The sequence below is a fragment of the Euphorbia lathyris genome, chromosome 5 (genome assembly GCF_963576675.1).
Source record: "Euphorbia lathyris chromosome 5, ddEupLath1.1, whole genome shotgun sequence".
Lineage (NCBI taxonomy): Eukaryota > Viridiplantae > Streptophyta > Magnoliopsida > Malpighiales > Euphorbiaceae > Euphorbia > Euphorbia lathyris.
Genome location: NC_088914.1, coordinates 84397310 through 84457910, shown reverse-complemented (window position 1 = coordinate 84457910; position 60601 = coordinate 84397310). Strand labels below are relative to the sequence as shown.

At 38.5% G+C, this 60601-nt stretch overlaps 1 protein-coding gene across 2 annotated transcripts; it reads left to right on the top strand.

Annotated features, from left to right (window-relative positions):
- The first annotated feature begins 26780 nt into the window (after nucleotides 1–26780).
- On the top strand, nucleotides 26781–60343 carry LOC136230600 (MLO-like protein 6). Of its 2 annotated transcripts, none has more exons than XM_066019725.1 (14): nucleotides 26781–26913; nucleotides 26995–27052; nucleotides 27141–27334; nucleotides 36474–36590; nucleotides 44332–44392; nucleotides 44497–44585; nucleotides 55723–55779; nucleotides 55859–55950; nucleotides 57546–57595; nucleotides 57689–57729; nucleotides 57821–57994; nucleotides 58078–58113; nucleotides 58284–58412; nucleotides 59825–60343. In XM_066019725.1, the coding sequence occupies exons 1-14, from the start codon at nucleotides 26794–26796 to the stop codon at nucleotides 60209–60211; spliced, it is 1605 nt and encodes a 534-aa protein (XP_065875797.1). In that variant the 5' UTR covers nucleotides 26781–26793; the 3' UTR covers nucleotides 60212–60343. The 2 variants fall into 2 exon arrangements, with proteins under 2 accessions (XP_065875797.1, XP_065875796.1); XM_066019724.1 differs by having other exon boundaries at nucleotides 55705–55779.
- Nucleotides 60344–60601: the final 258 nt, after the last annotated feature.

The window sequence follows — 60601 nt, the reverse complement described above, 5'->3', positions numbered from 1 at the left end:
CAGGGGGGGTCTTGGTATAAGGCAAGCTAAGGACAATAATAAAGTCCTGTTAATGAAGCTTCTTTGGAGAATGTGGCAATCCCCCTCCTCCCTTTGGGTTCGTCTTCTGTGCGACAAGTATAGGAAAGATAGAATCTTTGGTGGCCCGAAGGAGAGGGTTGTCAGCTGTTCCTTCCTCTGGAAAGGGCTTAGTGCTGTTTTTGCTGAGTTCTGTACGGGGATTGGCTTGGAGGTGAGTAATGGGAGATCCATTAGTTTCTAGTATGACACCTGGATTGGTGACAAACCGTTGATTGAGGTGTGCATCGCCCCTCCGCCGAATGATCTCCTCTCCTGGAGAATTGCTGATGTGGTGGACTCGGAGGGAGACTGGATCTGGTCTAAGTTCGACTCCTTTCTTAGCCTGGAGACCCTCCTTAATATTAGAGGTGTGAAGATTAGTAATCAGGAGGAGGATAAGGACAGACACTGCTGGGCCTTGACTAATAATGGTTCTTATTCTTGCAAATCGGCCTATGAAGCTTTTACCCCTAATAGGGCTAATCCTCCTTTGGAAATTTGGAAGTCCATTTGGGCCCTCAAAGTCCCCTACCGCATTAGGAGTTTCCTATGGCTGGGAGTCAAAGACAGGCTCCTCACGAATGCAGATAGACACAGAAGGCACTTGGCTGTATCTGGTGCCTGTAGCAGATGTAGCGGCCATGTGGAAACCTTGTGCCATGCTTTGAGGGATTGCCCGAATAGTAGAAAGGTTTGGGAAGGGGTCCTTCCTCACCACATCCTTCCTTCCTTTATGGGGTTCTCTGATATTGACTGGTTCTCTGAAGGCGTTAATGGGAATTTGTTGGCCAGTATGGAGCACGGGGCTATTCTCTTCGCTATTATTTGTCACCAAATGTGGAAATGGAGGAATGAAGAGTTATTTGCTGAGAAGACTGTCTTTATTCCTGACCTCCGGTTTTACTTCTCGAAAAAACTCTCTGTTATTACAAAGAGTTTTGAAGGAGAGCCCCTGGTTCACCCCTCCCCGGTTAAAGAGGTCCAGTTAGTTGGTTGGAGGAAGCCCAGGGAAGGGGTTGTCAAGTTGAATACGGATGGCTCCTGCCTTAGTAATGGCAGAATTGCTGCTGGTGGAGTTCTTCGGGATGCTGGTGGCGCCTGGCTGGCTGGGTTTACCCATAACTTAGGTACGGGCTCCTCCTTTACTGCAGAGCTCTGGGGGATCTTGTCTGGCATTAAACTCGCCATTCGTATGGGTGTTAAAAGACTTTCGGTGGAGTCTGACAATTTGGAGGCTATCAACAGGATTTCGGATAGACAGGCTGTTTGTCTTAAGAGTCAGAATCTCATTAAAGCCATCTTGAGGCTTCGTCCTGCCTTCGATTCTCTTACCTTCTCCCATATTTATAGGGAGAAAAACCGCGTGGCGGATCGCTTGGCAGCTGCTGGGCATGGGGGGATGTTAGGTGTTTCTACCCTTTCCGTTCCTCCTTCTTTTCTGTTACCTTCTCTTCTTGAGGATAGGATTGGGGTCAGTCTTCCTAGACTGATCCCGGGTTAGGTTTTTGTTTGTTTGTTTTTTTTCTTCCCTTCTTACCAAAAAAAAAAAAAATTTAATAGAATTTTTAGTCTTTTATATGTCAATTATTAATTACAAATTAATAATAACATTGTAATTAATGAAGGTTATTTGTAAAGAAAAATATTTATTTACCCTCCTTAATTAAGGAAAAAGAAGTGTTTGGATAAAAAAAGCAAGTATAAAAAAAAATTTCAGAGTTTTTTCAATTGAAAGACCAACGAATGGTCATAATTATTAATTATTATTTTATGTTCTTGCGTATCTATTGGTCTTTTTATCGTTAGAAAATGGAAAGTTGAGAGTACAGATGGAGCATACTAAATAAGGTAAAAAATAATTAAAATGCTTATATTAATGTAAACAGTCAATCATTCTGAAACAACAATCCATTCCTTAAACCTCAATCAATTTGGTATAGAAATGAAGAAATAAAATGACACTTGTCGGACTAAATTCACTTCATCCTTATCCTTGTACTTGTTTATTTTACTTTTACCTCTTCACTAATTCTACTTTTGGTCACTCTACTTTATTTTATTTCAAGTTTCTCTGATGAACTTCTAAATTGTAAATTTTTAAGTATATTATATCGAAGTGTACTATTTTTCTTATTAATGAAACAAATTTCTTTCGTCTAAAAAACCCAACTCAATCAATTTAAAATATTAAAATAATACTATAAACCAAAATTGAGGGGGCTACTGACGCCAAAATCACCGTCGCTCAAGGATGGAGCCGACAGTCGAAGGACCAAAGCCCCCATGAGTTTTGGGCTAGATCTTCCCCTGTTAGTTATGTCTTTATTTATATGATATTTCAACTTTATAGATGTTTTTTTTTTTTTTTGGTTAAAAGAGGAAAGAAAAGACAAGACATCAACAAAGAGAAAAACAAGCTAAATACCAATGTCTCTAGGAAGAGAGACACCCATGAAATCATCTCGGAGAACATCCTTCAGTACAACAGGTGCAGAAGGAAAATTCAGAATCCCGGGGGGTAATGAGTGAGCCAAGCCAGCCAGGAGGTCAGCACATCTGTTCCGTTCCCTATGAATATGAGATATGGAAATCTTATCAAAACTAGGGAGGAGAGATTGAATTCCCCGAATAAGGGCCCGTGAAGGGTGGTGTAGCGGGCAAGCTTGATTCATAATTCTAACAGCTTCAATACAATCTGACTCCACCACCAGCACGATGCAGCACCGATAAGAGCCAGAGTGATACCAGTATGCAACCCCCAAAGCTCAGCTTCAAAAGAGGAACCAACCCCAATACATTGGCTGAAACCTGCAATCCACAAACCATTACAATCCCGTAGAATCCCCCCTGAAGTAATGCCGCCAGTTGCTTTATTATGGGAGCCATCAACATTTAACTTTACAAAATTCTCTAGCGGCTTGACCCAACACAAAACCCGTTCTTCCAAATGAAGGTAATTTCGAACAAGCTCATAACTATCCCAACACAGATGATTTGAAACAATTATAAATTTTATAAACCTCACTCTATCACCTGGGATGTCATATCCCTCACTAAACAATTCAATATTCTTCCATTTCCAAAGATTAAAAACCGTAATAGCAAATGTGGATAACCAATTCTGACACCCTAACTTGGCGTCATCACCTGTAAGACAGAAGCCCATCCAATCGGAACTAGGGATTCCAAAGAAAAGAGACCAGCAACTCGACGGAATCAAACCTTTCCAAACCATAGAACTATTCGGACAATCCCGCAAGACATGACAAATTGACTCCTCGGGGTTTCTGTAGCGCGAACAGGCCGGATTAGAAGTTAGCTGCAGTCTATGTCATTCCATATTCGTGAGAATACGATTACGAACACAAAGCCACAGGAAAGAGCGAATCCTTTGTGGAACTTTCAGCTTCCAGATTCTCGGGAAAATAGGTTCAGGCGAAGCAAGACCTTTTCCAGCGAGAATCGTTTCGTAAGCCATCCTGCATGAAAAATTACCATTAGGCACATTTCCCTAACGGGGCATATCACAAATATCCGAATCCATACTAGCCCAAATGCTGCACAAACGCATGAGAATGGACTCATCGAGGTACTGCTTGATAATATCCCATTTCCACCCTCCCTTACCATCAAACATATCTGACACTTTCCAGGTAAGACAATCAGGTGGAACAGTCTTAATGGAAACATCGAGAAGTCCACCGATTTGCCATTTCCGATGCCCCATACCAAACCCTCAAGAAAACTCTCAAAAATCGTATGAAGACTTTGCCACAAATGAGAGCAATTTTTCTTTAAAATTTTGATACCACCAAAATTTTTGTCCAAACGGTATTTACTTTCAAGAACCCAAACCCAAAGGGCCTTGGGCTCTCGCCAAATTCTCCATAATAATTTCATTAACAAAACTTTATAGGAGTCTTCAGCACTGCGTAGTCCCGCTCCGCCATACTTTTTAGGACAAACCATAGCCTCCCAATTCACCAAGTGAATTTTCTGATTACTATCAGTACTACCCCAAATGAATTTCCTGTTAATCTTATCTAACTTCTCAAGGTCAGATTTGGGCAAAAGATTAGTTTGCATAGTATGGTTGGCAATAGTAGAGGTAACATATTGTCCCAGAGTGATTCTTCTAGCCAGAGAGAGCGCACTAGCCTTCCAAGCCCCAAAACGAGCATTAACCTTGTCGATGACTTCCGAAAAAGTGGATTTGGAAACTCGAGTATGAAGAAGTGGGACCCCAAGATATTTATCCAAACAATCCGTGCGATTTCATCGGAAAGCCAAGATGGAAAAAAATCACAGAAAAAATCGTTAGCATTGGAACGAGCACGCCTAACAAGTTGATGAGCCGCTGCATTCGCTAAACGAGGAATCCACGAGACTAAATAGTTTGGGTTTTCTTGCAAAATCTTTTGATAGTCTTAGATGACTGTCCCAAAATCTGATAGGTTTGTACTGGCTGAATTGACATTATCCACTGTATTTTAGGCATCTGATTCGAACTCTACTCGCTTAAAGTTGCATGCCTTCATACAAAGTAGGTTGTCCCGCAATGATAAAGCTTCGACCAGCCTTACTTCCTTCAAATGATGCTCACATTTACTGTAACAGAGCTTGAGCTCTCCCTGCTCATCCCGTACAATGACCCCGAATCCATAAGCGTCTGCCTCGCGGAAAATGGCTCCATCAATATTGCATTTAACGAAGCCCGCCATTGGCATTCGACATCTCCTATAACATGCTGAGGACGGAACAACAGTAGTTCTACTAGGGATGCGAGCTTTTTGCCAATCAAGAAATTGTTCCCTCACTTATCGCCAACAGTGAATCACTGGCCTATTTATTTAGTTCCATAGGAGATGATTCTTCTGCTGCCAAACGTTGTATAGGACACACGCCATTTTTCCCAACACAACATCAAGGGCGGAGCTACACATCTCTAGAATCCACCTTAGTAATTCGCCTTCACCATCAACTGGGCATATCAGATTCGCAGTGTCCCAACAACCTGCTGCAAATTCGCAATTAACGAATAAATGGTTGCGACTTTCAAGCTCTGCTCCACACAAAACACATTCAATTGGAACCATGGTGTGCCATCGATTCAACTCCTCCCGTGTTGTCAGGCACACTGAACAGAGATGCCACATGAACTGTTTTATCTTGGGCGACCATTCGGTTTTCCATAAATGCTTCCACCCATTAATCACCTCACTGTCATTTACTAAGGCTTCTACTACTCTATAACCTGATTTAGAAGTGTAACAGCTGTCTTTAGTATGCTCCCATACTAACACATCTTCAGTGTCTCTACATAAAAGCATAATCTTGCACACATTCATGGCTTCTTCCTCATTGAGACAACCAAAAACTCTATTACGATCCCAACTTCTACCGTCTTGATCTAGAAGATCAGCAACATATCCTCTGTACCAAGGACAATAATAGACTTGATAGTGAATTCTTCCAAGTTAGGTACCTAAGGGTCCTTCCACACACTTACTCTAGACCCATTCCTTATCCTCCACCTTATACCTAGTTTTAGTAAATCCAACCATCCCCACACACTCCTCCAAACAAAATTAGGATTAGTACCTAGTTTGGAAGGAAGAAAAGATCTTGTGGAAAAATAATTGGCTTTGATATCGACTAACCAATAACATGTGTAGTGTGTAAATCAACTTCCACCCTTGCTTACCCAATAGCAATAGGTTGTACAAACGCAAGTCTCGAAATCTCAACCTTTCCTTATCCATCCCATTGCATAGGCTAGGCCACCCAAACTAATGGATATTCCTTTTATCTCCTTTTTTTTGAGCCCCACCAAAATGAATTCATCCTTTTTTGGAGCTCTTTACAGACCGATCTAGGTAGGAGGAACGTGCTCATACAAAAAATTAGAAGTGTCTGGTCAACTGATTTGAGAAGTATTGTCTTACCTGCACTTGATAAAAACCGGAAGCCCCAGTTTCCAGATATTTGAAATAATCTTACTGTAGACACCGAGTCGGAGGATCTGTGACGAAAACCTGAAACAAGACGGTCGAAGCGATTGATTCCGGAAGTTTTGAAAAATATATAAAGAATAATAAGCTGAGGAAAATTAACGGCACGGTGCGGGCACGCAACGGCATCCCGCACGCGGACGACGATGGTCGAACGCCCGCTTGACGGCTCGAGACGTGCGCGCGGCGTCCGTCGGACGCACCGCGAGTGGCACGCTCTCGACGCCCGGGGCAATGCCTGGGACCGCTGGCGGTGCCCGCCCTCGTGGGCCGTTGAGCACACGTGCCTGGCGGCGCGAGGCGCGCGTTCGGCGATCGCGATGCGCGAGCGTCTAGCTGCGCGGAACGCGCGCTCGATGGTCACGGAGTGCACGCGTCCGACGGTGCGGAGCACGCCCCGGGGGTCGCCGGGCGGGCACCCAACCACGTCGGGCGGACGCCCGACGAGGGTTGGGCGCGGGCGCCCAACCTCGCGTTGGGCGCTCGCCCAACGCCGTTGGGCGATCGCCCAACGAAAGTTGGGCGATCGCCCAACATTGTTGGGCGGCCGCCCAACTATTATTGGGCGGCCGCCCAACTCATGTTGGGCGGCCGCCCAATAAGGTTTGGCGGTAGCCCAACACTAGGTTGGGCGGCCGCCCAACCACAATGGGCGATGCCCAATTTTTTTTGGGCGTCGCCCATTGTTCCGGGATCCGTTTCCCTATATAAGGGCACGGATCCCAAGGTGAAAGGGGCCTTTGGAGGGGGAAAACTTTCTCACTCTAAACATTTTTAGAGAGAGAGAGAGTGGATTTTTTTTGAGAAAAATATTTTTTTTTCTCAAAAATTCCAAATTTCCTAAGTTCAATTTTTACTAAATTTTTATTAATATCGGGAGCTCGCGGTTCGTGGAATCAATCGGCTTCGACTGTCAGATACCGAATCAAAGGTATTATCCGAGGACTAGACTCTTTATTTTATATTCTCTCCTTCTATTTATTTTTTTTATGCTATAGTTTTTATTCCTTTAGTTATTTATTTATTTTGTCACGTTTTATTTAATTAACGTATTTATTTAATTTTCGTTTCGTGTTAAATAAAACTCGGGTTTTGTTTTAAAATAAAAACCTCGTTTTGGATATCCCAATACGAACCGTGATCCGATAAAAAGGTAGTTCGGGTGTCGAAAATGTTGTAATTATAAGTTTTTAATTTAAAAGAGGTTTTCAAATAACATTTTAAAATAAAAACATCGTTTTAGGAACTTCCGTTTTCGACTATGATCTATCTTTGGTAGTTCGGAAGTCCAAAACGATTGAATTAGATTTAATTTAAAGCTTTTGAATAAATCTGAAAAATATTGGAGTGTTGCTGTAATTTGCCAATTCTGTCACTAAATGCTGTTTACCGACGGATTTTCTGTCGGTAAATCTGCCAAAATATAAAAAATGCCATTTCGGTCCCTTTTTCTTAACTTTTAGACTTTTAATCCTTAGTATATAAATATATAATAATGTAATATATTCTTTTCAAATTGTTTTAAAACTTCAACATATATAATTATTTTAGGAGATTGGTATTCCATTTTTTATTCTAATTTTTTGTATATGTACATATTACTTTCTTTTTATTATTATTCATTTAAATTACATTAAATTCTATTTAAATGTTATTTACTTGGGCATTTTGGGAGATAATTAGTAGATATTAGGGGATGAACATATAGTCTTTTTGACATTAGGATTATATTAGTTATTTATATATATATATAGTTTTGGGGTATATTTGGGTTATCTTAACTATTGTTAAATAAAATTATTTTGAGTGATAAAGGCTATTTTCCTATTTATGAATTTCATTCACTATTTTCTTATGTTTAAAGTATAAATATATTATTTTCATTATTCTTTCTTATATATGTATTAGATAATATATTTTCTTTTACTCTTATTTTATGTCTTTTGGGCTAAAATGTGTAAATATATATCTATATTATTTTCTTTATTTCTTTTGGTCATTTATAAGTCCATGTTTCAAATGGGCTTCACTTGGAAAAATTAAATTTTGGGCCTAAATGTGTTTATTGATGTAATTATAATAGTTAGAGAGTCCATTAAATAAGTGGGGAAAATAAGTCACAAAAAGAGAGTTTTCAATTAAATTATTTAAGCTAATGAGCTTTCTTAAATCTCTAATGTAGATAAATAGAGTCATTTTGGTTGATATTTCAAATCGTTTTCTAAATACCACATTTTAAAACCTTAGTCCGTTCCAACGACGGATTAAGCGAACATTGTAATCAAAATCGTTTTCTTTGTTAATAATGGAGATTTTGAATCGCTTTCTTAATGAATTTGTACAAAATAAAATTGACTTGTATGTTTAACAACGTTTTCTTATTAAAAGGCTTTTACTTTAACGTTTTCAATTACTCGAGTCGTTCCAACGGCGACTCGGGTAAGCTTCATCAAACGGGGTTTTAAAACGTACCTAAATCGTTCCAACGGCGATTAAGGTGCGAACCAGGTAATAAACATCGTTTTGGGGAAATAAGTTAATGTAGAATAGACACACAACATAACATTTAAATACGGTTGTAAATAAATCACTTCTTTCTTCCCCCTCTCTGTGTATGTATAAACATAAATGGGTGATTCTTTACTGATGTGGCTTTTCAATATCATATGCTCAAAATGGTTTCCAAAAAGAGAAAGAAAAGGGTTTCAAATGAATTTTAAACTTAAAGAAGTATACGATTAGTCCGTTATCGCCTAACATGCTGAGTAGGAGGCCGGTGGTTCATAACCGGGCGATGTCGGGGTGCCTAGTAGCCTTTCTCCAAAAAGGAGCTAGCCTTCTCGGCTCGTACCTAAGTTTCCCGAACCCACACCGGTCTCCCACAAGGGATCGGTGTTCATTTTCCCATTCGTGGGTGGCGACTCTTCCATATCTCCGAGCTCCGGTCCTATCGAGCAGCTTGATTCCGCGATTGGTTGCTTTCGGCGCCAATCACCGCTTACGTCGCCATGAGGTTGTCCACCCCCCGGTCCGCCCGGGAGATTAGGCCGCGGCACCTCGTCTAACAAGTGGCGACTCTGCTGGGGAAGCGAGAAATTTGATTTCGAAAGGCATGCACTAAGCCCTTAACGGGGACGGATCGTTTTACTTCTTTTCGTATGCATTCACGAGCATTATTGCAAACCCTTTGGGTAATTTCCGCGAAACCTCTAGCGAGAGTCCATTCGTCGCTCTAAAGAGGATAGCGTAAGTTCCCCCTTACAGTAAGGCGCCAGAGGGTCCCCATCCATTCGTTAGGGGCGAATCTGTGCGGTCCTGTGAGGTCCCGCGGTCAGCCGTGTCAGCCGTGTCAGCATATAGTAGCCTTAGAAGTTTCCATAGGATTACCCGTTACTATTTTTGATGTGATAAATGAATCAGTTCGTGTTTTCAAACCGCCATGATACGTGTCTAATCCTAAACTATGTAAAGAAAATGAGACGATGCGTTAATATATAATCATGAATCGACATACTGGTTACCCTAAAACATCGAAACGATTTGAACTAAAGACGACTTAGTCATCTCATATGAATGAACATGTGCGACCCGCCTTGTCCCTTTCGGTGTCCCGACGAAGGCACGTGTTCAGGAAATACGTTATGACGTAAGCACGTATTAGTATGAATCGGTTCGGTGTTAAGGATAGTTACATTTCGATACAAGAGACTATATTAACGGTAGCCGTTATTCACATTCTTTAAATAAATTGGGATAAAACGAGATCACGACGAAACGAAAACGAAGAACATTTCTGTTTCGAACGACCTTGTTGTAACGTGAAAAGTTTCGCACAAGTAGCCCGTCCCTTCCGAATAAAAGACGAGCTTTTACGTTATGCCTTGCGTCATTCTTAAGAGAAATGGACGTGTCCGCAAAAGGTGACTAAGAAAAGAAAAATGAACTAAAAGACCAAAATCATTCCGAATCTGCGATATATGTCAATCCCGAGAGTAGTTAAAGAAAATAAACCAATACCGTTGAATACGTGCCTCGAACGAGTGTATACCCCGTTTAAAATCTCGAAGCCGAATCAAGCGAAACCATATAATTGCGCCATATGGACGAGACTGCGGGTTTTGACTAACGACTCGATCATTTCGACCGTTACCAAAACTGCAAGAAATATGGCCCGATGTACGTGTTTGCTTAAATCGTGCCTAAAGGAAGGAAAACGGTGATATCCTCGCTTCGAATAAACACGCGATTCAACGAAACGTTTATTTTCTATAACCACACTGAGATGATATATCCCGTGGAGTGGGAGGAACAAAGAGTTGTAATTAGCCGAAAGATTATCGTGCGCTCAAAATAAGACTCGCCGTCTTTTCACGTAGCAAAATGAGCAAACGGATCCTCGACGCTAAGAACAAACGCGTTACGCGATGAGTCCGTTCCCTAAAATAAAATCCAAAAGTGATTCCATCACTAAATAAACACGTGGTTACGTCTCTCGATAGATCCCAAAAGATCCCGTTGTAATCCAAAAATCGAGACATGAACCCACGCGAATAAAAGGGAACGAGTCATTGACAATAACGTACGATTGGACTAGAAGAATAACTCGAACCACGTCTAAAAACTGAGATGCGCTCAAAGGGAGTCAAAACCCGAATTAATGCGCCTCACGAAAGGACGACAGATGAGTTATTCTGAAAGAACAATCCAACTTGGTCGATTTCTTAGTCACTGAACGTTGATACGTCAAAACGAACTGTATTGTCTGATGGTTGATTTACTTTCCCGCAATAATCGACGGCATCACGCGTCCCCTGGACCGCAATGTGAGCCAAAAAAACCAAAATCCTAGGAAAGAGACCTGGACCAACGAGTGTGTGGAGGAATAAGGGTGGAAGAAAGATGTCGTGATACATGTAAATAGAACTAACGTTTGTTCTTCTTATCTTATAATCGTAAATAAATAAACGCACACACCACGAATCATGCATACATACTAATGGATACCGTTCGCGCAGACGTCATCATTAAGCGGTTGTGGTTTCGCGAGAGTAATCGGCTTGTCAGACAGTTTGATCAGTTGCGAGTAGACAGTTTCGAATCAGTAGTTGTGGCTCCTGAATCATCTTCATCCGAGTATACTCAGTCTTCCGTCAGTATGTCCGCAACCGACGAGAAGGTGGCTGAATTGGAGAATTCTGTGAACAATATCAACGACCAGCTAACTGCAATCTTGGCCCAGCTAGCTGAGTTAGCACTGAAGGACAACAAGAGTGGTAGTAAGCGTGCGGAGAATGAGGTGAACGATGGCCCTCGCTTTGGGAATGAGGAGGATTATCAGGATTATGTCCGAAAACAGTTAGAGAAGGAGAAAGCTAAGAAAGAGGAGTGGAGGCAACACATCACACAGGAAGTGCAGGACTTGCGCGGAGGAAGCTCCGGAAGTCAGGATTTCTATAACTTGAAGAATTGCTTGACAGCAACAGCTTTGCCTCTGAAATTCCGGCTCCCTGACATGAAAAAGTTCGATGGAACTGGAGATCCCACCGCTCACATGAATCAGTACGTTGCGGTAATGAAGCACACGATCCTGACCGAGGATCAAGTCTTGGGGCTGTTTAACACTTACCTGGAGGGGGCTGCCCTCACATGGTTCCATGCGCTGCCAATGGTGACAAAGAAGGATTGGAAGGAGTTAGCGAAGTCATTCATCGCTCAGTATAGTTTTAACACCATGTTGGAAGTCAATTTGAAAGAGTTAGAGAGCACTAAGCAGCAGACTAGGGAATCCCTTTCAGACTTCGTGAAGAGATGAAGGGCTAAGGCCGCGGTCATGAAACAGAAGCCGCTTGAGCAAGATCAGATCCGAATGGTGATTGGCAATACGTTGTCGTATATTAAGAATGAGTTGAGATATATGCCGTTCACAGATTTCAATCAGATGTATAGTTGTGCCTTGACTGTCGAAGGCGATGGGGAGCCGAAGAAAGCTTATACCAAGTGGACGAAGTCTGGATATAGTGCCGGAGGGCCTAGCGCGAGTACGGAATCTGCGACAGTGAAAGTGGTTGATCTTAATGCTATCGAAAAGAGGCGGTTCGCCAAGTTCGATCAGACCTATGCGAAAGTTTTTGAACGTCTGCAGAAGAAGGGGTTGTTGAAAGCCCTTACCCCGTATAACAAAGCTCAACCTACTCCGCAGATTCAGGCTAGAGGGTATTGTGAATTCCACAGCAGTTATGGACATACGATTGAGAATTGCGAGAGGCTGAAACACGAAATCCAAGATTTGATTGAGGAGAAGAAGATAGCTGATCCTTCGTCAGCAAACCCTTCCGTTAGGCGCAATCCATTGCCTAATCATAGGGTGAGCGTGATCGGAGTTGGTTTGACGGAAACTGTAGTGATGGAATCTTTTGAGGAAGATGTAGAGGAGTTGTTGGACTCCGTCGAAAGAAGCAATGTGGGAAATGGTTTGTATGTGTCCTTCTTGGGTGAGGAACAAGAGGAAGAACCAATGGAGGAGGGATCAGATGGTGGAGCACCATATGACGAGGATAGTGCCGAAGAGACCGGTGAAGGGGCGTCTCGGACTATCGTGCCAAATTTGGGTTTGTTCAGTGGAGGAAGGGATCCCGAAGTGCACTTGCGTGAGTATATGCACGAGATGTTTATTGAATCCTTCGGGGTAGATGAAATTGCTCAGTGGTTCCACCATTCGCTGGTAGGTGAGCCTTTGCAATGGTTCCATTCATTGCCCGACTCTTGCAAGCACGATTGGGATCGGTTGTCGAATTTGTTTCTTGAAAAGTATCAGAGAGCTGAGGATAGAACCGCGGAGCACTTTGCAATGCAGATTGGACCCATCAAGCGTCCATTGCCAAGGGTGAGCAAGTATAACGGCAATAAGGACCCTATGGAGCACCTTCACTTTTATTTGTCAGCTATGACAGCCCTGAGTTTCAAAGAGGAAGAGATCACTAGCTTGTTTTGTAATTCATTGATGGGTGAACCGCTGATGTGGTACATGTCGCTGCCGATGTATGTTAAGACCGATTGGGCAGCTATGACGAAGAGATTTATCAAGGAACATACGGTATGGATGCTAGCAGAGCAAACTCCTGATTCCCCGTCTTACCAAACACCTGATGTGGTGTTAGCAATGCCTAGGTATGGTGGATACCGGGATCCTGTAGAGCATGCGAGGATATTCCGCGATCATATGTATAACGCTGGGTTCCCACAGTGTGAGTTGCATGAACATTTTCCGGAAACCTTGATGGGAGAAGCCTTATTGTGGCATCAGGGTCTGTCGGAGGAAGAGATGTGTCATTGGGTACCACTCAGAAATGCCTTTGTGGCGAGATACGAAATGTACATTCCGTGGACGGGATCCCTGGATGATTTGGACAGGATTAGGCAATTCCCCGAGGAACATTTTGTGGATTATGCTAGGAGGTGGAGGCACCGTTATGAGCAGTGTAATGAGACAATGAGCGATAAGGTGCAGCTTATGTGCATACAACGAGGCGCTATTCCGTTGGCCGCAAGGAGAATGAGCCGGGTGTCCCTCCGTGACTATGATGAGTTGATAGGTTGGGCTTTGTACGGATCAGCGGATCCCTTTTTCCTGAATCCGAGTGTTCCTCACGTCATGGATTTAATGGTCGTAGACATTTGGGTGAGTTCCTCGGACGAGGAGGATGCCAATCGAAGGGTTCCTATTAACATTTGGGACGAGTCGGAGGACGAGCCGGAAGTTGCGGTGATGACGAGATCAGGTCGTGTGGCCGAGGGAAAGGCACCAATGGTAGAGACTGAGATTGGAGAAGGTTCGGCTCCTAAGCCCAACGACCAAGTTCTTGAACAGTTGAAGAAGACGCAAGCTAAGTCTACGGTCTGGGAAGTTTTATGCCATTCTAAGTACCATCGTGAGAACCTAATGAAGGAGTTGCAGAATTTAGTTATTTCCACCGACACTGAGCCGGCGGCGCTAGTAGGGGTAATAATGGCCCGAAAAAAGACTGAGATCACGTTTACTGACGAGGATCTCCCAGAAGAGGGGAAGGCTCACAACAAGCCATTGTATATCCGAGCGGAAATTAACGGGAAGAAGACTAGCTGTGTTATGGTCGATGATGGATCGACCATTAATGTTTGTCCTTTGAAGCTCTTGTCCAAGTTAGGAGTGGAGAGAGGAGATTTGACAGCTTCTGAAACAGTGATCAGAGCATACGATGACAGCCGTAGGCATATTGAAGGAGTTTTCAAGGCCAAGTTGAAAGTGGGGCCGCACGAGGAAGAAACTGAGTTCACGGTGTTGGATATCCCAGTAACTTTTGCTGTGTTGTTGGGACGCCCTTGGTTCCACAAGCTGGGAGGTGTGCCCTCCACGCTCCACCAAATGATTAAGTTCCCCTTCGGGGAGGAGATAGTTACAATTAGAGCTGAAAAACTGAGCTCGGTGGCAGCATTGGGAATTGAGCCTCAACTTTTCTCCGGATTCCAAGTCTCTGGGATTTACGAGTCGAGCATGACCACCGATGTGGTGAAGATGATGAAGGGAGGTTTCATCCCGGGAATGGGATTAGGAGCACACCATCAAGGGTTGTCGGAGTTTCCGGATTTTAAAAGTCAGAAAACCCAGAGGGGTTTGGGATATGAGCAGGGAAGTCCATCCAACATGAGTGCAGAAGGAAAAATAGGCTTGAGGAAGCATTTTGTAAGCGAGGGGCATGGAAATCCATATTCGGGAACCTCCGAGTCATGGACTAGCACGGAAGGAAAGATTCTGCCAGGGTTTGAAATCTTCAATGATGTCGCCGACTGGGGCAAAGGAAAGGCAAGCTGCTTTGTCGAGGAGATCATGATGCTGGATTCAAATGCCGAGGAGCAGGTCATTACCATTGAAGCAACTGCAGGAGTGAGAGATGAGCCTAGTACCTCCAAAGTTTATGAGAAGTCCGAAGATATTGAGGATGAAAATTGTATTACTGCTTTGTTTGAGTCCGATGATGTAATCACCCACGCTATCAATGAAATGAATTCTGATTTTGCTTACTTGCTTGATATTGATCATGATCGTTCCATGCATTCTCATTCATATAACATGCCTACATTTGAAATCAATACAATAGAAATGTCAACTTTCAATCTTGGTACGGATGAAAATCCTAAACTTATACAAATTGCTCAAGAATTAACTATTGAAGAGAGAAAAGAATTTGAGAGAATAATTAAAAAATACGAAATTGTATTCGCGTGGACATACGAAGACATGCCTGGAATCGATCAATCAATCGTAACTCACCGTATTCCAACATATCCCGAGGCGAGGCCCGTAAAGCAGAAGCTTTGACGTATGAGACCCGAATGGGCAGATAAGATCAGAGAGGAAGTGAAGAAGCAGTTAGAAGCAGGATTCATCGAAGTGATCGACTATCCCCCTTGGGTCGCAAATGTAGTGCCCATTGCGAAAAAGGATGGCAAAGTGAGGATGTGCGTGGATTACAGAGATCTTAACAAGGCATGCCCCAAGGATGAGTTCGCCTTGCCTCATATCAATGTATTGATCGACAGTGCAGCATCAAACGTCTTACACACAAATGTGGATGGTTTCATGGGCTACATGCAAGTTCAGATGGCCGAAAAGCACAAAGCGAAAACCTCGTTCACAACAGAGTGGGGAACATACTGTTACAGAGTGATGCCATTTGGTTTGAAAAATGCCGGGGCAACCTATCAGAGAATGGCCACGGCACTGTTCCATGACATGATACACAAAGAGGTAGAAGTCTACGTGGATGACATGATGGTCAAATTAGAGACAAGAGAAGGGCATTTTGCCGCACTCGAGAAGTTTTTGGCCCGAATTGCAGAATTCAAGCTAAGGTTAAACCCGAAGAAGTGCTTTTTCGGCGTTTCGTCGGGGAAAATCTTAGGCTATGTAATCGGAAATAAGGGAATCGAGGTGGATCCCGATAAAGTGAAGGCTATAAAGGAAATGCCAGCGCCGAGAAGTGAGAAGGAAGTGAGGGGGTTTTTGGGGCAGGTTCAGTATATCAGCCGGTTCATAGCAAGACTCACCGCAATCTGTGAGCCAATCTTTAAGTTGCTAAGGAAAGACCAACCCGTCGTTTGGAATGATAAGTGTCAACAAGCGTTGGAGAGTGTCCGAAGTTACTTGTCTAATCCGCCAGTGTTGAGACCGCCTAAACTGGGAAAGCCACTTCTCCTCTATGTAGCAATTGAGGAGCGATCTATCGGAGCAATGTTGGCTCAAGAGGGAGACACCGGTGTGGAGCACGCGGTGTATTATTTGAGTAAGAAGTTCCTGGAGTATGAGCTCAAATACAACATGATCGAAAAGACATGTGTGGCAGTGGTGTGGTTGACGAAGAAACTGCGGCACTATTTCCAATCGTATAAAGTGATCATTATTTCTCGGATGGACCCCGTGAAGTATCTGTACCGAACTCCATCCTTGACCGGGAAGTTAGCCCGATGGTTGTTGCTTTTGTCCGAGTTTGACATTGAATATGTGACGAAGAAGGTTATCAAAGGAAGGGCCGTGGCAGAGTTTCTGGCTAACCAACCCCTGAATGCAGAAGAGGAAGAAGTAAGCTATGATTTCCCCAATGAACATTTGAACGCAATCGAAGTCATACCATGGAAAATGTTCTTCGACGGAGCAGTTAATTTGAGTGGAGCCGGAGTAGGAGTGCTACTTATCTCACCGGAAGGAGAAAGAATCCCGATGGCGAAGAAGTTATCCTTCCCCCTTACCAATAATATGGCCGAATACGAAGCATGCATTTATGGTTTGGAGTCATTAGCAGCACTGGGAGCGTCATATGTCGAAATTTGGGGTGACTCCAAGTTGATCATCGAACAGGCACAAGGAAACTGGGAAGTGAGAGAAGAAAGGCTACGTCCATATCTAGATCAGCTAGAAGGGTTGGCACGAAGATTCAAGGAATGTCGTTTCTATCATATTCCTCGAGCACAGAACCAGGCGGCGGATGCCTTGGCTACTTTGGTGTCAGTTTGGGACAACCCCCGGAACCTTGCTTCGAAACCATTGGTATTGAGAAGATCTCACAAACCGTGCTACGAAGACGTAATGCTGTTAGGGGCAGATGAAAAACCGTGGTATTTCGATATCGTGAACTTCATGAAAGATGGAACATATCCGGCAGAGTCGGAACCTAGGGATCAAGCTGTGATTAGAAGGCTAGCCCGTCAGTTCGTCATCCACAACGACTTGCTTTACAAAAGGCACGTTGATGGATTACAACTAAGATGCTTGGATGCGGGGGAAGCCCGCGAGGCGATGGAATCAGTACATTCGAGAATTTATGGAGCCCATATGGGAGGAGCAGTACTAGCTAAGAAAATTATTAGGCAAGGCTTTTATTGGCTCACCATGGAAAGAGATTGTAACGAGTATGCGAAGAAATGTCACGATTGTCAAATCCACGGCGATTGCAGTCATCTTCCGGCCATGGAATTACACGTACTAGCACCTATTTGGCCATTCGCTGCTTAGGGCATTGACATCATTGGCAAAGTAAGGCCTAATGCTTCAAATGGATATAAGTTTATTGCAGTCGCCATCGATTATTTCACCAAGTGGGTAGAAGCAGAGTCGTTTAGCAAACTGGGATCCAAGCAGATGAGAAAGTTCATTGAAAGACACTTGATCACCAGGTTCGGAGTGCCTCATCACATGATCACGGATAACGGAGTCCAGTTTCAGGGGGAAGTAAGGAATCTTTTCCGAGAATATGGCATTGAACATCACAGGTCTTCTCCGTACCGTCCACAGGCTAATGTGGCAGTAGAAGCAGCTAATAAGAACCTTAAAAGGATCCTCGTAAAGACGGTGGAATCACATCGGAATTGGCATGAGCACTTCCCACTCGAGTTGTGGGCTTATCGCACGACAGTCAGAACCTCGACTGGGGCAACACCATTCTCCTTGGTATACGGAACAGAAGCAGTCCTGCCGATTGAGATCGAAAAGCGATCGTTGAGAATCGCAGTGGAAGCAGAAATTCCCGAGGCGGAATGGGTAAAGAGGCGATGCGAGCAGTTGGCTTTAGTTGATGAGAAAAGGATGGAAGCCCTTTACCATGTACAGTTGTATCAAAGAAGGATGGCTCGGGCTTTCAATAAAAAAGTCAAGACCAGCCCTATCAAAGAAGGAGATTTGGTGCTGAAACAGATCCGTGTGACGCACACCGACCCGAGGGGGAAGTTCAGGCCTAACTAGGAAGGACCATTCGTCGTGAAGAAGATACTAAGCAAAGGAGCGGTGAAGTTAACCACAATGGACGGCATGGAATTCTCCGAACCTACCAATCTGGATAGGCTTAAGAAATACTTTTCGTAAAAAAAAAAAAAAAAAAAAAGAAAAATAAAGAAAAATTCCCGATAGGTCGAAAACCCGCAAAGGGCGACCTATGCAACAATAAGGGAAATCCCAATGGGTGAAAACCCGAAAGGGCGCTCATTTAAAAATTCCGGGATAGTAAAAGGAGAGGAGGAAAATCGCCGGGATCCGAAAACCGAAAGGCGGGTCCTGGTAACAATAATTATAACTTGAGCAATTACAAAAACAATGTATAAGAGACTAAGTATTTCTGTTGTTTGTAAATAAATAAAGGCATGAATATATTTGACGAGAATGATTGGAATCATCATAATCTACTAAAGGCATGGTAATATGAATCACGAGTTATACATTTCCTATCCTACTTTTCACAAAAAGCCTACCTACTATCCACCCCACTCCCTATACATCAGCTATACATCGGAGAAACCCTAATAAAAGCTACAAAGCAACAATGAAAGCTACGAGCCTAATACGGAGGGAAGTCCCAATAGTTCTCAAAATCTCTCAAGTGAGATGCCCGCTCCGCAGATAGTGTCTCCTCGGCAGCACGCGCTCTCTCATCAGAAGCTCGCGCTCTCTCATCAGAAACCCATGCTCTCTCATCAGCAGCTCGTGCTCTCTCCTCTGCAGCAAGGCGTCTGATCGACTCATCACGCGCCCTCTCCTCGACGGCAAGGCGACCCTCAGTCTCCCGTCGCATCACTCCCGACCAGTGGTCGTTCCTCTCTTGATACACACGACCAACTCGGGCATCAGCTTCCCACACTAGCTCACTCTGTCTCCGCTCATGGGCATGAAGATCACTCTACAAAAAAAACAAACAAACAAAAAACAGATAAGAGGCAGCATAGGCAAAAACATAAATCATACATACATGCATACATTTCACTACACTAAAGTACAATAATGATACATACCAGGTGGTCGGTGCAGCGCAAGCTGAGGCAATCTCGTAGGAAGCTGGATAGATCCACGTAGTCTGTACATGTCTCCCTAGTGGTCAGTGAAGCGTCCGAGGGATCAAACGGGACCCTCGAGGAGAAGATAGGAGGGGCCGCCTCAAATCCCGCATAAGGTGTCCCAGACTCGTCATAGCGGATCGTAGAATAATCCCTCCCGTAGCCTGGTATAGGCACGCCTATGGACGATCTCTCCGGTCGGGCTGCGCTGGAGGACTCACCGACGAAGTAGGGCTGCTCGCGCGCTGGTGTCTGAGTCTGAGTGCCATCAAAAAAATCAGATAAGTGGGCACTCCTCCAAGATCCCTCCTGCAAAAAAAAAAAAAAAAAACACACAATAAAACCTCCGAGCATATCATGAATAAAATGAAAAGAGGGCGAAATCACTTACTGGAACCTCCGCCTGACCAAAGACGGCCTCGATCGCCTCTCTCGAAAACACATCCGCCACTGGATCTACCTCCATCTCTGCCGACGGGGCATCCCTCGCGCTCAGTAAAGTAGACAAATAAGGCTCGCGGCCCCCGGCATGAATCCAGACCACTCTACCGACAAAACGGCAGGTCAGATCTCGACGAATGGTCGATAAGGGCAGAGTCCGTACCGCGAACATAGAGATGGGGATCTCACCCGGCGTCCAATGAGCGTCTCTAACCCCGGTAATGCCTCGATCCCCTAGATACCACGCCCGCACGCAGGGGCCGGTGAGCACACACTGCTGCTCCTGGATCATCGACACGTATGCATACTCAGGGCCGAAGTCGAGGTCATCCCACCTGAACTGAATCTAAAGCAAAATACACAAAGAGAAAGTCAGAAAGGCTCAAACCAAAATCTGGCACGATGGGGCAAAACCTACCTGACTCAGGGTCAGCGAGTCGATCCGATCCAGAAGCCGCGACACTGTCCGACTCCTCTCAGCGCTCAAGTCGAAGTCCCTCTATCGAGTCATAAATGGCGGCCTCGGCACTCTCGGTCGAGGTCGAGACCGGCTAGAAAGGATGTGTCTCTCGTATACCCACACCTGCGGTAAAAACAAGGACTAGGAGTGTGAAAAATGCGAAAAAGATAAGACGGATAAGTCAAGAAGGCGTCACGTACCAACAGGGCAAAGGTATAACCGCCGAAGTCCTTGCGCTTCCGGCAAGTCAGATCCAAGAACTTGTAAAGAAAGGCTAAGCCTGCCCCTGCCCAATCATAAGAAGCCGCTGCATCCAGATCGCTAAGTGCCTGAATAAGACCTGCGTGTACCTTCCCGCCCTTCGTGCGGAAAATCGTCTCACTCAGAGCATATACTAAGAAACTACGAACCGCCAGGTCGGTAGCGTCAGTCTCGCAGAAATCACGTCTACTCAAGAGGCTCGCGGTAGAGACAAACTTCGCCGGAGTAGACTTGGCGCATAGGCGAACTCCCGGTCCAATCAAGGTAGCAAGCCTAGCGGGGTCGACCCGTGGTCGCATCATACCAAAGTGGAAAGGGACGGGAGTGTTGCTCCTTCGCAATCCTGTCAACAGCGAAAAATCTCGAGGCGAGATGGTCATCTCCCCAAAGAAAAGGTGGAAGGTGTGGGTCGAGTCAACCCACCGCTCGCATAAGGCCCGTAGGCCAAAAGGATCGCATACCCCATTGGTGCGGGGCAGCGCTGCAATAAAGGGCTCGAAGCCCAACTCCTGCACAAGGGCTCTCGCCGCGGCACCTAGCCTATCATACCATGAGAGAACCTCGGCGGTGGTCCCCGAAATCTCAATGAACTAAAAAAGAACAAGATAAGAAAATTTAAATACAGCTCCTAAAGCAGGCAATTGAAAAGAACGCGTTAAGACTAGGTATTCTTCCATTTTCTAACCTAGAGACATCCGGTCAGTTAGGACCAATTTTCTGCAAAAATCTCTCATGTAGGGTCCTTCACGTAAGGTTGAGTCAATTCTTTGATCCGCTCTCGTCTGCGGCGACGAGGAGCATAGATTAGGTTCTACTATTCACGTGCATTAGCTAAGTTTTTACTATTCACGTTTTTACTATTCACGTGCACTATTCACGTTGTCACTATTCACGTGCATTAGCTAAGTTTTACTATTCACGTGTACTATTCACGTTTTTTCTATTCGCGTGCATTAGCTAAGTTTTTACTATTCACGTTCGTTAGCTAAGTTTTTACTATTCACGTTCTACTATTCACGTGCGTTAGCTAAGTTTTTACTATTCACGTTGTCACTATTCACGTTTTTACTATTCACGTGCACTATTCACATTTTTACTATTCACATCGTTTTTACTGTTAACATGCATAAATTCGTAGTGTACTATTCACATGCATATAGCGCGCATTCTTACAAAACAAACAGGTATTACGTGTAAATAAAGGAATTCACGTTTTCTAGCTAAAGTCCTCTAAGGCAGTCTAAGAGTTGGCATGCAAATCATGTTCGTATAGGAATGCTAAAGCCTAGAGTTCAAATCAAATAAAAGTGAGAAACCACTTACCTCATTGCAGCGTGTCCTGCTCAAGTGTGTTGTAGGGTCGTGGAAGGTATCCACTCTATCCAGGTTTACGTAAACCTCGTCCATGCCTCTGGTGCCATCCCATTCGTCTAAATCCATCCCGAGAATAACCCAAATTGAAGTCTAGTGAGAGAAAGAGGAGAGAGAAGGTGTGGGGTTGAAATGAAACCCCACCACCTTATATAGGAAAAGGGAATGGCATTCCCGTAAATAGTGAAAAAAGTACGATTTGACATAAAGGTAAAAAGTAAATAATTAATTACCAGGTGCACAGACCTCCGATTTGCAGTCCGTTTCAGCCTGCATTTCTCCCAGACAGTGACTAACATTGTCAAAATATCAATTCCAGACAACAGCTAATTTTTACAGAACAATGACACCAGTCGAAATACAGACGACAATCAACAGAAAAACAATCAGTAGTCTATTTCATTTCGGACTCAGACGTGTGCCCATCGAATCGTCGAGATGATAGCTCTAGTGAGAAAGTACAGACAACCGTGTGGTAAGAAAATCCAGAAACAGAACCCGCTTTTTTGCCATTTGACTCACGGTCGCAGACCGAAGTTGCTTTTGAGCCATTTGACTCTCGGTCGCAGACCGGAGTTGCTTTTGAGCCATTTGACTCTCGGTCGCAGACCGGAGTTGCTTTTGAGCCATTTGACTCACGGTCGCAGACCGGAGTTGCTTTTGAGCCATCTGACTCACGGTCGCAGACCGGAGTTGCTTTTGAGCCATCTGACTCACGGTCGCAGACCGGAGTTGCTTTTGAGCCATCTGACTCACGGTCGCAGACTGGAGTTGCTTTTGAGCCATCTGACTCACGGTCGCAGATCGGAGTTGCTTTTGAGCCATCTGACTCATGGTCGCAGACCGGAGTTGCTTTTGAGCCATATTTACCTAAGATCGTAGACTAGGGTAGCGGTTTAGCCATTATCCCCACAGTCGTAAATCAGGGTAGCTGTTTAGCCATTATCCCCGTAATCTTGAAATAGGGTAGCAGTTTAGCCATTATCCCCGTAATCTTGAAATAGGGTAGCTTTTTAGCCATTATCCCCGTGATCTTGAAATAGGGTAGCTGTTTAGCCATTATCCCCGCGATCTTGAAATAGGGTAGCGGTTTAGCCATTATCCCCATAGTCGTAAATCAGGTATCCCCGTAATCTTGAAATAGGGTAGCCGTATAGCCATTATCCCCGCGGTCATAAACTAGGGTAGCTATTTAGCCATTATCCCCGCGATCGTGAACTAGGGTGCAGCCCGAAGCAGAGTCTGATGCAGTCAGAGAGCAACGCCAGAGCGCGCAGCGCAAAGGTCAGGTATGTTTCCTCCTACTCGTTACGTGACTTTTACTTTTATATGTTTTACATTGCATGTGTTACGTTAGCAAAAACGTTTTCGAACCACACACATCACTGTCAAAATAGAAAAGTAAGGGCAACTGTAGACACCGAGTCGGAGGACCTGTGACGAAAACCTGAAACAAGACGGTCGAAGCGATTGATTCCGGAAGTTTTGAAAAATATATAAAGAATAATAAGCTGAGGAAAATTAACGGCACGGCGCGGGCACGCAACGGCATCCCGCACGCGGACGACGATGGTCGAACGCCCGCTTGACGACTCGAGACGTGCGCGCGGCGTCCGTCGGACGCACCGCGAGTGGCACGCTCTCGACGCCCGGGGCAATGCCTGGGACCGCTGGCGGTGCCCGCCCTCGTGGGCCGTTGAGCACACGTGCCTGGCGGCGCGAGGCGCGCGTTCGGCGGCCGCGACGCGCGAGAGTCTAGCTGCGCGGAACGCGCGCTCGGCTGTCACGGAGTGCACGCGTCCGACGGCGCGGGGCACGCCCCGGGGGTCGCCGGGCGGGCACCCAACCACGTCGGGCGAACGCCCAACGCGTCGGGCGGACGCCCGACGAGGGTTGGGCGCGGGCGCCCAACCTCGCGTTGGGCGCTCGCCCAACGCCGTTGGGCGATCGCCCAACGAAAGTTGGGCGATCGCCCAACATTGTTGGGCGGCCACCCAACTATTGTTGGGCGGCCGCCCAACCACAATGGGCGACGCCCAATTTTTTTTGGGCGTCGCCCATTGTTCCGGGATCCGTTTCCCTATATAAGGGCACGGATCCCAAGGTAAAAGGGGCCTTTGGAGGGGGAAAACTTTCTCACTCTAAACATTTTTAGAGAGAGAGAGTGGATTTTTTTTGAGAAAAATATTTTTTTTTCTCAAAAATTCCAAATTTCCTAAGTTCAATTTTTACTAAATTTTTATTAATATCGGGAGCTCGCGGTTCGTGGAATCAATCGGCTTCGACTGTCAGATACCGAATCAAAGGTATTATCCGAGGACTAGACTCTTTATTTTATATTCTCTCCTTCTATTTATTTTTTTTATGCTATAGTTTTTATTCCTTTAGTTATTTATTTATTTTGTCACGTTTTATTTAATTAACGTATTTATTTAATTTTCGTTTCGTGTTAAATAAAACTCGGGTTTTGTTTTAAAATAAAAACCTCGTTTTGGATATCCCAATACGAACCGTGATCCGATAAAAAGGTAGTTCGGGTGTCGAAAATGTTGTAATTATAAGTTTTTAATTTAAAAGAGGTTTTCAAATAACATTTTAAAATAAAAACATCGTTTTAGGAACTTCCGTTTTCGACTATGATCCATCTTTGGTAGTTCGGAAGTCCAAAACGATTGAATTAGATTTAATTTAAAGCTTTTGAATAAATCTGAAAAATATTGGAGTGCTGCTGTAATTTGCCAATTCTGTCACTAAATGCTGTTTACCGACGGATTTTCCGTCGGTAAATCTGCCAAAATGTAAAAAATACCATTTCGGTCCCTTTTTCTTAACTTTTAGACTTTTAATCCTTAGTATATAAATATATAATAATGTAATATATTCTTTTCAAATTGTTTTAAAACTTCAACATATATAATTATTTTAGGAGATTGGTATTCCATTTTTTATTCTAATTTTTTTGTATATGTACATATTACTTTCTTTTTATTATTATTCATTTAAATTACATTAAATTCTATTTTAAATGTTATTTACTTGGGCATTTTGGGAGATAATTAGTAGATATTGGGGGATGAACATATAGTCTTTTTGACATTAGGATTATATTAGTTATGTATATATATATAGTTTTGGGGTATATTTGGGTTATCTTAATTATTGTTAAATAAAATTATTTTGAGTGATAAAGGCTATTTTCCTATTTATGAATTTCATTCACTATTTTTTTATGTTTAAAGTATAAATATATTATTTTCATTATTCTTTCTTATATATGTATTAGATAATATATTTTCTTTTACTCTTATTTTATGTCTTTTGGGCTAAAATGTGTAAATATATATCTATATTATTTTCTTTATTTCTTTTGGTCATTTATAAGTCCATGTTTCAAATGGGCTTCACTTGGAAAAATTAAATTTTGGGCCTAAATGTGTTTATTGATGTAATTATAATAGTTAGAGAGTCCATTAAATAAGTGGGGAAAATAAGTCACAAAAAGAGAGTTTTCAATTAAATTATTTAAGCTAATGAGCTTTCTTAAATCTCTAATGTAGATAAATAGAGTCATTTTGGTTGATATTTCAAATCGTTTTCTAAACACCACGTTTTAAAACCTTAGTCCGTTCCAACGACGGATTAAGCTAACATTGTAATCAAAATCGTTTTCTTTGTTAATAATGGAGATTTTGAATCGCTTTCTTAATGAATTTGTACAAAATAAAATTGACTTGTATGTTTAACCACGTTTTCTTATTAAAAAGCTTTTACTTTAACGTTTTCAATTACTCGAGTCGTTCCAACGGCGACTCGGGTAAGCTTCATCAAACGGGGTTTTAAAACGTACCTAAATCGTTCCAACGGCGATTAAGGTGCGAACCAGGTAATAAACATCGTTTTGGGGAAATAAGTTAATGTAGAATAGACACACAACATAACATTTAAATACGGTTGTAAATAAATCACTTCTTTCTTCCCCCTCTCTGTGTATGTATAAACATAAATGGGTGATTCTTTACTGATGTGGCTTTTCAATATCATATGCTCAAAATGGTTTCCAAAAAGAGAAAGAAAATGGTTTCAAATGAATTTTAAACTTAAAGAAGTATACGATTAGTCCGTTATCGCCTAACATGCTGAGTAGGAGGCCGGTGGTTCATAACCGGGCGATGTCGGGGTGCCTAGTAGCCTTTCTCCGGAAAGGAGCTAGCCTTCTCGGCTCGTACCTAAGTTTTCCGAACCCACACCGGTCTCCCGCAAGGGATCGGTGTTCATTTTCCCATTCGTGGGTGGCGACTCTTCCATATCTCCGAGCTCCGGTCCTGCCGAGCAGCTTGATTCCGCGATTGGTTGCTTTCGGCGCCAATCACTGCTTACGTCGCCATGAGGTTGTCCACCCCCGGTCCGCCCGGGAGATTAGGCCGCGGCACCTCGTCTAACACTTACTATTTCAAGTATTTTTAGGGTGATTTTATTTAACTAAATGATCCTTAGAAATAAAATCTAAACAAAACAAACAAAAAAAAATTGTTAATATAATCGTTGAAAAACTGGTGTCCATGGCAGACTGTAGTGGTTCTAATTCCTTCAAAATTGACAATAAATAATTCAATTGAGAAAAATTGGAAGATAAAATCCTACTCAAACATATTTCCCAAACTTAGACAAAAATCAAAAAATAAAAATTCTCATTTTCTTTCAATCCCATTAATAGAAATTAAGATAGCTAGCTTGTCCCATTGCATTAAAATTCTTGATGAATAAATAAATACTAATTAATTAGTTCATAATTACATTATAAAAGATCAATTAATTAATAAATTTCCAAAGATTAATATGGAACGAAAAGGAAATGCTTCACTTCAGTTTACACCAACATGGGCAATTGCAATTATTTGTTTGTGTATTATTTTAATTTCATTTTCTCTTGAAGCTGTTCTTCACTTCATCAGAGAAGTAAGTATTTAATTAATTAATTAGTTTTTTTTTATGTTTAATAATAATAATTAAATGGAAGTTGATTAATTTCTCTGTCAGTTACTCGCAAAAAGAAGAAGAAAATCTCTTGTTAGAGCCATGGAAAAGATCGAAACAGGTTTAATTAATAATTAATTAGTGATTTTATTTATTTATTTATTTTATATAGTTTAATTAGTGATGTTTTTGATTTGATATGATTATAGAGATGATGACGATGGGATTCATATCGTTGCTTCTTACAATATCAGAAGTTCCAATATCAAAAATATGTGTGAGAGGAGATGTTGTTAACTCCTTTCATCCTTGTAAAAAACATCCTCGTATTTCACTTGCTGCTACAACACATGTTTCTGGTCTTTCCTCCGACAGCATAGGCCAATCTTTTTGCCAGGCAAAGGTGAGTTGGAGATATTCCTTTTTGTAATTTTTTCGGATTAATTGGGTAAATTTAATTGACAGCTTCACTGTCAGTTAAGTTTAAGGTGTATTTCATAAATTAAGATCAAAGCAATACCATATAAATGAAAAATGTGAAATTCAATGATTTTTTTTTGAAAGAAAACAAATTTCAGGGGTTTGTATACAAAATCTAAACTTATATGTACACCCGAATTTAAAAAAGATGGACGTCATTAAAAATGTATTTAATGATATTCAAACTTTTCTCTTACAATTAATAAAATCAACTTGAATGCAAATGGTCTTTTAATCATTTAAATTAAATATAAGGGTTAATTTTGTTCTTAGAGTCTAATTTGATAATGAGACTAAATTTCGATGGTCGTTTCCTTGATTTATGTTGGGAGCGGTCTCTTTTATACACTCCCACGATCAAGTTAGTGATGCGAGAGAAAGAATCTAACTCCTTTCTGAAGGTGTAAATTTGAGATAGCGAAGGATGCGTTTGACAGCCTTCCAATGATCAAGAGTTGGACTATGAAGAAACTGACTTACTTTATTTACCGCATAACAAATGTCCGGGCGTGTTATTGTCGCATATTGCAAGCCGCCGACGATTCGACGATATAACCCAGGATCAGAGAATGGTTCTCCCACATCTCTACTAAGTTTTGTGCTAGTGCAACTAGGAGTAGAAATACCCTTAGATTCATCCATTTTTGACTTTTGAAGAATATCAGTAATGTACTTCTGATGACATAAATGAAGATTATTATTTTTCCAAGAAGCTTCCATTCCAAGAAAGTAAGATAATCTGCCGAGGTCACGTATGGCGAAACGCCTTTGTAACTCTTTCACCAATTTGTCAATAGAAGTTGTGCAATTACCGGTAACTAAGATGTCATCCACATAAATTAAACAATAGAGCTGAATACCGTTTAATCGTAAGAAGTAAAGTGAAGAGTCAGCCTTTGAGCTTTGAAAACCAAGAGAGGAAAGGGCTTGTGTTAAGCACCGATGCCACATACGTGGTGCTTGTTTGAGACCGTAAAGACTTTTCTTCAATTTACAGACATGATTCGGATAATCCGGATGCACAAAGCCAGGTGGTTGCTGCATATAAACAACTTCATCCAAAGTACCATGCAAAAAGGCATTACTAACATCAAGTTGTTTAATGGACCAAGAGTATGTTACCGCAATGGAGAGAATTAACCGAATGGTTGTGGGTTTGATAACCGGGCTGAATGTTTGATCGTAATCAAACCCGGGTCGTTGATGATAACCCTTTGCAACAAGGCGCGCCTTGTGTCGACTAATAGTGCCATCGGGATTAAGTTTGACACGATAGACCCAAAGACTTCCAATAGTATTAGCAGCTTCATGTTCGGGCACTAATTCCCAAGTGCCATTAGTAATAAGAGCATTGTACTCTTCACGCATAGCATCACGCCATTCGGGACTCTTCATAGCTTGAGTGTAGCAAGAGGGAGTAGGGACAGTAGTTATACTTTGCAGGGCTTTAGGTTTTAATGATCCCGTTTGCTTACGGGTTACCATGGGGTGATTTCGAGTAGGTTGGACCTTTCGGGTAGGCTGGACCTTTTTAGTGGTCTGGGCAGGGGGCTGAGTTGTATTAGGAAGAATTTGTGTAGGAGGAGGTACTGGAGTAGGGTGAAAGGGAATTATGTCCCTAATAGGTGAGGTAATAGTGTTGGGTGAGTAATTTGGTGGGTGTGTTGGAGCAGTAGGCGGTATAGCTGCGAATGGTTGTGTAGCAGCTGGAAAAGTGACTGAAACCGGCACATTCGAATGATTGGAGTCGGATTCAAGATGCCACTCACGTTCTAACATTTGATAGGGAAACTCCTGTTCATTGAAAATAACATGGCGTGAGATAAAAAATTTGTTGTTAAGTAAATCATAGCATTTATAACCTTTATGAACCTTGCTATAGCCAAGAAAGATGCATTTACGAGAACGAGGAAGCAATTTATTTGAATTGTAAGGTTTAAGCCAAGGATAGCACAAACAACCAAAAGGGCGAAAGAGGTTATAATCCGGTACGCATCCAAACAATTTTTCATATGGAGTTTTGTAATCAAGAAGTTTAGATGGTAATCGGTTTATGACATATATAGCACAATCAAATGCATAGGTCCAAAATTGATTAGGCAATTTGGCATGAGACAATAGTGAAAGACCCGTTTCAATAATGTGACGGTGTTTTCTTTCCGCACACCCATTTTGTTCAGGGGTGTAAGGGCAAGAAACACGTTGATTAATTCCGTGATCACTTAGATATTTAGACAAGGCTTGAAATTCACCGCCCCAATCAGATTGAAAATTAATAATTGGTCGGTTGAAATATTTTTCAACTAGTGTACGGAATTTGACAAAGACATTGAAGACTTCCGATTTGTAACGAATAAAAAATAGCCAAGTAAATTTACTATAATGATCATAAAATGTCACATAGAAGCGAAAATTGTCATGAGAATTTACAGGAGCCGGGCCCCAAACATCTGAACATACTAATTCCAAAGGATAAGAAGCAACAAAGGAAGAAGAAGTAAAAGGGAGGCGGTGTGCCTTACTAACGCAACATGAGTCACATAAGGAGATATCTTTATTAGAATCAAACTTGAGATTATTTAAAGCAACAGTTTTCTTAACAATTGGATAATTAGCATGACCCAAACGGGCATGCCATAACGGAAGACTAATATTAAATGCTTGAACCCGAGATGGATTTGGGGACGGAAGAGACATGGTGTAAAGACCATGTTTATTGAATCCTCGATAAATCTCCTTCTTTGTCTTCAAATCCTTCAAAACAAAGTGATTAGCAAAGAATTCAATAGAAATAGGGTTAGATTGGGTTAGAGAGGAAACAGAAAGCAGATTATTCACAGTTTTAGGAACATGAAGAATTTGTTGAAATTTAACAGGAACATTGGAAATTGAAAACGAAGAATTACCAATATGGGAAATAGGGATAGAATGGCCATTACCTACAACAACTTCTTCAGGACCACTATATTCATTGTGAACATGAAGATTCCCGAGATCAGCTGTAAGATGATGAGTGGCACCCGAATCCAATAGCCAATCAGTAGAAGCCGAATGTGAAGAAACAACCATGTTGGAGGCGGGTTTGAAGGAGGTTCGCTGGTTACGGGGAAAACGTGGCGAAGGACATTGTTTTGCAATATGTCCAGTCCCTTTACAATTATGACAAGTGAGAGAGGTAACATCCAGTGGAGAAGATGAGCTCCTAATTTGTTTACTGTAATGTGGAAGTGGCAGAATTCCACGGCCAGTAGAAGGTGGGAAAGAATGGGAGCGAGCACGGCTCCATCCACGGCCTTGCGTGCGAGCAGAATAATGAACAGAAGGAGTGAAAGATGCAGCCATATTTTCACGATTAATTTGTCTTTCTTCAGAGAGAAGAAGCCCAGTCAGATCATCAAAGGAAATTTCTTCATGTCTTGCATTCAGTGCCCTAGTAAAGGGCTTATAAGGATCGTTGAGCCCTTGAAGAATAGTTGAAATAAACTCATCAGATTCAATTGGACTCTGCAAGGCAGTAAGTTCATCAGAAATTGATTTGGCACGGTGAAGATACACAACAACAGTATCATTGTTTTGACGAAGCTCATGAAGACGTAGCTTTAGATCACGCTTCATAGCCTTTGATCCAACAGAATAGGATTTAGTAAGCTTGTCCCAAGCAGTGGCTGCAGTTTCAGCGCCAACAATTTGAGGGATTACACCCTTGGTAAGAGAAGAAATTATTAAACTCAAGACCTGTTGGTCTTTTTGTTCCCATTCTTCAAAGGCAAGATTGGGAGCACCTGTCGGCAGATTCTTTGGAGGAACAGGTTTGGAGGAATCAATGTGACTTGCCAATTTGTGGCCTTTTAGAATTGGAAGAATTTGAGTTTTCCAGATCAAGTAATTGGTAGGAGTTAATTTTTCTGAGATTTGAGATGTAAGGGAAGAGAAGGAAGGGGAATTGGCATTGGAACTGCATTGAGCAGAATTAGTGTTGGCCATGGCAGAAGAAAAACTCGAGAAGAAGAGAAGAAGAGAAAAAAAAAGGTCAGAGTTGTTAAACCTCTGAGTGGCTCCATACCATGAAAGAGTTGTATTTCTCTGTGATTGAATTGGGATTTACAAGTAGTATTTAAAGAGATTGTACAGATGAGGTAGCTACAAAATAGGAGTTGTTACAACAGATAATAATACAGAGATAAGGAGAATTCAAATTAGATGGACCAAGTCTAGGGCATCTCAATTTGGAACCGTAAGACTATAATAACCTTAACACTTTCTTGAAGGTCTTACATGCCCTTTTATAGGCTTTAAACTTGATGGGAGATTACCTTACAGTCCCTTATCCATATGGCCCAACTATCCTTCTTGGAGGGCTCCGGCGTAATAGATTGACTAACAGGATTCGGACTGCGAGTTTTTGATTCAGCGTTTCCGTGCCTTTTCCCTTTACGGGCCTTCGGAAAAAAAACCCATTTTCCACGTCAGAAGTCTCTCCCCACCCCTTTATGGCCCTTGAGGTTATTTGGAAAAACCCATGACCAGATGGGACTCCAACAATTTTGGAGGTAGTCAATGCGAAAAAAACATGTTGTGCCAAGATTCCCTTGACGTTGTCTACTAGGATTGAGGAGAGTTGTGTCCCTAGTTTAAAGATATGGTCGTTGTTGAGGTTAAGTCTTCCAAAGGCTCCAAAGGTTGAGGGTTGTAGCTTCTTATATAAATATGATCTCATAATTGGTTCCGTTTATGAGAGCATAAATAGCCACCTCTAGGTTTATGAAATTTACCTGCCATGACATCTGGTGGAATCGTGCTAGCTAGCCTATTAGGTTGTATGGAGCTTTGGCAGATGTCAATCTCTCTACAAATAGATACTTGAGGAGGTCGAATTGATGGATTCAGCTCCAATTCCTTGTACCATTCATGAGCCACCACGGCCATAGTGGCGGGAAATATTGCATATGATGTGCTCGTTAGAGTAGAGATTGATCATGCTTATGAAAGTTATAAGTGTTCCCATATAAGGGTTGGGTTCCCATTGATTTCTTGAGTTATTCGCTTGGGTTCTTCTTGCTGGCTTTCTTGTGCGGCTGGACTTCCGGTGATCTTTTTGAATCACCTTTTGAGCTTCGATCATCTGCGTCTAGGTTTCGGGTTATTAGGCCTGTGTGAACTAGAAACTCCAGAGATTTTCCATTAGAGCAAGTTTAATGGGTGTTACAAGTTTGAAGATCCCTTACAGAATTAGGAGCTTCCTTTGGCTGGGAGTGAAGGATAGGTTGCTTACCAATGCTGATAGACACAGAAGGCATCTAGCGGTCTCAGGTGCCTGCAGTAGGTGTACAGGCCATATTGAAACCCTTTGTCATGCTCTTAGGGATTGCTCTAAGAGTATTGAGGTTTGGAAGAAAGTTCTCCCTCCTCACATTCTTCCTTCCTTCCTTGCCCATCCTGAGACTGACTGGTTCTACTTTGGGGTGAGTGGGAAGTTACTGGCCAATTTGGAGCATGGGGATATTATCTTTGCTATTATTTGCCACCAAATTTGGAAGTGGAGGAATGAGGAAATCTTTGGTGAGAGGAAGGTTCTTAATCATAACTTATCTGAGTTTTTCTCGAAAAAGCTCCTTTCTGTTATTGATAGTTTTAAAGGGGATTCCCTGGCCAGAGCTACTCAGAAGAAAGAGGTTCATCTTGTCGGTTGGGTTAGGCCTAAGGATGGGGTGGTGAAGCTTAATACGGATGGTTCTTGTCTCATTAGTGGGAGAATCGCGGCTGGAGGGGTTTTGAGGGATGGAGGGGGAGCCTGGTTGTCTGGTTTCACTCATAACCTGGGTATGGGCTCGTCTTTTTCAGCTGAGCTGTGGGGTATCCTCTCTGGTATCAAGCTTGCCAGGAGTCTGGGTGTCAAGAGGCTCTCTGTGGAGTCTGACAATAAGGAGGCCATTGATATGATCTCCGATAATCATGCTATTTGTCTGAATAGCCAAAACCTCATTAAAGCCATTAGGAGGCTTGTTTCCGTCTTTGAGTCTGTTGATTTCAGACATATCTACAGAGAGCAAAACCGAATTGCTGATCGCCTGGCTGCTGCTGGACATGAGGGGATGCTGGGAGTTACCACTCTTTCTAGTCCTCTTTCTTTTCTTTCTTCTCTTCTTCTTGAAGATAGGGTCGGGGTCAGCTTTCCTAGGCTGATCCCAGGTTAAGTTGTGCTTTGTTGTTTTCTTTCTTTTGTCTACCAAAAAAAAAACAAGTTTGTTACTTGTAACACTCATCCATTAAACACCCTGTAATATGGGTGTTACAATTTGTGATGAGTTGCAAACTGAAGCAACACACTAAATGGACCCCACTCTGCCACTATCTCTTATTTTTTTAGAATCCTTGCATTCTTTTTGGGTAAATAATTAGGTAAATAATTTTTAATTGCATAATAAATATAATTGTATGATAAGTGAGCCCTATTAAATAGTACGGTCCGGCTAACCTATGCCATAAGGCATAGGATAAGACATAATTAATACACTTTTTTGTTCAAAAAGATGTTTAGTTTTTCTAGGTAATCATATGCAATTAATAAAACATAATTAACTCACTCATTAGAATTTTAATAAAAAAACTCATGCATATATGGGTAATTAATTTATTAGTTCCTATATTTTGATAAAAACATACTGTTTAGTCACTGTGTTTTAAAAAACACACTGTTTAGTCCATATATTTTAAAAAACACACAGTAAGGTTCCTAACCTTTTTCTCGATGACCTTAATGTTTTTCTTGGTGAACTGTTTAGTCCCTACCGTTTTCCTAAACGGTAAAAATTTTAACAAACAGACGGAAAGACTAAACAGTTCATCGAGAAAAAGGTTAGGAACCTTACTGTGTGTTTTTAAAAATACGAGGACTAACTCACTGATTAGAACTTCAATAAAAAAACTCATGCATATATGGGTAATTAATTTATTAGTCCCTATATTTTGACAAAAACACACTGTTTAGTCCATGTGTTTTAAAAAACACACAGTAAGGTCCGTAACCTTTTTCTCGATGGCCTTAACGTTTTTCTTGGTGAACTGTTTAGTCCCTACAGTTTTCCTAAACAGTAAAATATTTAACAAACAGACGGAAAGACTAAACAGTTCATCGAGAAAAAGGTTAGAAACCTTACCGTGTGTTTTTGAAAATACGAGGACTAATCATTAGAACTTTAATAAAAAAAACTCATGCATATATGGGTAATTAATTTATTTAGTCACTGTGTTTTAAAAAACACACTGTTTAGTCCATGTGTTTTAAAAAAAAATACAGTAAGGTACCTAACCTTTTTCTCGATGTCCTTAACGTTTTTCTTGGTGAACTGTTTAGTCCTTACCGTTTTCCTAAATGGTAAAAAATTTAACAAACAGACGGAAAGACTAAACAATTTATCGAGAAAAAGGTCAGGAACTTTACCGTGTATTTTTTAAAATACGAGGACTAAACAGTATATTTTTTCAAAATATTAGGACTAATAAATTAATTACCCTACATATATTGGTGGAATTTTGGAGGTTTACCGAAAAAGGAAAGTAATTAATACCTATTAATTAGCATAATTAATACCTCTAGATCTTACTTTTTCTTTTTTTAATAGCATAATTAATACATAAACCTGTGCCTTATGGCACAGGTTAGATTAAGCGTAAATAGTATAGCAACAAATAAATATAGTGGGATGTCTTCTTGTGAGTGTTTCTAATTGTGAGGTGGCAAACAATTGTAACATTCTAAGTTACAACCACTGTACATACTCTTAGCTTCTTGGTAGGTGTTATAGTCCCGTCCTCCGAAGTTGTCTCTATGAAGATACTATACTCTAGGTTTTTGTTGATGGTGAATAGCTCCACTGCCTCTCTGGTCAGAGCTGGCTATAATTTCCCTAGTCGACATTGGCACTATAGGGGGAGTTCCTACTAATTTTAGTGTTCTTTGGATGGAAAGGGGAAGGACCATTGGTGTTTTCTATGCACAACCCATAAAATGATGTGATAATCAAACTGAAGTTGCTTGGGCTGCTTGACATGTGACGGAAGTGATCGTCCGCATACACTCTAACCATCGCGTCAGTGACATGAGTGATTAAGGGGAGAGAGAGAATCCCACCTATTTCTTGGAGGCCTTAAATGCTTTTTTATATCTTTTTACGTTAAATACATGAATATCATAATTAAGTACAAAATTACAATTAAATCATATTACCAAGCTTAATTCTTAATATGTCATTATTCTCTATATATTATGATTTTACATCATGATTTAAAAATTTTACGCTCCAATTTATAAATCATAAATCCTAGAAAATATATTCTAGACTTCTAATTTATAAATTCTAATCTTTAAAATATATTAAAAGTATTGATTTTACTAGTTTGATATAATCCAAAATTATGACTTGATATAGTTGTAAATAGTTTTAAAAAGATGAATTTCTGTGTAATTTTCCTTATCTTTTAGACTTAACGAGAGATTATGTTACAATACCCATTTCCATGGGGCCAAGTAATTCTCTTTTACGGGCTCGAATGTAATGGGTCAACGAATGGGTTTCGGATGGCGAGTCTTAACTTTAGTAGTTCCGGTCGTTTTCCTTTTCTAGACCTTGATATTATTTAGGAAATTTAATTTCCCACAATAGAGTCAATTAAGAAAGTTACTTTTATGCTTGTCGTACGAAACGCTTCAATGTTAGCCCATTTAGTTGAAACTCAAAATCATTTTACACTTTTTCAAGGGATTCTTTGCAATTTTCATGAATATTTATATATGAAAGGACAAAATTGAGCGGGTTTTTTTTTTCAAGAGCAAAATTAAAGTAGGATTTTGTACCATAAGGTTAATATTAAACTTTGTTGTGATCTTTACCAATTTTAGTGATATAATTGACTCTTTCAAATATCATTTAAAAGTTATTTAAGAAACCTATAATTAATTAATTAATAAGATATAATTTTTAAAAATTGAGTAATTCCTATAAAAAAAAAGTTTTGTAGGAGAAGAAAAATTAACAATTATATTGGTTATATGAATAATGCAGGGAATGGTATCATTGATATCAAGGGAAGGAGTAGGACAACTTAAGAATTTCATTTCAGTGTTAGCAGTGTTTCATGTTTTCTACTGCATTTTGACTATGTTTCTTGGCATGGCAAAGGTAACTACTTATCAATCCCTATTTCTCATGGCCGTGAATTGATTAAGCTCGTTGTAGTCAATATTTTCGATGAGAATTTGGATTGAAATGTTTAAAGTGATTTTATTAGTATAAAATGGAAAAGCGAATTATTTTATTAATACAAAATTAACTTTTTGTGACCTTATTGGAATACTGTCCGAACTTTCACTGATTTTAGGCTTAATTTACCCTTTGTGGATCTCACCAACTCACTATCCCGCTTTTATAGAGCGAACTTGGACATACATGTCTCACATTTAGTCTGGTTGATCTAGGCTCGCACATAAAATTAGTTGAGCTTGAGATTTATATCAAAAGCTCAAGCTGATCTAGGTCCGTGCTTATATTATTAGAATATAATAAGTAGACATTTTACAAAAATAATAATATGAGAACACATGACTCAATAAAAAAAATCAGCTCATTATAGGCCGCTTTATGACTTAAATGAGCCATGACCTTACTTTTAAAATCTTAACTAGGATAAACATCCACATACTCTAAGATTGGTAAGGTTTGGCTCATGTTTGTACAACTAGTAAAAGGCGCGTTGTTATGTATAACTGTAGAGGGTAGTCTCTTTATTAGGTATACTGCCTTAGTAACATCAAAAGGGAAGAAGGTTTTGGGTAAGGAACTTTGCAAAAGTAACGCGCTAGTAACATTCATGATATCCTGATGTTTTTTCTCAACTTTTCCTTTCTATTGAGGAGTTTCAAGACAAGATTTTGGGTGAATAATGCCTAAATTTGCATAAAAATCAAACATATGGAACTCTATGCCATTGTCAGACTTGATAATTTTTCTTACGAAACTGTGTGCTGGCGCAGGAACCGAAATATTTCAATAATGATCTTGCCTCTCCCTTACCTTTCATCAATAAAATCTAAATATATATGCTATAGTCATCCACTATTTTAAGAAAATAATGTTGATTTGTGAATGATTCTTTAATTGGCCCTTATATATCAATGTGAATCAAGTTAAAACAGACTAAAAAGTAATATTGCTTAATTGAAATGGAAATTTCTTTTTCATTGATAATTGACATACATAACAAGGCTTGGACACTTGAGATTACAATGTAAAAGTACGCCTTCTAACTTTTGCATTCTTTGTGAAGACGAATGTCCAAGTCTCTTGTGCCAAATGTACTCATAAAAAACTGGCGCAACTAAAACTTTTGAATCTGTAAAACTAAAAGAATTTGGTTAAACTAAAGCTACATTCCTTCCTTTATAATTTGGAGGATATCCATGCTTTTTATAGCATGTGTCCTTTTTGTACCCTGTTGTGTCACAGTATGTGCAATATGTCTATTTGTTATTGTAGTGTGATACTTCGTCACTCCAATTGCTTTTTTTCTTGAAGTTATGGATATCCTTCACCATCTCTAAAATTCGCAATGAATCACCTTGTGAAAAACGATTGTGAAGATACGTCCATATATCATAAGCCTTAGATGATGCTTTGTGCTATCTGCTACGAAACTGCATGAATGAGCCATGAAACCACCAACGTATTACACCTCTGCCCATTTGAATACATAGGATCTTTAGCCGCTCGAGCTACAATGGATCCATCAACAAGTCCAAATTTATTTTTAGACATAAGAGCAACCTTAACCGATCTTGATCACTAACAATAGTTAGGTCTGGTGAGAACAATAGAAACAAGAAAAAGAGTAGGCGTCTCATTATTGCAACATAGTGAGGACTATCATGAGTTACAACCACCATTGAAGTGAGATTTGAGAAGAAGAAGATTAGTAGAAGAGTGTTTTTAACTCTGATACAATTTTGAGAAATTGATATAAAATCAGTTAGAAATTAACTATTTCTTATTGAATCAAAAAGGAAATTACATACTTATACTACAAGTTTGATAGGAAGGGGAGGGGGGGGGGGGGGGGTGGGGGAATGAAAGAAAAGATTGGGTAATGATGAAAGCTGAAAATAATTAATGAAATTAGCAATAGGGTAGTGCACATGTGCATCCATGTCCTTGGTTGTGACTAGTTAAGAAAGCTAAAAAGGTAGTTTGATAGGAGAGAGTATGATGAGGAGCACATTTCATGAAAGTGGGTGAAACTAATATTGGAAGTAACTGAAATTATAAGAAATTGATAAAGTGTGTACTTAAAAAGCTCGACTATGTTCAGATGGTTTTATAAACGAGTCCAACTTGAGAATGATTTTGAGGTTCGATTCGTAAATGAGTCGAGTTTGAGCGTTACGAAACTTGATTTGAAAGTTCATGATCATGCTCGGTTATAGTTTCGTGAAAAAAACTTGATTATAATGTTTATGAACAGACTCACGAGCAAGTTCGGTCTGATTTTTTATAATAATACTTCTATAAAATGGAGAATATAAAACTACGTAGTTTTGTGTGAAATCTTGCCTTCGACTTCAATTTTTCATTTATCAATTTGTTCACGAGTTTTTCTCATGAGCTTGCTTATCAACATAATTAATAAGTTGTTCGTGAACAAAATTAACGAGCTGCGCACGACCGAATAGTTTTCTTAATAAACCGAGCCCGAACCAAGCTTGAACTGGGCTAATCCATTTCTAGCCAGCCAAGCATGAGCAGAGCAAGCTAGCTCGGCCAGTTACAACCTTACTTGTAGTTTTATTGTTTATAATCATAATATAATTTTTAATTTTACTTTATTTTTTTATATGAATATATTAGTTGGGCGGAGTAAGTTGGGCTTGAAAAATAGTTTTTCTTAGCCTGACCCAAAATATAATATTGGCTAGATTTGGACAAATAGTTACGACTCGAACCTGATTAGGTTAGATCCGACCTAGCCCATCAAAAAAGATATAAATAGTCTGTAAGGTTAGCTAAATTACAAACTCCTTTATCATTAATCATGTGTATATCTAGATTTTTTTATAGATATATATAGGTACTAGCAGAGGGCCCGTGCATTGCACGGGTTGCATATTTTTTTATTTCAATTAAATATCAATTTAGATTTATTTTCATTAATAGCATACATTTAAATGGCTACAAAATATGCTAGGTAAGTCTAATTTATTATTTATCACAAGTTTGATCTACATTGATGGTTATAATTTTTTTAATAAAATTAATCTTTTTCTATTAGATTATTAAGTGGGAAGTCTTTCAAAGTCCACAAATTTAGGAAATCTAACTAATATATGAAAAAATAATCCGATGCTGCTATTGTTAACAAATAACTTCACAATTTAAAAAATATATATTTTATACTTCATAATGAAAAAATGTAAAATATATAATTACATTAAAAGTGTAGTTTAAAAATAAAGAGATAAGGTGTAAAAATATCCCTAAAGTTTACGGTCAGGATCAATTTTATTTATAATTTCTAAAAATATGCAATTTTACTCCAATAATAGAGTGAAATTAAGTTATTATTTTTTAATAACTTCTTAATAACCCTGATATTATTTTCTCAAAAGAAAGTGATAAGAGCCAAATTTGACCCTATCGTATTAAATGATCCAAATTTAACTTTAACATTTCTAAGTAAGATTAAGTTTAGACTTTTGTTACAAAAAAATTGAAAAGACTGATTTGACTGTTATTTAACTTTCATATCAGAATTTCGAAACATCGATTATGTTGGAGACATATAAGTGAATTTCAAGATTAAGTTTAGACTTTTGATACAAATTCTACGTGCTCATTAAGGTGCATGTGATCAAGACTGTATAAGTTAATTACAAATTATTGTTATGAAGTTGTCTATGGTTTTTGGGGAAGTATCAATTTAGGCTCTACGTACAAAATAGCATCAATATAGGTTTAACGTTTAAAAAATGTATCAATTTAGGTCTCGATAACGGATTGGACACGTAATTCCTATTACTCCATTAAGTTTTGATTTCTCCCTCCACGTACAATTGACAGAACTTAACGAAGTAATATATTACGTGTCTCGTTCCGTTATCGTGATTTAAATTGTTAAACCTATATTGATTCTATTTTGTACGTTGAGCCTAAATTGATACTACCCTAAAATCCATAGGCTTATTGTGGTACATTATCCCAAATATTTATTGTTACTAATACAAATAACAGTAGTTACGTGAATTTTGTCCAATTTGAACATATGATTAAATAGGTAATTCAGGCAACAACTACCATTAAAAAAACACAGCTACTAATTACTGTTACTGTTAAATCTAACAAATGCTTGATGCATAATGTAGTAATTTAATGAGATACTCTTCTCAACTTGGATTATTAATCACTCCCTTGTGACTTAAAGAAAAGAACTGAAATTTCATGAGATAATAAACTAATGTGACATGTTTTTTAATTTAAACATAATGCCTTAACATAATGTGAAATGTCATATAATTTGAACTGCTAAAAATGATAGAGCCAAAATGTTTTTGTGAGGAAACAGATTCCAGTTACTCCCATCCCCAATTATCCTATTAATTAACCATCAAAATATTAAACATAAGATGATATATTTTATGCTTTCATAAATAGTTATCATATATATTAAGTAATTCAATATTCTTTGAGATACAAAGACCTTCAATTTCGAATTGAATGACATTGAAACAACATAAAATTGAAGCTTGCAATTGCTATCTAGAATTAAAATCATATATTGGTGCCTCCTTCTGCTGACTTGCGTGGAACCTGGAAGAAATGCAAACTTGACACACCAAATTGTAACACAACTCAGATAGACATTTATCAAGGTCGGTATCTGCTCATTGCTCACCAATTTCGTGTGAATTTTGGGTTTGATAATATTTTGTCATACTGCTTCTTTCTAATCTTCTGCCTATAATGAGAATATCCAAGCAAAGAAATATATAAAAAAAAAGAGAATAAAAAAAAGTGTAACAGTAACAGTAATTAATTTAAAGGTGTATAAACAACTTTTATATTAAGACATAGAAATTAGAAATTGCAATTCAGATTATAACAACAGTAAATATATGAAATCCCTTAAATTAATAAAATTGCTTCAGATTGAGTGCTATTGATGAGTCAAAAAGGCTTCAAATTGTGTAGGACTTACAACTCTTAAGTTTGAGTAAAGAAGCAGATAGGCCCATCAAAATAACTATGAAAAAGATGGAATAGCGGTAAAGTACAGTATTACAAACATAAAAACAGCAAGCTACATGATCAAAATGAGTATCGATTTCTGAATGAAAAATTTCCATGAAAGCAGTGCAGCAAGTCCAAAATAACAAAACATATAGCCTTGGAATTTCTTTTTACGTCTGTCAGAATAAGTTAAACCTAACAATTTAAATTTTAGATCTGAACCTGCCCACCTAATTAGCTTGTTTAAAATCTAATGAATAAGGTCTTTTTAATGAATTGGGGAAAAGGAATGAATATCGACTTACCGTAATTGATTCTGCTCACATTTCAGTGTAGAACCATAGGGTCCATGTAAGAGAAGCACACCAGAATGAGGTAGCAATCAACATAAGATGTTCTGTTCATAAATTACAGTCGAACTCAAAATATTAAAAAATAAAAAATAACTATTGAAAAACAATGGAGATGAGGCTTATGAGCTTTGATTTGAGGGAATACTCAACAGATGGTTTTTCGAAGATGCTGGGCACAACAAAGATGGAAGGGAGATATTTGAAAGAATTCCAAAAACATTACTTGGTCCAGTCAAAAGCGAAACGATAGAGTATGCTTACTATTATCACAAAAATGGTATAAAAATGGTATCCAAAAGAAGAGGATTTAATTATGCTAAAAGATCATGCAACCGAGTTGATCTAAGAATGAGAATACCTGAGGTGTATCACACTCAATGAAGCCATAACCCAAGGTTGTAGGAGTGTCAGGAGTTTCAGGCATCCAAAGGCCATCCTGCTTGATAACAACGTGAGAGTAAATTTTTCGAATAACTCCTTCGAGCCTCTCAAATTTCGATCTAGGAATAACTGGTAGATTATCTACCACAATAATGTTCCCAAAACCAGCTTCAAAATCCAACTGCTCTTCTTGATAAACATCTTCATCATCACTGCAATAATCAAATAAAACAATAAAGCTCTGTCTTGCAGGAAACAATGTGGTTCCGTTGTAAATTGAGTAAGCAATTTTATAAAAGCTACAAATCAATCACTAAAATAGACTCTCATTATCTATTTCCAAATAGATTACATACTGAAAAAGGTTTCAATCTACAAATAACCAAACAAACCATATAATGCCCAAAACAGCACGGCAACGAATTTTCTTTATTTCCTTCCTATTTTCATATCATCCTATACTGATTCTATAGACTTCACAGAAATATCATAGTGAAACCGAAATGACCTAGCATTGCAGTAACCAAAGAAGCAGAAATTGGGAATATAGCTATGCACAAGTTTACTGGAATTCCAAACAGCCAAGGTAAAAAGTATTTGTTAAATTGGAACTTATCTACTTGATGATTCCGAAATTTTCGCCAGGAGGAAGGTGAATGGAACTGAGATCAAGCTGGGAAAGGTCGATTCCGGAAGCCGCCGCCCGCACTTCGATATCGTTCATTAACATGACGTCCGCCATGATTTCCTTCTTTTACTTTGGGGATTCTCCCTCTAGAATCTAGAGAGAGAGAACGCTTGCAGTGGTGAAGAATGAAATAGGCTCAAATGAGGGTTACGAAAAACCCCTAAACTTTTTTAGGAAAAAGAATCCAGTAGCAGCACCGAGGTAGCAATAAATTGAAGGAAAAGAATGTAGCAATAAATCATATTTGGGTGAGGGAAGAAGAGGCAGTTGAGGGAGAGAAGAAGTTCATACAGCCCGTGTGAGGAGTGATGAAGAGAAGTTGAGGGTGGCAGTTGAAAGGGCAGAGATTGAGAGGGAGAGAGACAGATTCTACATTAAAAATTCAAAAAATCCTTAAAATGACACATCTGATAAATTACCATTAGAGTGACACATGGCCAGTGAGGTTTCTGCTTTAATTTTTTTTTAGAAACAAGGTTTCTGCTTTAATAATAGTAATAGATATCGATAAATACCAATTACTTTTTCGAGACAACTAAACCTCAAAAACATATTGTTAATTTATATTTAAAATTGAGTGTCAATTACAGGAGTTCTTATATTAAACATATATATTCATGTCACTTTTTTTTTAAGTCTTCCATATTATTTAGAGGATTCCCAATTTACATTTGGACACGTATATTATGACTCTGCTTAATAATTAAAATAGTATGACCTTTTATAATATATGTAGAGGTCCATATAACACGTGACAAAAATATATGTGTAAGGTCCTAATAATTTCTCACATTTATAGGGATAAATGTTCGCTTTTACCATTAATATATAATTTCAATTTTACTTTTATTTTATAAATCACTGCAATTTTATTTTAAGGGTAAATTATACAAATAGTATTTTACTTTAGTTTTCACTATTTAAATTTCATTTTGTTCCGAAAATATTTTTCAAGTAAAAATGATTAAACAATTTAGTACATTTGACCCATTTAGACCATTTTTAATTCAAAATTGAGATTCATGTACACTCAACTAATATATAAATATAATAACACCATTTACTCTTTTCCCCTATCTCTGTCTCTCCAATTATCGAGCGACTGAAACCAGAGTTCGAATGGCTGAGAATAACTGAAACCTCGACTCGACAATAATGATTTTGCAAGTTATTTCAATATTGTTAATTAACCTCTTTGGAATTAATAATTAGTAATGTTGTGCAGATGAGAAGATGGAGAGCATGGGAGGAAGAGACTCAATCCCTAGAGTATCAGATTGCTAATGGTAACTTAATTAGTATCTTATTATAATTTATTATAATTAGTGCTAATTAATCCTTAATTTGCAGTGTTTGTTTTGAGGTAATAAAAATTCATAATTATGTGCAGATCCAAGAAGATTCAGACTATCCTACCAAACATCATTTGGAAGAAGCCATTTGAAAATGTGGAAATGTCATCCCCTCCTCATATGGCTAGTAAGTAAAGATAACATCTAAGGGCACGAATTTTGGAAACAACAAAATTATCGACACGATTTTACTTCTAGCGATGGAATTTTTTATCCGTAAATATAAATTTATATCCCAAGAAAACAATATATCCATTCGTTGACTTTCGATCATCTTTACAACTCCCCAATCAGCATAAAAAGCAGTGTAATTGTGAGATCGACCCTTTGGTTAGGTACAAGTAATGAGAACTAGCCCCATTCAAGTACAAAAGGATCCGTTTGACCGCATTCGTGTGAGTGTCTGTAGGAGCATGCATGAATTGGGAGACTTTATTTACTGCAAATGTTATATCAAGACATGTGAAAGTTAAGTACTACAGACTACAACAATGCTTCAATAAAGAGACGAGTCCTGAAAAGGTGCACTATCAACCAAATGTAGTTTCTCCGCAGGGTTTGTTGGGCTCGAAACAGGCTGAGAGCCACTCATTTTTTCCTTAACGATAATCAAAAGGTTGTATTTTGTTTGATGGAGAAATAGACCATTCTTAGTATAATTAACTTACATCCCCAAGGAATGATGAACCTTCTCGAGATTCCGAATAGAAAAATAGATAGTAAACTCGCACGTCCCTTTTGATGTAGTAATATGATGAACTGTCAGTTTTAGAACCTTAAAAACTAAATAGTATCAGTTTGGAGGTCAAGTTTACATGCCAACATAATAACTGACTTATTATCAACAAAAACATCAGTTGCTCCATCTAGAACAAACTTCAATCGTTTAACATCTGTCTCAACCATATTGCATGACAAACACAAGAAGCTATTGCAACATACTCTGCTTCACATGTTGAAAGTGTAACTATTGCTTGTTTCTTAGAACTCCAAGCAAAAACAGCCGCTCCCATAAAGAAAACAAAACCAGTTGTGCTCTTTCTATCATCAACATCTCCTCCCCAATCACTATCACTAAATCCATAAAATCTGAAATTGTTTTGACTAGAGTAGAATAAACCATAATCCAATGTACCTTTGATCTATCGAAGTATCCGTTTTTCTACCTCCATATGAGTTAAAGTTGGAACCTCCATGTAACGACTAATGAGTCCAACTCCATATAAGATATCTGGTCTTATACATGTCAAAAATCTCAGCCTTCCAACCAACCTTATGAAGAAAGTTGGATTCACTTTTCCTTCACCATCATGTTTTGAAAACTTATTTCGACAATCCACTGACATAGAAGTTGAATTGCATTTATCCATATTGAATTCTTTCAAAATAGCTTCTGCATAAGACTTTTGAGACAAAAAGACACCTTCATCACTTTACTTAACTTCAATTCCCAAATAATATGGCATCATCCCCAAATCAGTCATCTCAAAATTGTTTGTCATCAACTTCATGAATTCTTCAATCATCTTTTGATAAGATCCTGTGAAAATCAAATCATCAAAATACAAGCACCCATACATTATTTTTCCATCCTCATTTTCCTTAACATACAAAGCATGCTCATAAGGACATATTGTGAAGACGTTCTTCTAAAAATAGTGATCGATGTAAGACTACCATGCCCTTGGAGCTTGCTTAAGGTCATACAAAGCCTTGTTTAACTTCAACACATTGTCTTCTTGACCTTTGATAGTGTAACCCAATGGTTGATTCACATAAACTTCTTCTTCAATAGTTCCATTTAAGAACGATGATTTGACATCCAATTGGTGAATTTTCCATCCTTGTTGAGCTGCTCTTGACATTGACTCTTTTGCAAAGCTGGTTCTAAATTGTTTTCCAACCAAGCATCCTTCATATAGCTAATGTTGTTGATCAATTTGAGGTAAGCCATTTACCATCTTTTTTGACCCAACAGTTTCAGTCCTCCAAAATTGAGATGCCCATATCGTAGATGCCAAAGCCAGGTGGAACTCTTCACATAGGCTGTCAAACATTTGACCACATCCGTTTGGATGTTAATTGTGAACATTCTATTTGTTGACATGGGTACTCGTGCAATCAACTCCTTTTTATTGTTCAACAAGAGCAGTTTTTGGTTTTTCATATGAACTTCATAATTTTTCTCAAGCAATTATCCCAAACTCAAAATATTATTTTTCATGTTAGGAGCATAATAAACATTATCAATAAACTGGTGAGTGTCGTTTTTCAACCAAATAAGAATTGTACCTCTACCCATGATGGAATCTTGGATGAATCTCCAAATACAACATTGCCAATGACAGATTTATCGAGCTCTACGAACATCTTCTTGTCACCACACATATGATTACTTTCCGCATTGTTATACCAAATGTTATTTTCATGACTTTCTTCTCCTTCATAGGTAAGTAACACCATGCCTGTTACTTCCTCATCATGAATATTGTTTGTTGTCTCCTCTATCTCCTTAGGAGGACTCCAACATTCTGTTGCGTAGTGATCGTACTTGGAGCAATTATAACATTGAACATTGGACTTATCACGCCCTTCATTCGGCCTCGAGTTTTCTCTTCCCCATCCACGCCAACGTCCTTGTCCTCTACCTCTTGTGGATTGAGTGCTTCTTTCGTTGTTGTTATAGTTGTTGTCATCTCTTCCTTGATTTCTTCCACATCCTTTTCCTTTCCAATTCCTCATCGACCTTTGCCATGTCCTCTTCCAGACTGGCTTCTATCTCGTCTACTTTTGTTTTGTTTAAACGAAGTCTTTATTAAGACTTGTTCTTTCGATTCTTCTATACGCTTCTTGAACTGTTCTTCACGTGCTTGTAACGACCCTATAACTTCATCCACAGTCATTGTGCTGATGTATCTGGATTCTTCCATTGCCACCACTATGTAATCAAATTTTGGTAGTAGCGATCGCAAAATTTTCTCAGCAATTCTGGTATCTTCAATTTTATCACCATATTATCGCATTTGATTCACGACAGATTTTACTCGAGATGAGTAATCTATAACGGCCTCCGTCTCCTTCATCCTCGTCGTCTCAAATTCTCCTCTTAGCATTTGCAAACGAACCTTTTTAACTTTTTCTTCACCTTGAAAAGACACTCGTAGAATGTCTCATGCCTGTTTGGAGGTTGTAGCCTCAGTTACGTTCTCGAACATTAATTCATCCAAGCCTTGATGGATGACATCAAGCGCCCTTTGATCGTTTTATGATTTTTCTCCAAAACATCTTTTTCTGCCTGGGATGGCTGCGATTCGTCTGCTGGAACTTGGTAGCCATTTTCAACGATGTCCTAAACCTCTTGAAAACCGAGTATTGTCTTCATTCGAATACACCAACTTACATAATTGGTTTTTGTGAGCTGAGGGTAGTGGAAAAAGATATTGGAACTGCCTACCATTTTTATAGGGTCTTTCAAACACTCAATTTAAAAAAAAAATAGTATTTCGTGGAAGAATAAACTCTCTCAATCTAAATTCTGATACCACTTTATTGAAATAGAGGTACTAAATTTGTAATTTAATAAGGAATAAAGATGTAAAATTTGTGAGGACAAAATATGACACAAACACAAACTTAGTTTTATTTTCTTGCACTCACACACACACACACACACACACACACACATTACCTATTACAAAGCTCAATTACACACACACATATTGCCTATTACAAAGCTCAATTTAAAAAGCAAATCACCGATATATTTAATAAATAATGGCCAATCTGATTTCTAATTTTATCCATATACTTATCTAGTCCATAAACCACTTGCTATTTTGTGTCTATATTCTACGGGATAAGACTTTTCGTCTTACTTCATTTAGTACCTCCATTGCATGTCACATAGGCTTGTCTTTTTGTCTCTGTTTTTTTTTAATCAAATATAACCTTTCACATATTTCCTGGAATAATAATATTACTTCATTATTTTTTATTGTATTAAGTTATTAATTTATTTTAACATTACTGCTTCTAAAACCATATATATGAATACAATTTCCTATACAACAAGACTTTCAGAAACATATGACTTATACTACACAGTATATGCGTATCAAACTTTAGATGTTGACAACGAATCGCATGCACCTAGGGACGAATTTAGGGAGATCAACCTGTTAAAGTATAGTGTGGTGAAGCTCTTAGCCTAGTGGTTGAGAGCTTACCTATGACTAGGGAGGTCATGGGTTCGAATCACATCCGGGTCTGGTGGAGATTTTTCTTTCTTCTTTAATGTAAGCGCATTGTGCGCAAATTTTTTAAAGAAAAAAAAACATGTTAAAGTATAGAGACTAAAATTATAATTTATCAAGGACTGGAGGACTATGTATGAAATTTAGAGGGATTAGGATTTGTTTTTCGGAATAGCATAAAATAGACAAAAAAAAAACTCTCCACTCTTACATATTACTCTATGCACTCAATTTCATTTTTTTATTTCTTTTGGCACATTAAAAACATTACATAAAGTTTCATTTATAGGCATATTACATCACTATATTTCCACATATCACAAAAAATAATGACAACCACAATTTTGTCAAATTTATGTCCAAAAATTAAAGTTCATTCTCAACTACTTATTTTTTACTTCTGGACAAAAACATTACTTGAAAGTCTAACTATGGCATGTGAACATTTATTTCTTGTCTTATTTTATATATTTTTTATATATTTTTTTATATATATAATTATATATATATAATTTTATAATAAAATTAAGTTTATTATTTTAACATGCCCCAATAAACTTAATTTTTCGTGACTCCCAATTGAGCTCTCAAATGACTGAGCATATCATATTTTAACGGTTTTGTAAAAATATCTGCAATCTGATCTTGCGTCTTCATGTACTTCAGTATCACCTCATTTTGCTCAATGCACTCCCGAATAAAATGATATCTCGTGTCAATGTATTTGCTCTGGTCATGAAACACTGGATTTTTTGCTAGTGCCAATGCCGATTTATTATCGACAAAAATTTCTGTTGGTTCACATTCTTCCATCTGAAATTCCTTTAACAATCTTCGGAGCCATATTGCATGACAGACACATGATGTTGCAGTGACATATTTAGCTTCGCATATAGATAACGTCACGATCGGTTGCTTTTTTGAACTCCATGTGAATGTCGTGTCACCCAAAAAAAATACAAAGTCAGTTGTACTTTTCCGGTCATCTTTGTCACCGGCCCAATCACTATCACTGTACCCAACAAATTTGAAATCATCAGATTTTGAATAAAGTAAACCCAAATTAGTTGTACCTTTAACATAACGGAGAATTCTTTTGGCAGCATTCCAATGTGATAGTGTTGGAGCTTCCATGTATCGACTCACCAAGCTGACTGCATAGAGAATGTCCGGTCGTGTACAAGTCAAATATCTGAGACTTCCGATCAAGCTTCGGAATGTCATAGGAATGACTCTTTCTCCGTCTTCATCTTTGGTCAACTTGATTCCACATTCAACTGGCGTGCTGACGGAATTGCAATTTTCCATCTGGAACTTCTTTAAGATCTCATTTGCAAAACCACTTTGAAAAATAAAAATTCTATCGTCATTCTACTTCACTTCAATGCAAGATAATATGACATTAGACCAATGTCAGTAATCTCGAACTCACGAGCCATTGTCTTCTTGAACTCTTCAAACATCTTAGGATTGTTCCCTGTAAAAATGAGATCATCAACATACAAACAAACAAGTAACATATTTCCATTTTTACTTTTGCATACAGGGCATATTCATGTGGGCATTTGACAAAACCATTTTCTTGAAAATATTTGTCAATGCGACTGTTTCAGACTCGTGGTGCTTGCCTGAGATCATAAAGTGCATTTTTCAATTTTAGTACTTTATTTTCTTGACCTTTCACAACATACCCAGGTGGTTGCTGGATATAAATTTCCTCTTCCACCCGTGTTGAGCAGCTACAAAAATTGCCAGTCTTATACTCTCCATTCTGGCAACATGAGCAAAAACTTCATTGTAGTCAATTCCGAGTCGTTGACTGAACCCTTTCGCCACCAAACTTGCTTTATGTCAGACAATTTCACCATTTACATCTTTCTTTACTTTGAACACCCATTTAACTACAATGGGCTTTTGACCGGCTAGAAGTGTGGTCAGCTCCCACGTTTTATTTTTCTCAATGGACTGAATCTCCTCTTCCATGGCTTCTCTCCATTTGTCATCCTTCATGGCTTCTTCTGCATCTGCTGGTTCATCATTAATAAATTGACAATAAAGGGTTAGCTCATGATTATAAAATTCTTCAACACATTTGAATTTTTTTGGTCTTCCCAAAGGAAATTCATCTGAACTTTCTTCATCATTGGAAGGCAATTTTAAACTGGATGAGCTTGCTGATGTCGAACTAGATGTTGGATTTATGGCTCCGGATGTGGCTGGTTCTTCCTGATCATTGTCTTCATCCATGAAAGCATAAAAACTGTAGTTGTTTTCTTTTTCACCGGTCCAGTCCCAAACTGCTTCTTCGTCAATGGTGACATCTCTGCTGATGATGATTTTTTGAGCCTGAGGATCGAACCTTTTGTACCCTTTGAAATGTTTTGAATAGCCCACAAATAAGTATTTCTTGCTTTTATTATCTAACTTTTTACGTTCTTCATCCGGTACATTGACATGAGCAACACTACCAAAAACACGCAAATGAGAAATACTGGGCTTTATTCCGCTCCATGCTTCTTGTGCAGTTTGATCCCAAACACTGATAGTTGGTGATCTGTTCAACAGGTAGACAACACAGTCTACTGCTTCGGCCCATAACTCCTTCGATAAATTTTTGCTTTTTAACATGCTCCTTACTATGTTGAGCATCGTTCTCTTCTTTCTTTCGACCACGCCATTTTGCTGAGGTGATCTGGGAACTGAAAGGAAATGACGGATTCCATGCTCTTCAAAAAATTGCTTGAAAGAGATGGATATGTATTCACCGCCTCTGTCTGATCTGATTGTCTTAATAAAATGACCACTCTCTTTCTCCACTTGGGCTTTGAATTTTTTAAATGTCTCAAAAACTTCTGATTTTTTTCTTCAGAAAATACACCCAAGTTTTTCTACTATAAACATCAATGAAAAGTAGAAAATATTTATTTTTATCCAGGGATTGTGGAGTGATCGGCCCACACACGTCTGTGTGAACTAGCTCAAGCGGTGTCTTTGCTCTTGATATGGACTCCTTTGGAAAAGTGGTTCTGAATTGTTTTCCAACAAGACATCCTTCACACAGTTGATGAGGCTGGTCAATATGAGGCAATTTGTTTACCATCTGCTTCTGTCCCAACAGCTTCAATCCTCCTAAATTGAGATGCCCGTACCGTAGATGCCAAAGCCAATAAGCTTTCAAACCTTTGGCCACGTCCGTCTGAATGTTAATTATGAACATTCTGTTTTCCCCATGGGTACTCGTGCAATCAACTCCTTTCTCTCATTCAACAGGAGTAGTTTCCGATCCACCATGTGAACTTTATAAATTTTCTCCAATAACTGTCCCAAACTCAAAATATTGCTTTTCATGTTAGGAACATAATAAACATTATCCATAAACTGGTGAGCGCCATTTTTGAGCCGAATAAGAATGGTTCCTTTGCCTATAATAGGAACCTTGGAGGAATCTCCAAATACAATATTACCGCGAACGGATTCATAGAGCTCCACGAACTATCTTTTTGTCATCACACATATGGTTACTTGCCGTATTGTCAAGATACCATATATTATTTTCACGATTTTCTTCACCTTCATAGGTAAGTAACATTGCACCAGTTACTTCCTCATCTTGAATATTATTGGCAGTCTCCTCTACCTCATTAGCAGGACTCCAACATTCTACCGCGTAGTGACCATACTTGGAGCAATTATAACATTGAATATTGGACTTGTCGCGCCCTTTATTCGCCCTCCAGTTTCCTCTTCCTTACCCGCGTCCCCGACCTCTTCCTCTGCCTCTGGTGAATTGAGTGCTTCTATCATTGTTCTTGTTGTCGTTTTCATTTCTGCCTTGACTTTTGCCACGTCTTCATCCTCTACCATTTCCTCCCCGACCTCTTCCGCGTCCTCTGTCGGACTGACTACTTTTAAACACAGTCTTCGTTGCTAAGACTTGTTCTATGGAATCTTCTCTTCGTTTCTCAAACCGCTCCTCGCGTGTTTGTAATGACCCTACAACTTTATCAACAAACATTTCACCGATGTCTCTGGACTCCTATCGCCACCACTACGTAATCAAAATTTGGTAGTAGTGATCGCAAAATCTTTTCAACAATTCTGGACTCTTCAATTTTTTCTTCATTCCGTCGCATCTTATTTACGACAGATTTTACTCGGGATGAGATATCACTAATGGCTTTCGTCTTTTTCATCCTCATCATCTCAAATTCTCCTCTCAGCATCTGCAAACAAACTTTTTTAACTTTCTCCTTCCCTTGAAGAGAAACTCATAGGATTTCGCATGCTTCTTTGGCGATGGTAGCTTCGGCTACTTTCTCGAATATTAATACATCCAAACCTTGATGGATGAGAGTAAGCGCCTTTTGATCACTTTTGCGATTTTTCTGCAGAGTATCTTTTTCTACTTGTGGCAACGTTGTCTCGTTGCTTGGGACTACGTAGCCTTTTTCGATAATATTCCAGACATCTTGACATCCGAGTAACGCCTTCATTCGAATACACCAACTTGAATACTTGGTTTTGGTGAGCTGAGGGTATTGATAAGGAAGTTTGAGACCGTCTGACATTTTTATAGGGTCTGTTTGGCGGAAGACTGACTCTCGTAATGTGGCTCTAATATCATTTTGTTAAAGTATAGAGACTAAAATTATAATTTATCAAGGACGGGAGGACTAGGTATGAAATTTGGAGGGATTAAGATTTGTTTTTCGGAATAGCATAAATAAGACAAAAAAAAAAAACTCTCCACTCTCACATATTACTCTATGCACTCAGTTTCATTTTTTATTTCTTTTGGCACACTAAAAACATTACATGAAGTTTCATTTATAGGCATATTACATCACTCCATTTCCACATATCACAAAAAATAATAACAACCACAATTTTGTCAAATTTATGTCCACAAATTAAAGTCCATTCCCAACTACTTGTTTTTTACTTCTTTTAGGCTTATGGACAAAAACATTACTTGAAAGTCTAACTATGGCATGTGAACATTTATTTCTTGTCTTATTTTATTTATTTATTTATTTATATATATATGTATATATATATATATATATATATTTATTATTTTTTACATATATAATTTTATAATAAAATTAAGTTTATCATTTTAACACAACCGACTTATTGTTGACTCCCCTGATTCAGAAGAAAATATATAAAGAAAATATGGAAAAAAATATTTGTCGTTAAATATTATTTTTCGTTGTAATTAAAGTGTAGGGTAAATTCCAAAAAAAACCCCTGTGGTTTGATGTTGTTCCAAAAAAACCCTTGTGGTTTGTTATTACAAAAAAAAAAGGACTATGGTTTGCGCCGTTACCCGAAAAACGGAAATTGGCTTAACACCGTTAAAGTGCTGACGTGGCACAGGGGTAAAACGGGAAAATCGATTTTTTTTTTATTTTTTTATTTTTTCCCTCTTCTCTCTCCTCCTTCATCTTCTTCCTTCTCCCTTTCACGTTCTGGTCTTCATCTTCATAACAACTACATCCTCCACCGATTCAAACCCTAACAACTACATCCTCGCCGTCGAATTCGATACGCAGAAGCAAAACGGAGTAGATGAGATTGAAGCAGATCACATTGGCATCAATCTCAACTCCGTGAAATCGGAAGTTTCAGCATCGCTTTCTGACCACAACGTCACACTATCTCCGCCGCCGCCGGGAGCTAATCACAAAGTCTGGATCGACTACAACGGCAAGATCCAGCTGATGGAGGTTTATATGGTGAAAGAAGGAAACTCCAAACCTCGAAACCCAATCCTCAACCATACTTTGAATCTAAATCAGTATCTTAAACAAGAGTCGTATTTCGGATTCGCTGCTTCAACTGGCGATCCTCACATCGAGCTCAACTGCGTGTTAAAATGGGAGTTTCAGATCGAGAATTTGAGCGAGGAAAACGGCGAAAAGTTGCAGTTGAAGATTGGAATCGGAGTCGGAGTCGAAATTGGAATACTATCCCTAATAATGATGACAGTGTTGTGTGTTAGAGTTAGGAAGAAGATGAAATCTGCGGCGGCGGCCGGAGAAGGAACTGAGGAAGATGAAAGAGAGATGGAGAAACAGCTGAGCTGGTTGCCGGGAATGGTGAGGGAATTCAAATACGAGGAATTGAAGAAAGCGACGAGTGATTTCCATGAAAGTAAGAAGCTCGGAGAAGGTGGATTTGGTGTAGTTTACAAATGAGAAATTTCAGAATCGGAAATCGCAGTGAAGGAATTTTGCAGAGATAATGTCAAAGGAAGAAGAGAGGATTTTGTGGCTGAAATTTTGCAGAGATAATGTCAAAGGAAGAAAAGAGGAAGCTAGTAAAGAAGATGAAGATGAAGACCAGAACGTGAAAGGGAGAAGGAAGAAGATGAAGGAGGAGAGAGAAGAAGAAGGAGGAGAGAGAAGAGGGAAAAAATAAAAAAAATAAAAAAAAATTCGATTTTCCCGTTTTACCCCTATGCCACGTCAGCACTTTAACGGTGTTAAGCCAATTTCCGTTTTTTGGGTAACGGCGCAAACCACAGTCCTTTTTTTTTTGTAATAACAGACCACAATGGTTTTTTTAGAACAACATCAAACCAAATGGGTTTTTTTTGGAATTTACCCTAAAGTGTATTAAGAATCTTTAGATGAATTGACATGGAATCTATGACCAGGGGTGGCCCGAGGGTGTTCTAGAACCCCGGCTTTTAGGGACCACCCTTGAGTGGGATGGTTCAGCCCCCTATCTTCCCAAAAAGGGATTGTTGGAGGTGCAAATTGTCACCCCCAACTTTTGAAATCTGTATTCGTCTTTGTCTGGCACGGAAGCCCTCGATGATGCTTAGTCTAATAATTCTGATTTTTAATACAACTTTATCCGTTTACCCTCCAATTAAGTGTTTCTGACTCCGCCATTGTATGTCCCGCTCCCTCAGCTTCAATTTCTTGATGTGATCTCCAAAATCTAAAAAACTGATAGTGTTCATGTGATGATTTGATTTAGATATGTTTCATTCGGCAGTTCAGTCACTCAGCTTCAAAGTCCGATTACTTCACACTTCGCAATGGATTCATCCTGGTAAATTAAAATCATCTTCACTTAATTATGCCACATTATATATATATAGTAATGCATTTTTATGGTTACCAATTGACAGGCTAATTATGGTGAAAGCAGCAACAATTTCAATTTCTACGAGTTTCTAGCTACTTCTTTTGATGATGATTTTGAACAAGTAGTTCGGATCAGGTAAAAAAACGAACTTTTTACGGAGATTAATAGTTGAATTTGATAGGATAATTAATTTCTGTATACACCAATAATAACATATCATCATTTCATAATGAATTTGAGATAGAAAATAAGTGTTCTAAAGCAATATGCAACTTAGGCTCCCGGATTAATATAGCTATAACGCTCAGCCACGTATCAAAGTTCTTGTCACGTGTTTAAAGAAAATCCCAAATAGATAAACGATTAGAAACTTTTGAAAGTTCACAGGCGAACTGAAGTTTTGGGGTTATTGAATGAAATTGAACAAGAATATGAGATTATTGAATGAAATTTCAGAAGAATATGGGGGTTATTGAACACAATTACACACGAATAGGAGGTCATTTTGAACTTTTTAAAATTTAAAGGACCATTGAAGTTTTAGAACAAATACAAGGAGCAATAAATATATTAAACCTTTCTTTTATTTCATAATACATGTCATTTTGATTTAATATATAGAAATTAATTAATTTCTACTAAATATATCTTAAAATAAAGTTCACACAAGTACTTCATGATACATATTTTTTTACTAATCACCTCCATAGATGTTCTAAAGTGACTCTTGATTTCCTTTGGCCTCCCATGTTTAATGTCAAAAACAGAGTAAAAGCAGTACTTATACTCATTATTTTCTTTCATTAATTTTATTTTAATTCTCTATTTTATATCTTTTTTATTTTAACGATTAATGTAATTGATTTCAATTTCTATAGTTATAAGTGATTAATTTATTAATGTAGAACATGTAGGCATAAAAGTTGCTATTAAAAAATCGCAACTCTTAACATATTGGTTCATCATTTCTATTTTAGAATAGACACAAACAAATAGTAGAATTTACAAATATTCATTTTATTGCTTCTTCTATTTATTTTTGGATTCCTTTCCGTTGTCTCTATACCAACCAAATACTTATTAAAGTCGAGTAATTAGGGCAGAGAGAGAGAGAGAGCCGGGTAGGGTTTAGTGAGAAATAGAGAGATTAATTGTATTCCCTTAATTAGTGTTTATATTAATGATACATAAATATAGTAATTACAAAGATATAAGTCAATAATTATCTTGTTAGTATAAGATAATTAGTTGATAATTATCTCTAACCACCCCCTCCCCCCTCAAGCCGGTTCCATAATTTAACCAATAGACGAGAGTGAAGCATAGCAAATCAATAAGTACTAGAAAGAGGTTTGATTAAAATGCATGCCACCTGATCATCAATTGGATTAAAACGGATACTGAGAAAACCATTCTGAACTTGTTCACGAACAAAATGATAGTCAAACTCAATATGCTTAGTGCGAGCATAAAACATCAGATTTGATGTGAGATAGATAGCCTCCACATTATCACACCACAGCTTTCTTGGTTGTTGAATTGGGAACCCTAAATCTGCAAGTAATGACTGAAGCCAAAGTAGTTCAGCAGTAGCATTTGCAACTGTTTTATATTCACTTTCAGTAGCTGAATGGGTAATTTGTAGGTTGCTTACGAGTTTGCCAAATAACACTCCCTAAATTTATAACTCAAAGTAAATTACTGTAATAAATCATAAATTATTATTGCAGGTTATGGATTTGGATGATGTGCTTACTTTTCATATTTTTCAGTGCACAAGGTAAAAAAGGAATTTCAAAAACCTTTTCCTTTCATTAGTCTTGTCCATATTTCTCAATTTTCGATCACCATTGAATTTTAATTTCTTATGCAGAGTTTCACGACTACTACTGGCTACCATTTCTTCCTCTAATGGTAATTCAATGCCGAATATATATCAGTAGTGTTCACGTAGACCCTAATGACCAAATGAATTTCACCGTTCATTTTGTGGTAAATATTGCAGCTTGCTTTAGCAGTAGGGACGAAGCTCCAAACGATAATAACAAAAATGTGTTTGGAGAGTTGCAAGCAAAGTAGTGTTATTCAAGGCACTTTTCTTGTTAAGCCTAGCAATCACTTTTTCTGGTTTAATCGCCCTAACCTGCTTCTCTATCTAATCCAGTTTATCTTAATCCAGGTATTAATTTATCAAATTAAAAACATATATATTCTTCCTTTCTAATTTTAATTTCATGACTTAGAAATTTAATTTCATTGCAGAATTCCTTTCAGCTTGCATTTTTCACCTGGGGATGGGTACACATATCTCTCCTTAATTCATTTTCAAACATAGAAAACTACAAATATCATTTTGTTACCAAAAAAAATTATCGTCATTAAATTTTATTTTATTTGAATTTTCCCTTAATTTATGAATATCCTGATTTAATTAGCTAAAATTGACTATATTTAATGGCTAATAACAGTATGAATATGGATTAAGATCATGTATGAATCAAGGAACAAAAGATGCTGTAATCAGCATTACAACAGGCATAATTGTTCAACTCCTTTGTGGTTATGTAACTCTCCCAATTTATGCACTCGTCACACAGGTATTACCTTTCTCCTAATTACAATACAAGTGTAATTTAGGAATATATTGATGGTTATTAAAGTTTAGAGTCTAATTCACTAAGATCGTAAAACTTCATTTGTGATTTCAATAAAGTTATTCTGGTCAATTTGTATATAAAAAGTTATTAAAATGATGATGTTACACAGTAGATAGTTGACTATATATTAATTAAGAAGGATATAAGTCAAACAACTATTGCTGACGTGATAGAATATTTGCAAACAGGTGGTACATCCTAAGCTATAAACTTTATTTTAAAAAATCACATCTTTATGTGATTCGGCACTTAATTTATATATAACCATACATGCAAGGATAATTTTCCAGTGAGTTTTTATTCATATATTAGACGAAATGACTTTATTAGAATATTCAAATATGAAGTTTAGTAACATTTTTGAAATGAACTTAAAGGGCTTAATACATTAGGAACTCTCTAAAGTTTGCAAAAAAAAAAAAAAAAAAAACCGAGTTTTCCCATGAACTTACAAAATGTCTCATGAACCCTTTAAAGAAATTAAATGTATATCACTTTATGCAAGTTTATAGACCCAATATATCGCAATAGCAAGTCCATGAGATCAGTCGATAGATCAGCTTAAGAAAGTTCAGTGGAATGATGAGACATTTTATAAGTTCATGGAACAATCTACTTTTGGACCAAGTTGAGGAGCTCCTAATGCATTAAGTATATCATTAAGTCAATTTATCATATCATGAACATATCATCGTGTCATTAATGATAAATGGGAAAAATATCGTGAGACCTTGATCTATTCTTTTTGGGTTCATTAAGCTCTTAATATTTTATTTAAATAGATTAAGCATCTAATCCTTTATTTTTAATTTTTTCGTCTCATTAAGCTTTTACTTACTAAATTAGTTAGTCGTGAACATCTAATTCACTTATAAAAAAAAACTTTATTAATTATATGTGTTTGCAACTATATTTTTTACCATTTGAATGAAGGTTTTTTTATTGTTTTCCTATACATAACTACACATATCAAAAACTGTTTTTAAACTATGAAAATACAAGTTTTAAATGCATGTGAAATAAATAACACTCTATTGATCGAATCAAAGATCATAAGCTTAATATATCTAAATTAAAGAAAATGAATTAAAAAATGAAAGATCAATAGCCTCGTTATACTTTTTCCTTGATAGATTGGTTAACAACTCATATAAAATGTACCACAAAAGGCGGGAGTTTCCTTATACGAAACATAATATTCACCGATAAAAATTCCATCCTAAACAAATATTTTTGCGACAAATTTGACAGCATGAGTTTGCGTTTCATACTAAAGTTTTGTCCTCCTACACCTCGATATTTACATTTTGATTCTGCAACTGCTTATTAATACTTTTTGATAATGAAAACAGATGGGTTGTGGAGAAAAGAAAACAGTATTCAGTGAAAGAGTAATAAAAGGGCTAAGGAATTGGCAATGGAAAGCAAGGAACAATGTTTCACCTAACAATAATCAAACAATCTTATTACCACTAATCAACTCTCCTAGTGTCGAGATTAAAAAAGAAGGTTGTGAAATCACAGCAGCAGCAGCAGCAGAAGAAAGCAGTAATATTGATGATGAGATATCATTTGCTAGCAGTTGGAAGAAAATGGATTGTGACCACTTTAGTAGTAGCGGAGAATTCCGTTCTGTAATGGAAGAAGAAGAAGATGACGATGATGACGAAGAAGAAGACAGTTTCAATACATTAGCTAAGGTGTTTAAGGTTCACTTTCCTAATTCTTCGATTAATTAATTAATTAACCCGTATATCTTATTATAGATATACAAAAATGAGATTTTCATGAAAAGTTGTTTGTATATATTTGATGTTCCAAAAATTATTGTTCTAATTTTCAAACATATTTTTCCTTTAATATTATTACTAAGAACATCTCCGAGAGACTGTTAATGAACTCTCTAAAAATAATATAAATAATTGACTTTTAGTGATTTAAGAGTAAATGAGACATAGCATCCTCAATAATACTTTTATATCCACTCCTTGTTTATTATTTTATCATTAAAATTGTTAATTATTGTTACTATCTACCGATAGTGAAAGAAGAGAGACTCCTTAATAGTAAATTATTAATAAAAAAATGAATTAAGAAAGAACTAAGAGATGGAGAGAGAATCTTTATTA

Bases quoted from the DNA above. Each gene is read 5' to 3' on its own strand.
- LOC136230600 (XM_066019724.1), top strand. From the start codon at position 26,794: ATGGAACGAAAAGGAAATGCTTCACTTCAGTTTACACCAACATGGGCA. The intron at 55,951-57,545 runs GTAAAAAAACGA...TTATTATTGCAG, and splicing joins GAACAAGTAGTTCGGATCAG to GTTATGGATTTGGATGATGT. The intron at 57,730-57,820 runs GTAATTCAATGC...TAAATATTGCAG, and splicing joins TACCATTTCTTCCTCTAATG to CTTGCTTTAGCAGTAGGGAC.